We start from the raw sequence: 59,557 nt of genomic DNA, 5'->3' as shown, positions 1-59,557 counted from the left end.
ACCTAAATACAGAAATAACCTAAATACATAAATGTACATTAGCGGGACATCTGGAGGGTTTATGATCCTGCGGGAATCGAACCCGCGACTCTCACACACACAGACTCAGAAACACGTCATCTGTCCGTTAACCGTCGAGTCTGTTGAGCCGTTAACGGATGAAGACAAACAGAAGGTCCGTCACATGATCATAGTTTTATTATTTATTCAGGGAGGATTCCGTTGTTTATGTCTTAATATTCACTGTTATAGCTGTTTTCAGTACACATTTGCATATTTTTTTCCCCCTAAGATCTTTTATCAAATTTTGCCCAATATTTTCAGATTTTTCATATATTATTTTATGGGATATTTTAATTTTTTTTTTTTAATCTGATATTTTAAATTTTTTTCATATGTATATATTACTGATATAATACGTTTTTGATATTGTAATGAAAAATGAGATATTTTACTTTTTTTTTTTTCCAGATATTTTATTAACTTCTGTCCAACATTTTGGGCAGCAAAATATTTAAAAAAATACTATTTTTTTGGGATATTTCCTATTTTCCAATATTTTTGATATTGTAATGATATTGATCTTTTATCAAATTGTGTCAAATATTTACTTATATTTTTGGATATCTTACTGCTGGTTTTTCCAGATATTATTTTTGGGACTATTTTAATTCAGATATTTTACATTTTTTATATGTATACATTATTGATATAATACTTAAAAAATATTTTTTCATGTGTATAAATTGCTGATATGCTTTTCAGATTTTTTCCAATATTTTTTATTGTTGTAATAAGACATTTTTAGATGTTTTACTGTATTTTTCTCAGATCTTTGATAAAATTTTGTCCAATATTTACTAATAATTTTGGATATTTTACTGATGCTTTTTCAGATATTATTTTTTGGGATATTTTAATTTAACAAAATCAGATTTTTATATTTTTTCATATGTATATATTACTGATATAATACTTTTTTGATATTGTAATACATTTTTTTTTTTTTTTTTAGATATTTTGCATTCTTTTTTTCAGATATTTTATTAACTTCTGTCCAACATTTTTGGAAGTAAAATAGCTAAATATCTAAAAATAAATAAATAATAAAGTCCCCAAAATATTTATAAAATATAGAAAAAATATTTTTATTAATAATAATAATAATAATAATAATAATATTTATAAAATATAGATAAAATATAGAAAACTTGTGAAACACAAGAAGAAATATCAGAAAAATATAAGTTAAATATTTACAAATTGTGAAGACAATATTAAACAAATATAAGTAAAATAAAATTGTATTGTATTGTATTGAAATTATATCAATAAAAATAAATATCTTTATTAAAATAAATATCTGAAATATATTGATAAATTATCTGGGGGAAAAAAGGTAGAATATCCTTAAAATATTGATCAGATTAAAAATTTAGAAAGCACAAGAAATAATATAAAAATACCAGGAACTATTGGCAAAATACTGGACCAAAGTTAATGAAATATCTAAAGAAATGTCAGTTAAATATGTGAAAATTGTCATTATATTCTACAATAACAGATCAACATGAAGTGGATTGAGTGCAGTGGAAACACCAGAGCGCCCCCCGGTGGACAGAAGCTCAGCTGACAGTCACAACAACTAGTTTACATTTACATTCAGTCATTTAGTCTTTTAGTCTTTTATCCAAAGCGACTTACAGGAAGAAAAAAGCAAACAATCAAGGTATAGTGCAGTAAGAGCCATTAGTGCAGCAATAAGTGCTAGTTTAGCTTCTGATTTTAATCTAATTATAATATAAATACTCTTAATAACAGAGTTCACCTCCATAAAAATAGATTTATTTCAGTTTAAATTAAATATGAACCAGTCGAGGCTGGATAAAACACTGAGACTCAAACTGAACTTTATTATTTCAGATATAAACTGTGAGTTGTGTGTCAGACAGCTGTGACGGACAGGTGAGAGCCGCTTCATTACCTCTGAGTGATGTCATCGTCCAGATGTTTACTCATCAGATAAAAGCCTCGGCAGGTAAACATCTGCTGGACAGAACCAGGATGAGAGAGGAACCATCAGGAGGAAACAGAACCAGATGTTTCCACAGACGCCTGAATCCAGCTGAGACCTGAAACACTGAAGTCACAACTCCACCTCCAAATAAATCAGTTATTTTATTCACTCTACATTTAATTTCTGCACACTGACAGGAATCATATATCATATATTACAAATTATTATTATTTTGTTGGTTTCAAATGTGTCACAACTGGTTTAAAAAGACTGTAGTTTAACTGTTAAACTTCCTGCAAAACAAAAAGAAGATAAATAAATAATTTATTATATTATTTTATTTTAATAATTTCCCCCTGGGTTTTTTTTTTCATAACTGAAGGCACAAAAAAACGACAATTATGAGGCAAGAATTATTTTTTGGTGCCTAAAAGAAAACAGATTTCAGTCATTAAATATCTGCACAACAACCAATGTTTTATGCATTTTATTTTATTTTATTTTTTGTGGTTAAAATATCTGACCAATATTCCCAAAAATATTACAAACAATATCAGTAATACATCCCAAAATATTTGTTAAATATGTGACAAAAGTTCATAAAAAATCAAAGTAGTTAATAGAGTTAATAGTAGGAGTTAATAAAACATCAGCAATAACATAACTAATAAAGTTAATATTACTAATAAAACAGTTTTGTACCTCCTGATCCAGGCTGTGAGAAAAGCTAACATATACTTTTGTAATAAAAATATATTTAAAAAGGGCCTTTAGTGATTACTGTCATAAAAGTAGATATGCTCCCCCAACTGTTGAATTGTATTTTGTTCTATATACATATATATATATATGATGTTAATACCTGTAATATATACATACATACTCCAGTCATAAATCTCGTGATTTAATGCTTCTTCACTTCATCATAGCTTTAGGAGGAAAATAAAAGCTTTAAATTGTATTTTGTTCTATAACATCGAGTCATTTAAGGCATCTCTTTACTCATACTTGGGTATTTTAAACCCTGTGTTTAACCTCGCAGGTGAAACTCATTTGGCATTTTGTTAATTGATAAAAAATAAACTATTAACATTTCTTATTTTTGTAGTGGTCTAATCATATTTTCCATAACTGTATTTACTCATACTTGGGTATTTGTAACCCTGTGTTTGACCTCGCAGGTGTCTGTTACCTGAGAGTCCTGCGAGTCAAACTGAGGGCGGAGCTGCTCCAGGCTGCTGTGTGACGTCAGCGGTAGGTGGCTGTGAACTTCCTAGTTTTACTTTATAAACAAACGCGGCTAACGCGACGTGGATCTGCCGACCCGGTTCAACAAGTCCGCGTCTCCTGCCCCGAGTCCCCGCGGCTCTTCTCCGCTGTTAACATGACTTTCTCCGGACTCCTCTCGGCGGTTCTGGTCCCGGTCTGCTGGCTGCTGGTGTCGGCGGCGGAGGACCGGACCACCTCCACCTCCAGCCCCGGGAGCTCCGCGGCGCCCCGGCCCGCCGTGACGCACTCCGGCGGGGGGAACTCCACGCAGGGCGCCGGTCAGAGCTCCGGAGCGGGGAGGGGGATGTTCAACGGCCTCAACGTGGACTCGTCCATGATCCAGCGGGCCCTCTACGTCCTGATCGGCATCACCATGATCGGAGTCCTCTACTTCCTCATCCGAGCCGTGAGGTGAGTCAAACTCTCCAAACTCCATGAAGAAAAACAGAGAATCTGGAAAAAACTAAATAAATATAAAGGCGACATGTTAATAAAACACAATGTAGAAACTTCTTCATATATTCTCCTGCGATACAGCCTTTATTTTATTGTCTAAAATGTCTAATAATTAGTTAACGCCAAACTCCATTCATAAATTTAGCAATTTAACACTTTCTTTAGTTTCTAAAGAGGTAAATATGCTGAAAAATAAAAATTTTGCGCTTTTCTACAATTTTAGTAGCCACTCTTCAATTCGGCATATATCGCATACATCATACAGGACCAAAAACAAAACAAGAGTCAAACATGTGTAGTGAGTTACACCACTTCACACCAAACTGCATTCAGAAAACCAGCAAACCTGTTAAAAAAAAAAAACCTAAATATATAGGCGACATGTTAACAAAACACAATGTAGAAACTTCTTTACATATTCTCCTGCGATACAGCCTTTATTTTATTGTCTAAAATGTCTAATAATTAGTTAACGCCAAACTCCATTCATAAATTTAGCAATTTAATACTTTCTATGGTTTCTAAAGAGGTTCATATGCTGAAAAATATAATTTTTGCTCTTTTCTACAATTTTAGCAGCCACTCTTTAATTCGGCATATATTACATACATTTTATTGTCCAAAATGTTTAAGATTTAAGTTTTAAGTTTTGACAAGCGAAGGCTTAAATCTCTAAATTTATGAACGGAGTTTGGAGAGGCGTCACGTAAGAGAAGCATTAAACACACACATATATATAGGCAACATGTTACTAAAACACAATGTAGAAACTTCTATACATATTCTCCTGCGACACTGCCTTTATTTTATTGTTTAAAATGTCTAATAATTAGTTGACGCCAAACTCCATTCATAAATTTAGCAATTTAACACTCTCTTTAGTTTCTAAAGAGGTAATTATGCTGAAAAATAAAATTTTTGCGCTTTTCTACAATTTTGGCAGCCACTCTTTAATTCGGCATATATTACATACATCATAAAGGACCAACAACAAAACAGGAGTCAAAAATATGTAGTGAGTTACACAACTTCACACGAAACTGCTTTCAGTAAAGCAGCAAATCTGTAATAATAATAATAATAATAATAATAATAATAAAATAAGAAATATATATTGGCGACATGTTAACAAAACACAATGTAGAAACTTTTATACATATTCTCCTGTGATACTGCCTTTGTTTTACTGTCAAAAATGTTAAATGTTTAGTTAAAGCCAAACTCCATTCATAAATTTAGCAATTTAACACTTTCTTTAGTTTCTAAAGAGGTTAATATGCTGAACAATATAATTTATGCTCTTTTGTACAATTTTAGTAGCCACTCTTTAATTCGGCATATATTACATGCATCATAAAGGACCAACAACAAAACAAGACAGTCAAAAATATGTATTGAGTTACACAACTAGACACCAAACTGCATTCAGAAAAGCAGCGAATCTGTAAAAAACAAAACAAAAAAAATAACTAAATATGTAGGCGACATGTTAACAAAACACAATGTAGAAACTTCTGTACATATTCTCCTGCGATGCTGCCTTTGTTTTATTGTCTAAAATGTCTAATAATTAGTTAACGCCAAACTCCATTCATAAATTTAGCAATTTAAAACTTTCTATGGTTTCTAAAGAGGTTCATATGCTGAAAAATATAATTTTTTGCTCTTTTCTACAATTTTAGCAGCCACTCTTTAATTCGGCATATATTACATACATTTTATTGTCCAAAATGTTTAAGATTTAAGTTTTAAGTTTTGACAAGCGAAGGCTTAAATCTCTAAATTTATGAACGGAGTTTGGAGAGGCGTCACGTAAGAGAAGCATTAAACACACACATATATATATATATATATATATATATAGGCAACATGTTCATAAAACACAATGTAGAAACTTTTATACATATTTTTCTGTGATACTGCCTTTGTTTTATTGTCCAAAATGTATAATATTTAGTTAACGCCAAACTCCATTCATAAATTTAGCAATTTAACACTTTCTTTAGTTTCTAAAGAGGTTCATATGCTGAAAAATATAATTTTTGCTCTTTTCTACAATTTTGGCAGCCACTCTTTAATTCGGCATATATCTCATGCATCATAAAGGACCAACAATAAAACAAGAGTCAAAAATATGTAGTGATTTACACAACTTGACCAAACTGCATTCAGAAAAGCAGCGAATCTGTAAAAAACAAAACAAAAAAAAATAACTAAATATATAGGCGACATGTTCATAAAACACAATGTAGAAACTTCTTCATATATTCTCCTGCGATACTGCCTTTATTTTATTGTTTAAAATGTCTAATAATTAGTTAACGCCAAACTCCATTCATAAATTTAGCAATTTAAAACTTTCTATGGTTTCTAAAGAGGTGAATATGCTGAAAAATATAATTTTTGCTCTTTTCTACAATTTAGCAGCCACTCTTTAATTCGGCATATATTACATACATTTTATTGTCCAAAATGTTTAAGATTTAAGCTGAACAGTTAAAACACAACGGAGAAGTTTTGACAAGCGAAGGCTTAAATCTCTAAATTTATGAACGGAGTTTGGAGAGGCGTCACGTAAGAGAAGCATTAAACACACACATATATATATAGGCAACATGTTACTAAAACACAATGTAGAAACTTTTATACATATTTTTCTGTGATACAGCCTTTGTTTTATTGTCTAAAATGTATAATATTTAGTTAACGCCAAACTCCATCCATAAATTTAGCAATTTAATACTTTCTATGGTTTCTAAAGAGGTTAATATGCTGAAAAATATAATTTTTGCTCTTTTCTACAATTTTAGCAGCCACTCTTTAATTCGGCATTAATCACATACATCATAAAGGACCAACAACAAAACAGGAGTCAAAAATGTGTAGTGAGTTACACAACTAGACACCAAACTGCATTCAGAAAAGCAGCGAATCTGTAATAATAATAATAATAAAATAAGAAATATATATAGGCGACATGTTACTAAACAAAATGTAGAAACTTCTTTACATATTCTCCTGCGATACTGCCTTTGTTTTACTGTCAAAAATGTATAATATTTAGTTAACGCCAAACTCCATTGATAAATTTAGCAATTTAATACTTTCTATGGTTTCTAAAGAGGTGAATATGCTGAAAAATATAATTTTTGCTCTTTTCTACAATTTTAGCAGCCACTCTTTAATTCGGCATATATCTCATACATTTTATTGTCCAAAATGTTTAAGATTTAAGCTGAACAGTTAAAACACAACGGAGAAGTTTTGACAAGCGAAGGCTTAAATCTCTAAATTTATAAACAGAGTTTGGAGAGGCGTCACGTAAGAGAAGCATTAAACACACACACATATATATATATATATATATATATATACACATATACAGGCGACATGTTACTAAAACACAATGTAGAAACTTTTATTCATATTCTTCTACGATACTGCCTTTGTTTTATTGTCTAAAATGTCTAATAATTAGTTAACGCCAAACTCCATTCATAAATTTAGCAATTTAATACTTTCTATGGTTTCTAAAGAGGTAAATATGCTGAAAAATAAAAATTTTGCGCTTTTCTACAATTTTAGCAGCCACTCTTTAATTCGGCATATATCTCATGCATCATAAAGGACCAACAACAAAACAAGACAGTCAAAAATATGTAGTGAGTTACACAACTAGACACCAAACTGCATTCAGATAAGCAGCAAATCTGTAATAATACTACTAATAATAATAAAATAAAATATATATATATAGGTGATATGTTACTAAAACAAAATGTAGAAACTTCTTTACATATTCTTCTGTGATACTACCTTTGTTTTACTGTCAAAAATGTCTAATATTTAGTTAACGCCAAACTATATTTATAAAACTCGCAATTTAACACTTCCTTTAGTTTCTAAAGAGGTACATATGCTGAAAAATCTGATTTATGCTCTTTTGTACAATTTTAGTAGCCACTCTTCAATTCAGCATATATCACATACATCATAAAGGACCAACAACAATGTTTTGGAGTGTGTTACATCACTTCGCAACTCCATTCAGAAAACCAGCAAATCTGTAAAAAAAAACCCTATATATATAGGCGACATGTTAACAAAACAAAATGTAGAAACTTCTTTACATGTTCTTCTGTGATACTGCCTTTATTTTACTGTTTCAAAATGTTTAAGATTTAAGCTGAACTGTAGAAAATCACTCGCATCACATTTAAATCACAACACAGAAGTTTTGATAAGAGAAGGCTTAAATCTCTAAATTTATGAACGGAGTTTGGTGCAAAATTGCTAATAAGAGAAGTGAAGCGAGGAGTTTGGTGTAATGTTTGTGCTGATAGAGTACAAAATCAGAATGTATGATTATTATTAAGGTAATGTTAATGTAACGCCAAACTCCATTCATAAACCTCGCAATTTAACACTTCCTTTAGTTTCTAAAGAGGTTCATATGCTGAAAAATATAATTTATGCTCTTTTCTACAATTCTAGTAGCCACTCTTCAATCTGGCACATATCTCATCCATCATACAGGAAAACCTGCTAAATGTCACCAAAAACCCCCAAACATTTAGTTCCTCTTTAATGTTGTGTCGTAGTTAATGTTTCTTCTGCTTCTGAGCTGTACGAGAAGTTCACAGCAGGGAATCAATTAAAAATAAATATATATAGGGGACATAATTAACAAAACATTTAAAAAAGCGATACTGCCTTTAATTTACTGTCCAAAACGTCTCCTCCAGTTATATAAAATCACATTTTACAGATGATGTAAGAGTTTTGATGAGAGAAGAAGCTTTAAATCTGTAGATTTATCAATGGAGTCTGGTGTGGCGTCACATTTATTTGTGTGTAAAGTCTGTGCTCGGTTTGTTTCCTCCCTCCAATAAATCATTTGTTTAATGTTTCACAATGAGTCAATAAACGGTTGGCTGGTTGAAGCTGCTTCCGCTTCTGAGCTGCACTCAGTTACACAACTTCACACCAAACTACAGTTACTACAAGCAGGAAATAAGTAAAAATATTAATGTTTTGATGACATATTTACAAACCACAATGTAAAGACTTAAAAAAAGCCTGCAATACTGCCTATATTTTATTGTCCAAAATGTGAAATTTAACTATTTAAGGATAGGAAATGTTTTAGTTCAACATACAGTCATGGAAAAAATTATTATTACTTGTTTTCTCTAATTTCTTGTTCATTTTAATGTCTGGTACAACTAAAGGTTCATCTGTTTGAACAAATATAATAATAACAACAAAAATATCTCATAAGAGTTTAATTTAAGAGCTGATATCTAGACATTTAACATGGTTTTATTCATACTGATTTTGGTTATTAATTATCAAGAAAACCATGTTAAATGTCTAGATATCAGCCTGTATTTTATTGTCCAAAATGTGAAATTTAACTATTAAAGTATAAGAAACCTTTAAGTTCAGCATATATCTCATCTACCAAACAGAATTTATCTTAAATAAAATAAAGTTTAGTTTCTGCATTAAACTAAAATTAGTTGCAACTTATACATCGCTACACCAAATAACACTAATAAATCCATCAATTTAATATTTCCTCTGGCACCAGCGGAGACATATATACTATAAAATGTTATTGTCTTTCATTTAAGCACCCACGCATTTGGCATTTATCTCAAATTTATTGTGAATAGATGAGTCACTTACTCTAACCCTAATCTTATCGTCTGTCTAGTTTCTGAATAAATCTATCTCCTGCATGAGAACCAAACTCCGTCTTAAAGCTGAGATATTAAAGTTTTGTCAGCTCCGCGTGTTAATGTGAGTCATGTGTTCCTCTAAAGCTGCTCGTTTCACTCTTTAGTTCTGCAAACCCATTACACAGTTATAGCTGCATTAATCCAACCACACAAGTATTTTAATTATCAATAGCTTCATAACAGCTTTATGTGAACAGCAGCTACACCAGACTCCATCCAGAAACATCACAATGTAACACTTTGAGTCTAATCAGCAGCTTTATAAACTCTGTAAACTAAGATGAGTCATGATGGTTTCTGAAGCAGTCGGAGCTTCTCTTGAGTTCAGCATTCATCTGATCCAAAACAATTAATCATTTAATAATATGCCAGTAACAGACAGTGAGTGCTGGTTAATTCTTTTTTGGCATTAAAAATATAAATTTCTTGGCATTAAAAAAAATATATAAATTTCTTGGCATTAAAAATATATTTTTTTGGCATCAAAAATTATAAAGTTATTGGCATTAAAAAAATACATTTCTTTGCATTATATATATATATATATATATGTGTATATATATAAAATATTAAAAATACAAATGTCTTGGTAAAAAAAAGTGTATATATATATATATATATATATATATATATATATATATATATATATATATATATATATATATATATATATATATATATATATATATATACTTTTTGGCATTACAATTAAAAAAAACATTAAAAAATATAATTTTTTGACATTAAAAAATATTTTTTTTTGGCATGAAAATTAAAAAAAAAAAAAAAGAATGTGTATATATATATATACACACACATTTCTTTGCATTAAAAAATTTGGGGGCATTCATTTGTTTGGCATTAAAAAATTATAATTTTCTTGGCATTTGAAGAAAAAAGATTGGCATTAAAAAATATTATTTTTTGGCATTCAAAATATTATTTTTTTTGGCATTGGCATTTAAAATCTATATATTTTTTGGCATTAAGAAATATATTTTTTGGACATTAAATAATATAAATTTCTTGGCATTAAAAAATATAAAAATATTTCTTGGCATTAAAAAAATATATTTTTTTGGCATCAAAAATTATAAATTTATTGGCATTAAAAATATACATTTCTTTGCATTAAAATTTTTTTACCAAGACATTTGTATTTTTTATGCCTATATATATATATATATATATATATATATATATATATAGGCTATAAAAATACAAATGTCTTGGTAAAAAATGAATGCCAAAAAATTATATTTTTTAATGCCAATCTTTTTTCTTTTAATGCCAAGAAAATTATAATGTTTTAATGCCAAACAAATGAATGCCCCCAATTTTTTTAATGCAAAGAAATGTGTGTGTGTATATATATATATATATATATATATATATATATATATATATATATATATATATATATATATATATATATATATATATATATATATATATATATATATATTCTTTTTTTTTTTTAATTTTCATGCCAAAAAAAATTATTTTTCAATGTCAAAAAATTATTTTTTTTAATGTTTTTTTTTTTATTTTAATGCCAAAAAGTATATATATATATATTTTATAAAAACTTGTAAAAAATTGTAAAAATATAAAAAAATATGTAAAAAAAAATGTTTTATAAAATATATCTATATACTTTTTGGCATTAAAATAAAAAAACTGCCATTAAAAGATGTAGTCACTAAGACAGTGAGGGTGTTTGTGCTCCTCCAGGCTGAAGAGACCGAGTCACAAGAAGAAATACGGTCTGCTGTCCAACTACGACGACCAGGTGGAGATGATGGAGGCGGGGGACAGCGACGAGGACGACACGCTGTATGAAGCCCGCAGCCTCCGCAGGTCAGAGTCAACACCACAACAACAACAACAACAACAACACAGAACAGAACACAGCATGTTTAAACCCTCCATCACTGGAGAAATGTGAACATGCAGACATTAAACACACATTATTATTATTATTATTATTATTATTATTATTATTATTATGATTATGGGTGTTTGGAAGAAACCTGCCAACTCGAGCATCTATAACATTATCGATCAATTAATCGATTAATCGCTACATTTTATACATACGTATGTACAGTCATGGAAAAAACTTATTAGACCATCATTGTTTTCTTCAAATTCTTGTTCATTTTAATGCCTGAAGGTACATTTATTTGGACAAATATGATGATGACAACAAAAATAGCTGATAAGAGTTTAATTTAAGAGCTGATATCTAGACATTTAACATGGTTTTATTGATCATAACCAAAATTATTATATGTATTTTTTGGTAATTTTACGTCTTTTTTTGGTCCATTTGCATCTTTTTTTGTCACTTTGTTTATGTTTTGGTCATTTTATGTCTTTTTTGGTCATTTTGTGTCTTTTTTGGGTAATTTTATCCGTGGTTTTCTTGATCATGATGTTGGTTATTATCAATAAAACCATGTTAAATGTCTAGATATCAGCTCTTAAATTAAACTCTTATCAGCTATTTTTGTTCTTGTCATTATATTTGTTCAAACAAATGTACCTTTAGTTGTACCAGGTATTAAAATGAACAAGAAACTGAAGAAAACAAGGGTTGTCTAATCATTTTTCCCACGACTGTATATATTTTATATTTAATTCAGTTAGCAGTTGTGTACTCGAGGTGCGAGGAAAACTTATTTCAGCTTAATTGCAGGTTTGCTATCTTTTTTGTTAGAGATTTGCCTCGCCGTTTTCAGAAAAAGTTGCCAAAAACCTGCGATATATTTCAATCTGTACAGATTTAAGATAATAAAATATTAAAATAAATGTTTAAAATAAATTTAAAATAAAGACATGGAGATTAATGCTTGCCGAGTAATGAAAATATGAGTAAATACAATTATAATAGATAATATATATATTAATGCATGTATAAAATAATTAGAATTAAATAAATATTTAATATAAACAATAAAATATAAGTAAAAAAACAGATAAAAACTAATAAATAAAAGTATAAACCATAAAATTGTGATTAAAAAATAATAAGATGCTAATAATAAGACACATTAAAGCCAGATTAAAAATATTCTAGATTAAAAGTATCAGTATTAGTTCTCCTCAGATCCTCCAACAGGCTGCTCTGATGAACTTTAACATAGAAAAACTATTAAAAGTTTAAATGAGTCACCAGACTTTATTGGATCAAATGATCAAAATTATGATTGCTTGCAGTTTTTACAACATTTTTTTCTCGCAGCATTTCAGAGTTTATAATGTTTGTGTGGTTCAGGAGAATAAAAGCCTGAGATCATAACAAGGCTGTTTTTCAAAATAAAAGCCCCACAAAGTTTACAGGTTACAGGTTGTTTTTGGCATTAAACTTTTTTTTTTAAATATAATTTCTTGAACATTAAAAAATATATTTCTTGGCATTAAAAGTATGTATAATTAAATTTTTGCCATTACATTTTTTTTGGCAATAAAAAGTATTTTTTGACAGAAAAAAAAATGTTTTGGCATTAAAAAAAAATGTTTTTTGGGAATTAAAAAATGTTTTTTTTGGCATTAAAAATGTTTTTTTTTTGGCATTAAAAATGTTTCTTTTGGCATTAAAAATGTTTTTTTTGGCATTAAAAATGTTTTTTCGGCGTGGTATAGATTCCTGCTGTGTAATTATTGTGGAAAAACTGTCAAAAAGTTGCTGACTTAAAAACATAAATGAAACATCTTTGGACGTTTAATAATTCACAAAATGAAAACACTGTTTACATAAATGCATCAATACAAATAATTAATAATATATTTAGAATATTTAAAAACAATCTGCATTACTTTTCATACTTTAAGTAAATATTTATAATTACTTTTATTTTAGTACCTTTTTAATGCAGTACTTTTACTGCAGTGGAGTCATTTCTTGGTGTAATATTAATACTTCATCTGATTACTGTGTGACAAAGAGATCAAAGGTCATAAAACATGAACTCTGACTTGTTGTTTTATTGATCCTGTGATTGATCTGATTGTGTTTATCTGTCCAGATGAGTCGGGATCAGACGAGTCGTCGGGTCGTCGCCAGGCGGATCAGACGAGTCGAGTGTCTGCTGACGGATGATTATTGATTATTGATTATTGATCAGAGAGAGGAGGGACTGATGGCTGCAGGACCAAACGCTGATAAAGATGCCAAAGCTGCTCAGAGCCGAGCAGGATGATAATCATTATTTTTTTAAGGTGTTGGAAGAAGAAAAACAACGACGATGTGACGCTTCTTGTTATGATAATCTCCCTTTGTTTATTATTATTATTATTATTATTATTATTTCAGAGAGTCTTTTCTAAGGTTTTGTCTGTTTTCATGCGGAGCTCTTTCTGCTCCGACTCTGTGCTTAAACTACTGCAGACTGACTCCAGACCAGCTGGTAAACAACAACAACAACAACAACAACAACAACAACAACAACCAGCCTGTTATTAAAGGATCAGAACGTCTGTTTCATAATGACTCGGCAGTTTCACCTGAAGAAACAACCACACACTCTGAGTCTGACACAAAGTACACACACACACACACATACACACACACACACACACACACACACACACACACACACACACACACACACACACACACACACACACACACAGTAGCTCAGCTGGTTCACTGCAAACATCCTGGACACAGCAGGTTGTGTGTGTCTTTTGTGTGTCTTTTGTTTGTGTGTGTGTGTGTGTGTGTGTGTGTGTGTGTGTGTGTGTGTGTGTGTGTGTGTGTGTGTGTGTGTGTGTGTGTGTGTGTGTGTGTGTGTGTGTGTGTGTGTGTGTGTGTGTGTGTGTGTGTGTGTGTGTGTGTGTGTGTGTGTTACTGTGTGTGTATGTGTGTGTTACTGTGTGTGTGTGTGTGTCAGTAGCAACAAGTGCCTAAAGTTTTCATCAACTGACGCTGAAGGTGATCAGAGTTTGAACCATTGAAACGTATATTTTCTTTAAAAAAATCACCAAAAATACAACAATTATCACAGAAAGAAACTGTAAAAACAGCCATTATCTTAGATATTTGAACTTTCCGACGGTCCTTGAACAGATCGGTTACTAAAGATTGTTATAAAAAAGTGACCAAAACTTGTGTTAAATGTTGATATTTGTGTCAGAATCTCCATTTGTCATTTAAAATAAAGCGTTTGCACTAAACAGATCTACAAATATTCACTGAGAATCTGTTTACACAGAGCAGAGAGGAGAGGACAGGAGAGGCTGGAAACATGACAATACTTAATTATGTACAATATGTGGAGAAAACTGTGTTTTTTACAACATTCTTGACACTTATGGACACTTGGAAAAGTGTTTATATATAAATTCCATTTTATTCCAATTTAAAAAAAATTATTTACCAGAGAAATTCAACTTTTTTTTCTGGTTTCTGTCATTCTAACTGTTATTCTGCACAAAGACGTGTTTGAGTTGTTCCCACTTCTAGTCATGATTGTGCTGATTCACAGAGCTGCAGGACTTATAGATTTATAGAGATTTTATATATTAAACTTAAATTAAAATACAAGGACACAGAGAGGAGAATAAGGCTTATTTATGTGTTAAAACGGCAGAGGTTTGGGGGTTTTTTTAACAGCAGAATGATTAAAAAAACAAATGAAGGGCAGTGGCGTTGAAAAAAAAGCCACCTTTATTTTGAAGTTGAGAACAGGAAGTCCCTTTAGACTCTTATTTTCTTAATCAATCGTGTTGATAATAAAGAAGTTGAGGCAGCAATCAGTTTTAAACAAAGCCTATGAAATCTTTCTCCCTGTTACAGTTTGAAACCAAAACTTTAACATTTTTTCTAACTTCACTGCCTCATTAATGCAGAATAAATAAATAAATAATAAATAAATCAGTTTTTTAATGAACTCTATAACTGTCTGACAGCAGGAACATTAATCAGAGAAACTGGACAGAAGGAAGATTAAGACTTAAAGATTTAATAACTTCAGTGAAAGTGTTTCATGTAAACAAACCAGCGTCACTCAGATCAACAGTTTTATTTTGTGTCCGACTCAAAGTGTTTGAAATTATTCCAGTAAAAAAGGTGGAAATAAGCTGAAAGTTTCTTGTGTTTTCAGTCAGTGACATTTTAATTTCTGGGGTAATTAATTTCATTATAACTTCAGACAAAAAGAGTGATTTATAGGAAAAATCGGTTCAATTTAAAGCCAAATAAATGTTCATTCCAAATGTATTTATAATTTGAAACTTTATTTTCACGTGTTGTTGTATTCTTGGCTTGTAAAAAAAACAACTTGTTTATCTTTTCATCGACTAAAAGTCTCTCAGGTTACATTCTCATATAATTTGAATTATTTCAGTAAGAAATATAAATTGCAATTAGCCTCATGAGAAAAAGAGTAAAAAGCTTCATGTTTCAACATCTTTGAGGTTTTTCAGCGGTTTAAAATGAAGAATGAAGTTTTTATTTCTCTGCTTCGGTTTCACTTTCTGAACATTTTACAGTTTTTCAGCTCGTGTTTAAAAAAACCCAAAAACAATAAATTGTGTAAAAAAAAAAAAAGACTCCATGTCTCTCTGTTGATGTTGCAGAATGTTTTATTATAATCAGGTTAGATCACAAATGAGGTAATTTTTAGTTGCAACATACTGAGTCTGCATGTTTGTGTGTTCATAGAAAAAAGAAAAAGGAGACCAGATTTCTTAACCATCAGGGCTGTTTAATTTTATGCACACTTGTACTGCTAAGTGCATGAAATGCACTCTTTAAAAGCAAGCTTTAAAAAAAATACAATACATTATATTCTTTCATTGTACTGATTTTTTTTAACCTACATCTGAAATATTTTATCCCTTTAAATGCCATGTTTTTGTCATAATACCTCTGTTTTTAGATGAAAAAAAAACAGAAAATATGAATTATTTTCAATATACTACATGTAAAGTAAAAATGCATTGCATTCTTATTTTTAGTGCAGTGTCAAATACTCACTTATACGGCTTAGCACATAAATAGTGCTCCTAAAAAGCAAGCTATAAAAAAAATACACATTATATTCTACTTTCATTGTACTGATTTTTCCTCTATATCTGACCTTATTATTGGTATCAAACACTAATTTATTTTTCAATATTTTAACCCTTTTTATGCCAGGTTTTTTTGTCATGATGACACCATTTTTATAGACCTGCTGCAGTCACAGCTGTGTTAATAACTTGTGATGTGATTCAAGATGATCCGTGGTTTTATTTATTTGCAGCAGTTCATGCTTGTGTGTATAATCATGTTTTCTCTCTTTATGCTGAATATGGTCAAAATGACACAATCTGGTGGAAAGTAGTAAAAATGATCAATTCCAAGGCCAAAGCCCAGATTGACACCCAGATTTAATAAAATGCCTGTTTTATGCTTTAACTTAAGTGAGATCAAATGTTGCATTTTGATGTGTTTCAATGTCTCAACCTGAAGACTAACTATTGTCTGTACTCAGTGTATTTTAACCTTCCTACAGGAGCTGAGCTGGAAATAAGAGTAGGGATGACGATATGATAAAAAAAACAATCGATCGAAAAATCCAATCAAAGGTTAAAACCACCGATCTGATCACATTATACGTACATGTGCTTTACAAGCGTTTGTTATGGTGTGATATACATTTTGAGTTTGTTTAGCCTGTTAAATAGGCTCAATTTTTATTTGAATTTTATTTTATACAATATATGCAACAATACAGCCATTTAAAATGGATAGTATCAATAAATAATTGAGTGAACTTTCAACATGAAGCTCTTGACTGCCCTCTAGAGGCCATGTTGGCATATTGTTTTCCACAGAGCCACTGCTGCTATGAAGGAATATTAAAGTTACTGCTATGCAATAAATAAAGGTCAATCTAGGTAATCTAGTATTATCTAGTAAATAAATGATTACAAGGTTAAAATAAATAAAAGACTATAGGCCTGTGCATGAGTGGATGAATTGATGGGGGGAAAGATTAGTAAATATAAATATCAATATCGTCCCACGTGATCGATCTGTTCTGATCGGTGAGGCTTCAGGTGATCGGTATCGGTCCCAAAAAACCTGATCGGACCATCTCTAAACAAGAGCAGATAAAAATACACAATCCTACCATAATCCATACCAAATGCATGAACACAGCCAAAACTATTAACACATGAAGAATGAAAAGCACGTAAAATGTGCCCAACCTGCCCTGAGGGTTAAATCCAACCCTGCTCTGTTACTGACCTCAGTCAAGTGGTTTTGTTGCCTCAGAGATTTATTTTGAAAATCCGCAATGCATACAACGACAGAAACTGACCGTCTGCTACACCTCCAAACTTTCATATTTTAAAAGCTGCAGGATGTTTGTTTTAACTGAGAGACAGATAAAAAAAGAAACAAAGAGCAGTGGAGTTTTGGAAAAGCCACCTTTATTTTGAAGTAGAGAGCAACAGGAAGTCCCTAGAGACACTGGAGGACGTTGAAGTTGCAGACGGTTCCTCCGGGACAACCGCACAGCTTCCCGATCCTCGAACCTTTACGCACCGCACACTGCTCGCCTGCATCACACTGACACACAGAATAAAACATGTTGAATCTTTATATTTATAATATTAAAGTGTGAGACAGTGAGGTGAGAAGTTCTTACAGCAGGAACCCAGCCGAGCTTCTTCTCCGACGACGGGAGCTGTTTGTTCTTTAACTTCTCCAGAACTTCCTGCAGAGCTTCGATCTGAAACACGTAGACAGAAGGAGGCAATATAACAAATACATAAATTAATTACTCAAATAAATAAACTGAAATTCACCAAATATATTATAAACAAATGTAGGCATTAAATAATTACTGTGATATGAATTGAAATGTTTATTTGCTTACTTATTTACCTTTGTATAATTTTTTTATTTACATTTTTTAATTGGTGTATTTATGTATTATTTATAATTTTCATTTATTTCTATATCTTTTTTTCCCCAATCTTATTTTTTTTATGTATTTTTCTTTATACTTCTGTAGTTATATAAATATATATTTTTTATTTATTTTATTTAAGTAGATGCAAAATTAAATAAAAAAAATATGGAAATTTGTTTTTTTTTTAATTAAAAATAAATAAATTAATACATACCTAAAAATAAGAAAATTTAAAATATATTTTTTTAAAAAGGTAATTAAGGCTTTTCATGTATAAAAAAGCAAAACATAATATAAATCTATGTCACATTAAATACACACAATTTTTTATTGTTGTTTCATTTAATGACATATTGAGTCATTTATTTTTTCTCATAATTTTGTCAGCTCCTGTCACTTATAGACAGCTGCTGTGTGTGTGTGTGTGTGTGTGTGTGTGTGTGTGTGTGTGTGTGTGTGTGGACTCACCAGCTCCTCCTCTGCGTGTTCTCCTGCTGATCTCTCCTCCATCAGCTCCTCGCTGCTCCCTGAAACAACCAGCAGCCAGAAGGAGGCGCTGAGGAGCAGCAGCCTGGTGCTGACCATGGTGCTGATGGACTCGGACCGGACCGGGGCTCTGGGGGGCTCTGGGGGACTCTGAGGGACACGGGACGCCTCAGACGGTCCTCTGGGTTCTGAGGAGTCCGTCTCCGTCCGTGAAGCTTTTAAACGCGAGCGTCTCCGACGTCACAGAGACAATATTGACCTGCTGGTAATGAGACGAGCAGCAGCCTCGGCGCCGAGGTCAGAGGTCAGCAGAAGCTACGCCACGCAGACAGGAAGTGACGGCAGAACCAGACCCGGTTCTGTCCATTTATGGAGCAGCAGGGGAGAACAGCCTCCTCACAGGATCTCATCTCATCTAACGGTGGCCAGATTTACTACCTCACTAGCCCGCAGGCTGATTCTGTTGAACTGGAAACAGGTAATCCCAGCGTCTGATACAATGTGGAGGAGGATGTTTTACATCACTTTGCTTCAGAAAAGATCAGATTTACCCCAAAGTTATTATAGTTAACGAAAACTAACGAAATAACCAAAACTAGAATTGAAAAAAACGTTTTTGTTAACTGAAATAAAAATAAAAACAAGAGTTTTTATAAAAACGATAACTAACTGAAACTGTATTGTGTGGTTACAAATCTAACTAAAACTAACTAAAATTATAGTGAAAATGTCCTTAGTTTTCGTCTTTGTCAACTTTTTTCATACGTAAACCTTTTTGGTTGATATGAAATCTATTTCATCTTTCTGGTTTTATGATTAATAAACTTATTGGGGCTGAGATGGATCAGACAAAGGAAATAAAGGAAATATTTATTGTGACCTTATTGAATCTGGGCCCAACAAATACCCCATTACAAAACAACTACAACTAATAAAAACTGAACTAAAACTAAGCATTTTCCAAAAACTAAAAACCAATTAAAACTAGCAAACACACTCTATACACTAACTAAAACTAACTGAATTTGAAAACAAAAAAATCACAACGAAATTAAAACTAAAACTAATAAAAATCCAAAACTATTAAAACCTTGATTTACTCTTCGAGGCTCAGAAGAGAGTTTCCACAAAACTTGTTGATCCTTTATAGAGTTAGTGGCTGGTTAGTCTTCACTCCTCTGCTCTTTTTTCTTTTCTTTTCTTTTCTTTTCTTTCCCTATTTCTTTTTCACCAGGTAAACTGTACGGCCTTATATATCTGTACAAATGACTGAATGACTGACAGTAACTGAAAGATGTTTTGGTAACACAGTGGTAACTTACTATTTTTCATTTTATTTTATAATTTTATTTTTTATTTTTGGTGTATTCCTTGTCAGCGTGCTGTGCTATTTGTTTATTTTTCCCCCTTTCCTGTGGTTTGTCATGTGAGTGCTTTATGTGGGGAAAAAATAAATAAATAAATAAAATAAATGAATAAAAATTAAAAAATGAATTAAAAAGGAAGTGACGGCAGGAGCTGCGGAGTCCCTCAGAACCAGCGGCACCGTATCCTACTGTTGTTTCATTTTCACATTTTAAAATTTTGTATGCATCTTTTAATGCAAAAAAAATGCAAAGGGAAAATAAAATAAATTCATTAAAAAATAAATACAATTTTAATTTGATGATATAATAAATATCTAATTAGGAAACTAAATGAGGGAATTCATACAAAGGCAAAAAAAAAAAATAAAGAAGCAATTTAAGTCACATTTTGTAATGAATGAATGCCTGTATTTTTTAAATATATCTTTAGGTGCAGTAAATGGCATATTAATGTATTTTACCTGTATTTTATCGCTTTATGTTGACTGTGGACGTTTTATTATTAATAATAATACTACATTGCATTTATATAGCGCTTTTTCTAAACATTCAAAGACACTTAAGTTTTAGATCAGTTAACCATTTTCAGTCACATTTACTTGAGTCTGTTTTTATCGGAGCTGAGTTTTTGGGGTACTGTCCCTTTAAGGCCTCAGACAGACAGGAAGTGGCGTGACGTTCAGGGTCTCCGAGTGTCACCGTTTACGTCAAAGCACATAAGAATCTCTAATATCTTCCTCACAGTTTGACTTCTGGTCACATTTATTAAACATCCAGCTGTTTGACACATCGAGTCTTCTTTTAAATATTGATTGAAGTTTAGAGACGAGGACAGAAAGAGGAAGATGCAGTTTATCCACCTTCGTTTTTAATCACAAGATACTTTTTTTCTCTCCAATTATCTTCATTTCATTCTAACAGTTTTTATAATTCACCAACAGAAACATCCAAACACACAAACGTCTCGTTAACTCTGAACACAAACTACTTCTGCAGCGGCAGCATCAAAACATCAAACTAAGAACAAATAAAAGGATCTTAAAAATGGACAAAATAAATAAAAAGTGCTCTTTGAATGAAAACAAAGTGGATCTTTCTCCCGGCGGTCCCAAAACTCTCTGCAGCTCTGAAGCAGAAAGAAATTATTATAAATATAAAAGCTGAGGGAGGATTCTTATCTTTGACTGATAAACAGGAACATGAATGAACACAGAAGGAGTTGAAACGTGTTTTAAAGTTTCCTTTTGAGTCACTAAAGTGTTAAATGAGAGAAGAAGACACATTATTATAGTTAACAGAGTCTGATCGTCTAAAAATATAAAAAATATAAACATTAAACTGATGCTGCAGGATTCAGTCTGTCTCAGAAACACTGGCTCCTACATTTCCCATAATGCCCCTCTGCAGTGTTTAACATCGGAGCATCTCTGATAAACAGATGTGTCTTTCTTTGTAGTTTGTTTTCTCTCCACCTCGAACATAATATTTGTACAGTAGGCCTGTCACAATAATGCATTTTTTAGGACGATATATTTTCCCAGAAACTATCACGATAAATTATAGTATCGTTGTATCAATGTTCTTTTAGTTTTATAACAATATTAGAGCAGAATAAGTTCATCCTTTTCCACAGCAATTAATTTTTAAATCTTGAGAATATTAAACATTGGAATTGAAATGTGGAAAATAAAACATCAATAAATAAACTACAACCAAAACAAATAAAACAGACTTTCAGGCTGTTAACAAAACATTGCACTGAGATAATCACTATGTATTACATTATTTTGTTATTAAAATAACATAAGTAGCTGGAATGGCTGCTTGGGAAATATTGGAAATATTCATACTGCCTGTCATAATGCAGCTTTAATTTAAACACAACACAAAAAAAACACAAAAATTCAATATATTAAGTCCAGAAAAAAAACTATCGTGTCCATTTTTATATTTTGAATGACAAGTCGATATAGTAATTATCGTGACAGGCCTATACAGGAGGCTAAAAACCTGGTTCAAAGTTGAATAAAGCTCCAAGTTTGTACCTCTGTGTGTGTGTGTGTGTGTGTGTGTGTGTGTGTGTGTGTGTGTGTGTGTGTGTGTGTGTGTTCAGGTCTTACCTCAGTCTTTGGAGTGTGACTTGAAGCCCTGCTGAGCCTGAAACACCAACACATGAATCAGTTTAGAGTCAGACGGAGGTCAGGTGACAGGACGAGCTGAGAGAATACTGCAGGTCTACCATTATTATATGATCTATATAATGTTATATACTTATTATAACTCAACTTGAATTATTGACATAAATAAACTTTTCTATCATATTGATATTTATTGAGAGGCACCTGTATTAGACTTCACAGATTTTAAATCGTAGAAATTAGAAAATCAATACGTGGCTGTTTGATATTGGAATCTGATAATATTTTTAATCTTTTCTGAGCGAGAGTTTTGCTCAAAAAGAATTAAAAGGCCTCTCCCGCCACAGGAAGGTTTAGTTTAAGTGATTGAAGCAAATAAAAGACAGAGCTGTTCATTCAAGTTTTTACTGTGAATATCTGGGATTGTTTTTCACATTAAAACTATATATTTTTGTTTAGCCTGGCATTGATTCCTGCTGTACAATTATTGAGGAAAAACTGTCGTTTATTTAGCAAAGAACTGCGAAAAATGACATCTTGCTCTGCTGTATTTTTATTTTTTATTTCAGCACAAATTAAATATCTTTTTACTGTTAATTTGACAAAATAAGACATGCAAACATGCATGAAACACAACAGCGAGGCCAAACAAATTTTATTCTTATTTTTTATTTTATTCTCTGTTTACTTATTATTTACTTTGATCAATGTTTTTTTTCTGGTTTGTTACTTCCGTTTTAATGACATGTATTGACCGAAATAAACGGATACGAAACGAAAAACAAATTTTATTGTGGTCATACGATAAGTCCAGATTGTTATTCTGCTGACAGGCCCAATGATGAGAACAGGAACCAGAATTAGATATAAAACCAAGAAGCGCTGACAGAATCTAACGGTTCAACATGAAGATAGACGACATCTCACTGGGGATTCACACCAGACACGTTACAGCAGCAGCACGTCAGCTTAGCGAGCCGGTCGTATACACGCAAGATAACGAGATCACGCGATAATCCTGACCATACAGGAGACCGCAAGATCCCGTGATAAACTCTAAACTCTATTTATACAGTCTATGGATAAACTGTGTGTATAAAGTAAACAACAACAACAACAACAACCAACTTACTTTGCTTCTCTGAGGTGAAAGATATGTTGATCTGACCATCTATCCTTATAAAAACAATATCATATGTCATAAATGATTGTATGATGTTCCACTTCAACAATCAGTCTCTTGTCGTCCGTGTCTCTGATCCTCTGAGACCCTTTGATTGATTGATTGATTGATTGATTGATTGATTGATTGATTGATTGATTGATTGCTGATCTGGTGCCCCGGTCATAACATAATGTTGAAGTGAAGTAGTTTTAGGCTGCATGAACTGCGTATTGTGTTTTATTTTGAAAGGGGCGGAAGTGTTTTACGCTGATTCTGAGTCAGACTTCCTGTCTGGTGCGATCTGCTCTGTTGAGATTCACGCGATTTGGCAGCGTCTCGCGGAGAAATAGAAGTCCTACCTAATGCTCGCGGAGAGACGCTGACGCGACGCTGCAGTAACGTTACGCAGCGCGCCTGGTGGAAATGCTCTCATTGATTAGAGTGTTACCTATTTGCAACGTCATACGCGACGCTGACGTTACGCTGCAGTAACGCGCCCGGGGAAATCAGGCTTCAGAGTCTGAAACACTGCAGAAAGTCACCAACATGTTAAAAAGAGCCGTATTGTGGATATAAAAGCGTCTCCTGGAGGAGACTGACCATGTAGCTGCCGGTGTGGAAGCCACACATGTACCAGAGCATCAACATGCTGGAGGAGGGGTCGACGCCCGCCGCGCCGCCAAACGACCACAGAGGAGGAGGAGGAGGAGGGACGAGGGACACGGGCTCCTGGGGAGGAGACACACTGGTAAACTACACAAACAGCAGATAAATAAATAAATAAATAAAGTTAGAGTGGGTGAGTTTTACCCCTGAGCCCGACTGAGGAGGAGGAGGGAACGGGGGGAAGAAAGAGAAGCTGTGATTGGTCGGTTTCTCTGCTTCGTCTCTCTGCTGGTTTCCTCTTTTCTTCTCTTCAGATTCTTTCTCCACTTTACTCTGAGGACTGGCCTTCTCCCTCAGCTACACACACACACAGAGACACACACACACACACACACACACACACACACAGAGACAGAGACACACACACATACACACACAGACACAGACACAGAGACACACACACACGCACACGCACACACACACACAGACACACACACACAGATACACACACACACACACACACACACACAGACAGAGACACAGACAGACAGACAGACAGACAGACACACACACACACACACAGAGATACACACACACACAGATACACACACACACACACACACACAGACAGAGACACAGACAGACAGACAGACAGACAGACAGACACACACACACACACACCAACAAATATTCGATTACAGCTGCAACAACATCAGATTTTCATCTCCAACAGAATTTTACAAATATAATTAAAATATTAATATCACGATATCCACTGAACATTCAGTCAGATTCAGGAACCGAGAACTCAAAGTTCATTAACAAACTTTTACAGCTTTCAACTGAAACTTCTCGTCAGATAAATACAACACTGACTGTTGGCCAGCAGGAGGCGCCATTCACTCACCCAGGAGAAGTTCTGCTCTTCATCTCTCCTCGCTGACCTCCTCTCTCCTCCTCCTCCTCCTCTCTCTCCTCCTCCTCTCTCTCCTCCTCCTCCTCCTCTCTCTCCTCCTCCTCCTCCTCTCTCCCCCTGGTTCTCCTCTCTCCTCCTCCTCTTCCAGTCCAGGTTGCCGCTGGTTACGCTGCTCTTCCAGTTACTGCCCTGCAGGTCAATAAAACAACTCAGAGTTTAAATAGTTTTTGTATCAAATCGTACAAATAAAAAGTTAAATCTAAACTGATTTAGAGAAGAATCCAACACGATGCTGAACCTGAACAGATAAATGTAAGTAAGTAAATTGTATTTATAAAGTGCTTTTCACAGGAAAAGAAAACCACAAAGTGCTTTACAAGGGTATAAACAACATACAGGCAAACACAGAAAAACACAATAGATCAAGAAAACATAGTTAAGACCTGGACGTCTAGTTGACCAGGTACGTATAGTCACTAAACGCCTGTCTAAACAGAAATGTCTTAATCTGACATTTAAAAGAATTAGAAGAGAAAAAAAGTGAATTAGAGTAATCGATACGGGACGAGATGAAGGCATGTAGAAGCATCTCAAGTTCAGTATTTGAAATTACTGTTTTCAGTTTGCTGATATTTGCTGTGATATTTCACTCAGAGGGTCCAGGACCAGGTCCAGGTCCAGGTCCAGGTCTTACCTTGGCTGTGGGGACTCTGCTGGGTCCGTGCAGCTCGTCGGGGTTCAGCAGGCTGTTGACGTCCGTCTCCTCCTCGTTGTCGTAGTTGTCGAAGCGAACGCAGCATCGCTGACCTTTGACCCAGAGAAGGACAGCCGGATAAACCAGACCGTCCTCCGAGTACACGGCCCGGCATCGAGAACCAGGTCTCCAGTCCTGACAGACGGCAGCAGGACACTAAATACTAAATTATCTCACTGACACTGACACAATTTGAAACATTTGTCCTGTTAAACATTTAACTAATTACCTGATAAAGTTTCTATGAATTTTTTAAGTATTTATTGACAAATACAGACCCTCCAAAAGTTATAAATTCATTGGTTATTTTTTTAAAAGTTAAAAAAAGTTACTACATATATTAATTATTAATTGTATTTATAATTGATTTAATTAAAGGACACTTTGTGAATTGAATAATACATTTTAATATATTTAAGACTTTTCCCCTCCGGAGCTCTCAGCTGGTCTTCTTCACCAAATGGACCTTTACTAACTAAAATCATGTGACACGAGTACAGAACTTTAGTGACATGATGACATATACTTTACAGGACTTCTGTCCTGTTTAAGAGTTTTTTATGAAAGCTATACATTAACTTTAAGGTCGTTAATTTTTAAAATAATTTAATATAAATTCAGGTGTGTCCTTGTTGCCGTGTGCTGGTTTTTACCTGAGAGGAGTTTTGTTTCTGTGTTGGTGAAGAGACGTCTGGACTCCTCAGAGAGCTCAGATCTACGTCCTCCTGGTTCCCGTAGCCGTGGAAACGAACTCTACAACGATCTCCGTCCACAGCAACAACCGTCGCCGCATACACACAACCGTCCTCCGACCACACGGCACGACACGCTGAACCCACAGCCCACTGACAGACAGACAGACAGACAGAGAGACAGACAGTTCACTGCACAACATGTCCTGTACTGCTAAAATAATTAGTCACATTCTCTACATTTTATGATATCTATATTATTTTTGGTGTTTTTTCTTGTTTTATTCGAGTATCAAGACAATACTGGAATTCAACTATTAATACACAACTATTTTGTTGATACCATGAACATTTTTCTACAAACCCATCCTGAATTTATTAAAAAAAGTCAAATAAAAATAAATGTCATTGTTAGCAAGAGGACTAACTAATTTATTTCCATCCTCTATTAATTTGCTCATTATTTTCTCTGTAATTCATTAAATGGTTTAGTCAGAGAGTACAGTGTTAAATCTCTGTCCCAGTGTCTCAGTCTAAGGTGACATCTTTTAATTTGTTTCTTGAAATGTCTTGTTTCGTCCAAATCACAAAGATATTCACTTTATTAAGATATAAAACAGAGACAAGGAGGAAATCTCCAGATTTGGGGAAAAGTGCATGAAAAATTACATCAACAATGAATGGATTACTTTTCCATTGACTTATTGATAATGTGACAAATCTTTGCAGCTCTAGTTAGTGTATTTGTCCAGTTTTTAATCTGAATCCTGGTTCTATAAAGCCACTGTGTTCCGTCTGTGACGTTGTTACCTTTGTCTCTGTGTTGGAGGATTCAGCTGCAGGTGGAGGAACTGTCTCTTCATCTGGCTCTTTGTCTTTCTGTCCGTCCTGCTGTTTGTCCTTCTGCCCGTCTTCCTGCTCCTTTTTCTCTCTGCGGTCAGAATCCTCCGAGGCTTCCACATCCTGCACACAATCACAAGAATCACACAAATATCACAATATTCTGTTTGTAGTTTGGTGCAAGTACAAGACCCACCAGACTTAGAACCGTTAACGCATGGGTCTGAAACTCACGGCCCTCGTGATGATATTTTGTGGCCCCCACCTTGATTTGAAAGTTTAATGTGAGTTTTATATGAATGGCACTTTACTGTGTTGTGTGTGGAAGGTCCCTTTAATTACTTTTTTTGTAATTTTGTGTCTTTTTTTAAATCATTTTGTGTCTTTTTTGGTAATTCTTTGTCTTTTTTTGGTAATCGTTTCTTTTTTGAGTAATTTAGCTTTTTTCTTTCATTTTGTGTCTTTTTAAAATAATTTTGTGTTTTTATTAAAGTAATTTAGTGTTTTTTCAGTCATTTTGATACTGCCTCCAGGTAATTTGAGTTTGAGACCCCTGCATTAACGTGTCCAGCTTTAGTCATTTTATCAGTCTTCTACCAGAACACAGTGCAGCTGTCAGCACACAAACACATTTTTCTATAAATACAGACTGTAATGGGAAGTAATGGTCGTTCATTTTCTGCACGATGAATTTACCAGCATTAAAAACTGACTTAATCAGACTCTCATGTTGGTGATTATAAATTTGTATCCACATTTTAAATTGACAAAACTTTGAAAGGAATTCAGTGGACAATTGTAAATGCACTTCTTTTAACTCTGAGAAAGTTAAAAGTAAATTGTAAACAGACTTAAGTGAATTCATTCATTTTTAACTATTTTTTATTGTATTTATATTTAGTAATTTTATATTCATTCAATGGGGATTTTTAAAAACAAGTATTGACAGTTTTATTTTTCAGTTCAGTGGAGTCTTACTATGTTAAAACTGGACATTTTTAATTGTATACATAAATGGCATATTAAATTATGAATAGTCATTTATTTATTTATTTTTGGCAGTTCCTGTCTATAAAGTGGACTATTTTCTTGTCATGTAAAACGCTGAAAAATGAATAAAACGACAGAAAATTGTCAACAAACAGCTACAATTTAAACAAAATTATACAATATGAAAATTTTCCAATATGAAAATGATCCAATATGAAACTGAAGCGAACCTGTGAAATGTCCAAAGTGTTTTGAAACGCTTCACTGAGGGAGTTCCGGTCTGTCTGCTCCTGTGTGGCCGCACAGCTGGACTCCTCCTGCGGACACAAACATCCAGTTAGCGCCGTTAGCTTCAGCTAGCACACATGCTAACTACCGTTAGCCCCTCGTTAGTTAGCAGGTTAGCACACATGCTAACTACCGTTAGCCGCTCGTTAGTTAGCGGGTTAGCACACCTGCTATATAGCAGGTTAGCACACCTGCTAACCACCATTAGCCGCTCGTTAGTTAGCAGGTTAGCAAGTTAGTTAGTAGTTTAATTTCCGTTACTGGTCACCGAGAATTAATAATAAAAGAATAAAAACCGTTACCAGCTCCGGTGGTCCGCTGACAGCAGTGTTTTCTACCACTTCAGTCATGGCTGCCGTCACTTTAATCAGCAGACATTTCAGGTAAAAGTGAAGATTTTAACCGCGACAAAGAAAACACCTGAGTCAAGTTCCCCGGATGTTAGGAGACCGCTTCCGGTCACACCGTTCAAAATAAAGGTTCCCCGAGAATGCATAAGATAATTTATTTTTATATGCTTTTATTTGAGAAATCTTTAAATCACAAATGTAACACTTTAAAAACAAAACTTTTTTTTCCTGAATTTTGTATGACGAAGAGATATTTATACTCAGAGTTTTATGAAACACACTGACATTTTTTCAATATAATAAATAACATGCAGGGATTTAAAAAAACAACAACATTTATTTATCTTATTACTACTAATATTAATTTTCTTAATCAGTTTTCATCTTTAAAATTCAGTTTTCATGTACCTAAAAGTTTGTGCATGGTGCAAATAAATAAATGAATGGTACAAGAAATATAGAATATGCTATTAAATTCCTAAAATAATATCAAAAATAGATACATTAATTAAATGACAAAGTGACAGAAATATATGTTTCTGGTTAAATGTGCTCCTTTTAATTTACCTTTCTCAAAATTCTCCTTTTAAATTATTTACCTTTTTAATTTGCCCTTCATTTATTTGTTTATTTTATAATAATTTATGAATTCATGCATTTTAAATGTTCAACAAAAACACTTGAAATGCATATGCAATTCATGCAAAACCTTAAAAATAAATCTAAAAATTAAAAACTAATTATGACAGTACATACATAGAAGAACTGATACAAGAGTAAAGAAGACGCAAATAAAAAACAAAACTACCAGTTCATATCACAAATCATGAATTAATTTATGCCCACCTGTATTGTGTTATATTCATTTTAGTGCATTAACTGGCATATAAAGTTATTCATTATTAATAATTCACTAAATGTGTGTGTGTGTGTGTGTGTGTGTGTGTGTGTGTGTGTGTGTGTGTGTGTGTGTGTGTGTGTGTGTGTGTGTGTGTGTGTGTGGACTGTTAATGAGGAGAAAAGACGACGTGTGTATTCTGACCAACAGCTCAACAGGCTGCAGACTCAGAGGAGGAATCAGAGATTTAAAGACGTGTTGGGTGGAAATGAAGCTGCAGGAACAACAGCAGACACACACACACACACACACACACACACACACACACACACACTTCTCACACTTGCGCTCTCTAACACCAGAGGTGTGTATTGTATAATTAAAGGTTCAATTAGTCTGTTTGTGGATTCTGGAATTCACTAAAGTTTCTTTGTGAGATGAAGAAGTTTTAGTTTAAAGTGATTTACATTAAACCCTTTAGAACACATTACATTTTCAATAAATTTTAATGAATTTAACTTTTTAAAAAACGTTCACCTCTTTTCTTAAAACAGGCTGTGAGTTTTTGCTTTAAAAGCCTCTTAAACTTTAATCAAATGACTTAAAAGAACTCTTGATTGATGATTTGTTGCCTTAAATTAATTTACAGCATTAAACTTTTTTAAAGTGACATGTTAGTCTCAAAGTTAGTCTCATAAACTTCAATGTTCTTATTTTTTCTTAAAAACACCTTGGATTTCATTTGATACTTAATTTTAAAAAGACTTTTGAACTTTATTACTTGAAGCCACTTAAACTTTCATTTAACAAATTTGCAGCTGCTTAAACTTTAATCACATTCCGTAAAAATAATAAACAAACAAACTAAATTTTTACGCCATAAATGTACCAAAAATACTATTAAGAATACATGTAGATAACAATGAATTAATTACCCGCCATAAATTAATATTTCTGTTTTAACTTGCTGCTTTTTTATTTGTTTTTAAATTAAAGATGAATTTATTATTTATTTAATTTATTTACTTTCTTATTTTTTAAATCTCTATTTAAAAAATATAATTTTTAGATTTTTGTTCATTTATTTTTGCAGTTTTCATATTTTCATTATTTAATTAATTTGAAATGTATTTTTTGTATTCATTTGTTTATTGTCTTTTTTAACATATATAATAATATTATTATTATTACATAATATTATTATTTTGGTAGCAGCCTCCCTCCATACATCTTAATTTAACAAAAAAGAAAAAAATGGACCTGTAAGTTTTCTCTCAATGTTTTTTTCTAAAGCTTAAAATACTTTTTCATACCTGAAACATCCTGTAAACTCTCATTTCCTTCATAAAAATCCCTTAAACTTATATTTGATACCTTTAAATGTTCTTTAACTTTAATTCTAGACAATAAAAGTCATTTATAATCAAATTGTATGTTTATAAAGTTACTACAATCTAAATTAAATAATTCTAAACTTCCTTAAACTTTACTTTTACATCTTTAAATGTTTCAAACGTGAGAGATTTGGATTTTATTTAAATTCCTAAATAAAACATGTACTTATTTTATACAAGTTTTTTTCCCCAATCATTTAAAAGCTTTTATTTAGCAGTTTTTGCCCCCTAATTGATTTAAATGTAAAGTTTCTATCAGGTGATTTTTCTTTTTACTTTGCCTTGTTAACAATAATTAATAAATCATTGATGATGATCAGGTGACACTTTATTGTCAGGAGTTTCACATTAAAAGCTCAGAGTCAGGTATCGATCAGGATCATTGATTGATTCATCATGTGATCATGTGATCAGGTTATTTCACCTCTTCACACTTTTCATTAATGAACGCTGTGATTGGCTGCTAACGAGCCTCATCAGTCTGCAGATTGAGCCTGATTAATTACTGATACCTCATCAATAATCAGTCACTGCAAAAAAAAACTAAATGTTTGAGGGATTTATTCTGGATTCTTGGAGTCATTAAAGGATCTTTTTAAGGGTCAATTATGTGCTTTTAATGTGAAAAGACTCTGTGTGTGAGTTACTTTTAATTAAATTAATCAAAAGTATAAATGAAGAAATTTCTCAACATTAAAGCCACACATCAAAGTAATTAATTAATACTTGATTTAACACTTAAAAAGTCTCTTTAATGTGAAGTTTAAAGCTTTAAAAAACAGTTATCTTTAATTGAATCCATTGAAAAATGAATTTATACATTTGAAACACTTTAAACTTTGATTTTAAATCTTTTAAAGCATAACATGAAGCATTAAAGTGTTTAAAACTTTACTTGTTTATCTTAGAAACCACAGAGGTTGTACGCTGCCAAACTCAACAAGAAATAAACAAATAAATTGATTAATTGTACAAATATATATATATATATATATATATATATATATATATAAATGGTATGTGCTCATTTATTGATTAGAATTGAGTTTCACACCTGAAAATATTTTCAAAGTGAAGAGAAAAATTTAAACTATTAAACTGAAAAATCAGAAGTAGTTATGCAGGTTGTGGCCAGCAGGAGGCAGCAGAGGACAGGAGGAGAAACAGACCTGCACACATTCACATCAACTTCAAAAATACATGGAGAAAAATCAGAACAATTAATGAAAAATAAAATGTATAAATACATGTATAAATCATTAAAAATAAGAAAATAATAGTACTTTGTTTTGTTGTTTAATGTTTGCATAGTGTGAAAATGGTTCATAAATAAAAATAGGTTTTAAAAAAGGAAACTAATAAAAGGGAAAATGAAAGAGGAAAGACAATTAATAGAGGAATTAAAACAATGGGAAATTAAATAAAAGAAAGCTAATTCAAACAAATATATTATATGATTTTTTGCATTAAATGTTATTACATTTAATTTCTACTTATATGTCAAGTTTGTTTACTTATTTATTTATAATTATTTTGGTTTGCTTCCATTCACAAACTTAAACTTTATTTATTATAATGAAATGCTTTTTCCTTAAGAGCCCCCTAAACTTGTTAAAAAAAAATAAAAAATCCTGATTTTTATTCATCCTGAATTTCACTTAAGCTCTTATAGATTTAGTATAATTTGATTATGAAATCAATAACAGGTGAACTACTCATTAATCTACTAATAATGAACAGCATTTCATTAATAAGCCTTTAATTTTTAAGTGAGCTGTAAGAAAATGAAGACCTAAAACTTTGAGAGTGTGCAGAGATAATACAACTGTGATTTATGCATTTTTAACTTGTTTTTAAGCCAAATTTATTACATTTTAATGTCAATAAACACAAAGTGAAGAGTGAAAAGCTGCAGGTTTGTTTCAGGCTGATCTTTGTTTTACTATCTGGACACCTCAGAGTCCATTAAAGTGACCCAGAATCCTCTGAACCTGCTGCAGGAGCTCAGAGACGCTTTAATAAGCAATGAAACTGTCTGTAAAACCTGCAGAACTCCTTCATGTCTCACTGAAAACCCCCTTAAAGGACTGAAACCTTCCCTCAGACCCCCCTGGGCCCCCCAGCCCCCTCAGGGGCTCCCCCCTCTGCAGCATGAGGTGCCCCAGTTCGGGGAACCGGTTTCACTGCAGAGTCCTGGCGTGTTCCAACATGTCCTGCAGGTTTCACTGCTGCAGTGGCACCGCGGGGCCGCTGGGGGCGCCACAGACCAGCTGGAGGTCTGCACACAGTCCTGCAGGAGGAGGAGGAGGAGGAGGAGGGGGGGGGGGGGCATGAAACATGTATGTGGAACAATCTGCGTGCATTTATTCTAATAAAACACGTTGCATTCTGAAATATAAAGTGTTTTATTATGTTTTAGATATTTATATCTGTAACCAGTCTAAGTGCTGGTCCCGGTCCTGTGACCCGGGCTATTTTTAGCCCGGATGGACGCCTCCAGAAGCAGCAGGCTGCAGAGCTGAGGCTGAGCAGCAGCTGAGAGAAAACCGAACCAAAGAGTCATCTGAATATCTCGTGCTTGTTCTACTTTTCCATCTTTGTATTTTTAAATTTATTGCACAACCTGCAGACTCGTGCTCCACACGGGGGGGGGGGGGGGGGGGGGGTCACCTGCTCCAGCTTCCCTAATGTGCTTCTGCAGAACCACTAAGTTGTAAAAAATGATTAATCATGATGATGGGGATTATTTTATCATTGTTTTATGGGTGGGGTGGACACAGAGTCCGGCGGAGAGTCCCCTCTGTGGTGGTTTCAGGTGAGTCCCGGTGCAGCGGGACCAGATCCCGGGAACTGGAGGAGGGAGGTGGATCTGGAAATTCCTCGACACTGAGAGAGAAACAACTCCCAGTAAACAAACTGAGAGGAGCAGGGAGGAGGAGGAGGAGGAGGAGAGAGCGGGGGATTCTCCGAAACCACCCACGTGGGATCACCGGCGTCTGCAGCGCTCTCAGCCAATGGGCGCAGAGTCCGGGGGATCTATTGACAGAAGCGGACCAATCCGGCGCGGCGCCGCCGGGCGGGGCCCCGCCCCCCGCAGCCAGCGAGTATAAGAGCTGCGGGTCTGCGTACCGAGAGGCAGAGAGCTCCAGACTCACGGACTTTACTTGTTCTTCTACTCGTTCTTCTCGCGGACTCTGAGCGGATCTTTGCACCGAGCTGGATTACCTTTTACTGGGACTTTATCACTCCGGGACTCTAACGGGACCAACAGCCTCACAGCCGCGCTGTGGATATTTAATGATTAACCTGGATTTTGTGGATTATTTTACTGACTTCAACATGACTCTGGAGGAAGTCATCGGGTCCAACAGCACCGAGAAAAAGTAAGTTTGCGTAATTACGCACCGGCACATGGTTTACCAGCCTCGTGTTCTCTGTCATATCAGAGTTTATCATCAGTGTGTGTGTGCAGTGTGTCGTGTTTCTAACCGCCTGTGTGTCCCTGCAGGATGGAGACGGTGAGTCAGGCTCTGGAGGAGCTGCTGGTCGCGGCGCAGCGGCAGGACTGCCTCACGGTGGGAGTCTACGAGTCCGCCAAGCTCATGAATGTGTAAGTTTGATCCTCCACAGTAGAAAACAAGCAGCTTTAAGATTCTTTATCACTGTAATAATGATATAAAACGTGATGATTAACCCGGTATCTTCTCTTCCTGGTCCTGCAGAGACCCGGACAGCGTGGTCTTGTGCGTCCTCGCCACTGATGAGGAGGATGAAGACGACATCGCGCTGCAGATCCACTTCACGCTGCTGCAGGCTTTCTGCTGCGACAACGACATCAACATCCTGCGCGTGTCCGGCATGCGGCGTCTCGCTCAGCTGCTGGAGGAGGACACCGAGGACAGCAACGGGAACGAGCCCCGAGACCTGCACTGCATCCTGGTCACTGTAAGTCCAGCTCCCTCTGAACCGCTGCACATTAAAGATGAATAATCATAATAAATGATGAATGGAGTGTGTTGTTACCGGAGTCTGACCCTGTTCCTCCCGCTGTTCTCCTGCAGAACCCCCCTGTGCAGCCGCTGCAGAACCCGGCCCTGCAGAACATCAGCAGCTTCTGCGAGGAGAGCCGCTGCACGAACCAGTGGGTCCCCTGTCTGCAGCTGCAGGACCGCTGAGCCGAACCGGAACCATCCGAACCGAACCAGACCGCTGCGGAGCGGTGAGAGCGAGTGCAAACAGCCGCGCTTCTGTTGAAGACGAGAACCGGCGTTTGAGTGAACCGGACCGGAACCGGGACCGAACCGAACCGGATCGTGGGGGGCTTTCCTGCTGCCTGATTGATTTGGCAGGGGGCGCGTGAGAAGCCGGTACCGGACGGGTTGAGAGGGCCGGACCGGCCCGTGCAGGTGGACTCCGGTCCTGGATCTGCAGAGAAAGGGGGACAGGATGTTTTATTGACGGCCACATCACGTGGCTGACGGGACTGAGGAGCTCGTGGACTTTACCTGAGCTGCACGAGCTGCAGGTGTGCTGCTCACCTGCACGCTCAAACACACACGAACTGAACTGTGACCTTAAGGGGGACATGTGACGTCACGTTTTATTGTATTGTCATGTGACGCAACGGAGTTACACACTGAACAGCTGATTATTTAAATGGACAGAGTCTAATATATGTTGATTATTTAACGTGACCAATAAATTATTGAAGGATAAATTATTGATTTCTGTGGTTCATCCAGTGTATGTATGTGTGTGTGTGTGTGTGTGTGTACCTGTGCTTTTTACAGAGTGGGGACCTCACTTCACTTGTTCTTTAAAGGTTATAATCAGGTTTCAGGGGAGAAAGCAGAGAATGCATTATATCCTCACGACAATAGCAGTATGAGGGTGTGTGTGTGTGTGTGTGTTTGTGAGTCATCCTCACAGTGATGACTCCAGTTGAGTCACAATATTTCATAAGAAATTAGATAGAAACAGTTAATAACTGCAGGAGTGTTCAACTAAACGATGTCTGAAATGATGTGGGCACGTCTCCACTGGACACTTTAAACTCCTCAGGCCTTAAAAAATCTGTTAGATGTAATAAATGGGACGTGTTAAACACCATAAAGAATAAAAAACACTGGTTTATTGCAGCATTAAGGTTTCACTGGATCTAATGGATTTAGACCAAATCACAGAACAAGGTGTCCACATAGTTTCTTACACCTAAACTTTAAAAAACAACTTCTAAGTTCAGCCTCATGTCTTAAAATATAAAATACGTTATCATGCACTTTTTATGTGTGCAAAAAGGCAGAAATTTGTCTCTGGCAGACATGTTTGGCTGGAGTACCACAGGGACCCGTGCTCGGCCCGTCCCTGTTTTATATCTACATGCTGCATTAAGTCAAATATTTAAAGTATTTTCATCTTAATCAACATTTCCATGCAGATATTTCTCACATCGAGTCGACTGAAAGAGCTTTTTTGTGGGATCGAGGTGAATAACGAGACGTGCAGAAACATTCAGACATAAAACAACAGACCGGTTTCTCTTGTGAAACTTCCACCGGTGAAACTGAAGATAAATCAGAGCCAAATTCCACAACTCTCCAAAATGATTTCCTGCACTTATGTAACAATTAAATTGCAAAACATGATGATTATGAAAGCACAAGACGCTTTTATAACATCCTGGTCAGATTACAGTAACTCCTGTCTGAGTCGATGCAACATCCTGGTTTTAACTTCTGCAGAAAGACAAAGAAGAAAAACTGCATATTTAAACACCTCTAGATCAGTCAGAGTGAGTGTATCGCTGCAGGAGGAGTGTGCTGCTGGCGGAGATCTTCACACCGACGCGTTTCCATGGTGCTGCCTGCAGTGTGTGTGTGTGTGTGTGTGTGTCAGAGCGCTGTTGGGGGAGTTGAGGCTGCAGCAGCGTTTCTGTTGGTGTTTGAACAGTTTCCCTTTACTTCCACTCTTTCTCCCAACACAGAAGCTTTCTAAAACATCACAGTTCCTTCAGTTTATCCATCTTATTCTTAGCCCTACATTAGACTTTGCACAAATTATGCAAAATATCATGAATTATAATTATTCCGGCTGCACCACAACATGCATATTCTATATCTGGGATGGGCAACTTAAATGCTGCAGGGGGTCACAGTTTTTCATGTTCACTACCACAGGGCCACATATAGGAGCATGCACTTAAACAGATATGATGAAACTGCAAATAAACATTCATTGCGCTCTTTTGCTCTAAACAAAAGAGCGCAATGAATGTTTATTTGCCATGTAATGTTTCTATGTCATGTGTTGTGTGATGTTGAGCGTCTGTGTTATCTGTTGATGTGAAAATGAATTTCCCCTTGGGGACAATAAATCTAATCGAATCTAATTTTAATAAATATGTTAACAGTGCAGTAACTTAACATATGTCATGCTCAAATGCATGTTTAACAGGAATGAAAAGGTTTGAAGCAAATGAAAAATAACCACTTACTGCGATTTTTTTTTATTTTCAGTGCAAGAACTGCAGACCCATTAACTTTACATTAATAGCAAGAGGTAATTTTGTGCATTTTTTTACACTGCATTTTTAAGATTTCATGCTCAAATGCCTGTAGTTGTACTGAAGGCCACTTCAAGTGAGGGTGCGGGCCGTATGTGGCCCCCGGGCCTCCAGTTGCCCATCCCTGCTCTAGAAACTCCCGTGTTCTGCAGGGATGAATTACTGTTTCTGTCGTAGGTTTCGGGGAACTCACAGAAAAGAGTTCTTAAAGCAGACAGTAGTAAACGTGTGAGGACTCAACGTGTTAGTGGTGAGAAGCTGAAATCAGGTGTGTGTGTGTGTGTGTGTGTGTGTGTGTGTGTGGTTAACACGAGCTGCAGAGATGTTCACGTTTTTTTTCGGACTCACAGGTTCAGTTTCTGTTTTCCGCTGACTAGAACCAGAAACATTTACAGAAAACAGCTCAGAGAACGTCTCTGTGCTGGTTGGACACCAATCCACCATGTTTATATGGAGAGAAGTGATCCAGAGTTGGAAGCGGGGCTCTGTTCATTCCTATGAAAGTTGCTCAGCAAAAGTTCTTCCTCTGTGTATAAATTTCCCTGGATGGATCTCCTGCAGCTCTCCTGTGGAGCAGCGAACTAAAGAGTTCCACGATTTAATCTTGTGGCTCTCCTAGACTTTCCAAAAGTTATCCTAATCTTCATTCCACAGTTTCACAGATATGAAGATTATCCTGCTGAACAAAACGAGTCAGCATTGGAAAAGTTTATTTTCTGCAATGATGCAAAAAATCCCATAGCAGAAGTACTGTTCTTTAGTACAATTTAAGGTACTTTTGCTATATTTCTTACTTTTTGCTCCACTACATTTAGTTACTGCTAAAGTCGAGATTTAACATAAAAAACATGATAATAATAATAATAACAATAATAATACATTTTATTTATGGGCGCATAATAACACATAAGTATAAATAGATACACTAGCAATACACTATACACCAATAAAAACATACAGGAACCAAAAATTGTGCAAGTGGGCAAATTCAGACTGATAAATGAACCCATTAATTTAAGTGTTGAGCACTCAACTTTAAGTTATGAACTTAAAATAGTGAGTTAGTCCAAAAGTGCATGAACTGAGTAATATCGCCACAATGTGAGAAAATAATTGTTCAGGATTGTGCATTGTGATAGCTGAAATTATAACATTTTGTTGGTGAAACTAGGCTGTTTTATGTTTTATGAGCTTTTATTTCTCTCTAAAATCATATATTTTGGATTTTAGATTACTTTATTCACCCCCAAATGGACATGAGGTTGTCATAGCAATCCAGTATTTGAATAGAATAAAATAAGATACAATGGAGTAAAAATGTCATGGATGGTTAGGGTTAGAGAATCGGCCAGGAGGAGCAGTGAGGAGCAGTGAGGAGCAGTGAGGAGCATGGAGGAGGAGGATCGGAGGGTCATGGAGGGTGTGGAGCGTGATCAATTTAAAATTATTACACATTCTTATGAATTAAACCGTATAACAGTTTATCAAATAGTTTCAGGATCTCTAGCAGCCACCAGATGGTCCCTGACTAATAAGACCAGTGAGACTTGAAGACTCGAGTCTTGACTTGACTTCTTTTCTCTCAGTGAGTGAAACTGACAGAGAAACAAACTAAAGTCAGGTCAGAAGTGTTGAAATCAAGAGACAGAAACAGGAAGTCCTCACAGCCGCAGATGTCGTTCTCCCCTGAAACTCTTCCAGAGAAAAACCTCTCAGTGTCATTTTAATGACCTGCAGAGACCCGAAAGACCTGCTGCTGCATTTACATTTCTGCTTAACATGGAGATTTGACACTTGATTTGCCCCCAGGAGACACAATAGTTTAAATGATTTATTAATCCTTAGAAGTCTAAGCATTCCCATTATTTTTTTTTAATTTTGACTTACTGGATCAACATTTTGAACACAAAAAACACCAAATAATTACAAAAAAAATAACAAAAAACACACATAAAACACATAAAAAATTAAAAACAAACCAAAAACACACACAAAATTACAAAAAACACATACAAACACACTCAAAACACACCAAAAACATAATAAAAATACAAAAAAACACACAAAAATTACAAAATACACACATAAAAACACAATGAAATAAAACACATAAAAAATGAAAAACAAACCAAAAACACACACAACATTTAAAAACCCCCACATACAAACAAACTTAAAACACACCAAAAACATAATCAAAAAACACAAAAATGACAAAAAAAACACATGAAAAACACAAAGAAATTACAAAAAACAACAAAAAACAAACAAACAGTAAACACAAAAGATTGCATTACAAATGCTAAATGCACAAAGCTAAATTAGAAAAACCTCTGCAAAAAAAGTAAAATCATGTTAATACACTTCAAGGTGTTTTTTTTTAACCTTTGCTGAAAAAGGGTTGATGCATTAAATTGGACATGAAAACTTGTGTAAAAGCCAAAACTTTAGAGTTGAGCTGCCAGCAGGAAACATGAGGGTTAATCTATAGTGTGAGTGAAGCTGCAGCAGGTGAGTCTCTGTGAGCTGTAACACCTGATGTGACCTGCAGAGCCTCAAACAGTCACATGCAGAATCCTCATCCATGCATTCACCTGGAAGACTTCCTGTCAACATGAATGTGAGAACAGGAGAGCGCGAGGCGTTCGCTGTCCGGAGGAACAGAGACGTGTCTGGAGCTGCTGTTCTCTCTTGTTCTGTCTCTGAACAATCAGCTTGTTTTGGTCAAACATCGACTGATGAAGCTGCAGAAACTAAATGTTTTATCTGCTGCTTCTCTGTTTGTTTTAGAGCTCAGTGTGCAGAGAAAAGGACACAGAATGAAACCCAGCAGTGACTCAGTCTGTTAGTGTGTTATCTGCTGGTGTGAAGGTCACTCACACACACACACACACACACACACACACACACACATTGGAATAGTGGATTTTTCATCAGTTTTAGTTTTAATTTTGTTGTGAATTTTTGTTTTCAAATTCAGTTAGTTTTTAGAGTGAGTTTGCTAGTTTTAGTTTAGTTTTTATTAATTGTAGTTTTTTGTAATGGGGTATTTGTTGGGTGGGAGATTAAAAGAGTAAATTTTGCCTTTATTTCCTTTGTCTCATCCATCTTCATTATGTATGAAAAAAGTTGACAAAGACGAAAAACGAAGGACATTTTCACTATAATTTTAGTTAGTTTGAGTTCGTTTTGTAACCACAAAATACAGTTTCAGTTAGTTATCGTTTTAAAAAAACTCTAATTTTATTTCAGTTAACAAAAAGGTTTTTTCAATTCTAGTTTTCGTTATTTTGTTTCGTTTTCATTAACTGTAATAACCTTGATCCCGAGCCCTTTAACCTAACATGAACCTGATTTGAACCTTTAACTCTTAAAACAAAGTCTGAAATCTAAAAAAAAAAAAACAGCAAAGTGAGGACCGGACGAAATGTCCTCAATTTGCAAAAATGTCCTCAGTCTGTTGGTTAAAAACGTGTTCCGGTCCTCACTATGTAGGATGTACAAGAACACACACACACACACACACACACACACACCTGGGGGTCTTTTCAGATTTACTCAAGTTCAGTTTCTGTTTCAGCTGACTGGAACCAGAAACACTTACAGAAAACACCTCAGTTCAGTGAAAGTCTCTGTTCATTCCTATGAAAGCTGCTCAGTAAAAGCTCTTCTTCCGTGTGTAGAATTCCCCGAAATGATCTTCTGCAGCTTTTCTGTGGAGCAGCACACAAAAGACTTCTACTTCCTGTAAACGTGAATAAAAGGATTTAATCGGACGGCTCTTACAAATGTTGTCGTAATCTTTGATTTCACAGTTTCGCCGCTACGTCAAATTAGCATCAAAGCGCGTCTCTCTCCCCGGGGGGCTCGGTCTGATCCAGACTCACTACTAGAAACATGTCTTACATCTTTCAGTGAACCTCAGGCTGCAAGATTCAGCTCAACGGCAAAGAAAAGTTTTAGATTTACAAAGAAAAAGTTTGATTTTGCAACGAAAAGCTTTAAATTTTCACAAAAAACTTTTGGATTTGGAAAGAAATGTTTGACATTAGCAATGATAAGTTTGGAACTTTCAAAGAAAAGTTTTGAATTTACAAAGAAAAGTTTTGAAGTTTTGAATGTGCAAAGAAAAGTTTTGAAGAAAACTTGAATTTTTGAACAAAAGTTTTAAATTTGCAAAGAGAAGTTTTGAAGTTTAGAAGAAAAGTTCAGATTTTTTGAAGAAAACTCTCAAATTTGCATTCATGCACTTCTGATCAAAGTTTATTTTCCTTGATGAAACAGTTTTTATTGTGTGTAAAGTTTGTTTTTGGCTCCATAATAAAGAGAATCATGCAGCCTGCAGCTTATTAAACTTTCTGTCCCTCAGAGAGAATAAAGAGCAGCGACTCTGCAGCTTTAATGTTTCTGAACTCGGAGTTCTTCCAGCTGTGTGTTTGTGTGAAACCTGTCGGGCCGTAAACTGAAGCTCTGCCCGTGATGTCACATCCTGATGTCACATCCTGTTGTAACGGGGCTCCGCCGCTCTGCTGACGCCACGGGCTGTTTGTTCTGGCAGGAGGCCGACCTGCAGAAACACACAGAACACAGACACAGAGACACAGACACGCTGAACCTAAACTCTAAGTTATGTCTGTTTTCTGAAGCTTTATTGTGAATCTACACGGCGGCTTTAACTGGAAAATAAAGGAATAAATGTTGCAAAGACAACTTTCTGCTTAACAACATTCTTATATATTTATTTTGATTGTAATAAGTTTATTTTCTTATATCAAAGTTGACTAGTCGACCCAATCAAACACTTTGAATGACAGTTTAGTGCAAAAGGAATATATAAAGAAAATAATACAAGAATAAATAAATATGGGAAAATAAACAGGAGGATCAATGCATGAAGGGAAAATAATAGAAAAATAAATAAATAAATAAAGAGATAGAAGAAAACACAGAAAATAAATGTAAAAATAAACAAAATTATGAAATTAATAAACAAAAATTTTAAATAATAAATTAGTTAATAAATGGATAAATAGATAGAAAAAACATTTAAAAAAACACAGAAAATTAATGTAAAAATAAAAAAACATGAAATTAATACAACTAATTAAAAATAATGAATATAATAATAAATAGATTAAACCATTTAAAAACACAGAAAATAAATATATAAATAAATAAAAGTATTTAGAAATGAATGAAAGGTAAATAAATAAATAAAAAAAATATTTCTCAGGATATTATTTTATTTTAATGCATTTAATGGCATATTTATTGATTCATCAAGTCTTTTGATTTATTGATTTTTAAAATGTATTAAACTGCAGACACTGAATGTCATTTATTATTTTCTGAAAAACATGAACTGCTCTGAAAAGGTAAAGATTTGCAGTTTTACATGTCAACACTTTAAAATATTACAAGGTAATCTATGTAATAAAGTGGAGCTGCAGGTTATTTACAGTTTAAGCTTTTTAAACACTGTAAACATGCAGAACAAACACATGCAGCGTTAATGCACGGATCAATATTTATATAAAAACCACAATAAAAAGTGAGACGTCGCTCGCTGTTTGCACTGGAGCCGTTAAAAGGTGGTCGTCATGGCGACGCAAACATCAACACGTTGGGGCCGACAGCCAATAAACTGATCCGACATCAGTGATGCAGCAGAGAGACGTCAGCCAGGTCACATGACCTCAGACGCTCGGATTTGGTGAAGGAATGTACCAACACACACCTCTAACCATTGAGTGTGTGTGTGAGAGGAACAGGGAGTGTGAAGACCTGAAACAGGCCACACCTGCAGCAGGTAGAGGCTGGAAATAGAATCAGCTTACCAGGTTAAAAGAGGTTATTTACAGGATATCAGGAGGTTAAAATATATTCAACTTTGATTTAATCCTCACGTTTAACCCACAGTAGAAAAGTTGTCCAGTCTTGTTTTTCCAGAAACAGCTCTGATCCTGTTTGTTTTCCCAACAGACCAGAGAGCCACGTCATTACGTCACAGCACATATCTGCATACGTCTGCATACGTCTCTGCTTCCATTCAACAAACTTCAAAATCAGCAGGTTCAGTAGACCTTTGCAGCAGTGTACCGTCTGTTATGACTCCTATGAAAGGCTCCCAGAGCCAGGAGAGGTGCAAATCAATGATTTATTACAATAAATTCACTATATTGCTGGAAAAATCTGTGCTATTATTATTATAACTAAAGTGATATTCTGCCCTTTCATAGTGCAGTACGGATCCACGGAACGAGGTGGAGGATAGTGGGGGGAGACGATAGTGAAGTGCAACAGAGCAGCAGCAGTGCTGCACAGTAGCACAGTGCTAGCAGGCTAACAGTTAGCGCTGCAGCAGTAAAGTGTGTATGTGCTAACAGGCTAACAGTTAGCTCTGTAGCGGTACAGTGTGTATGTGCTAACAGGCTAACATTAGCTCTGTAACAGTACAGTGTGTATGTGCTAGCAGGCTAACAGTTAGCTCTGTAACAGTACAGTGTGTATGTGCTAACAGCCTAACAGCTAGCTCTGTAGCAGTACAGTGTGTATGTGCTAGCAGGCTAACAGTTAGCTCTGTAGCAGTACAGTGTGTATGTGCTAGCAGGCTAACAGTTAGCTCTGTAGCAGTACAGTGTGTATGTGCTAGCAGGCTAACAGTTAGCTCTGTAGCAGTACAGTGTGTATGTGCTAACAGGCTAACAGTTAGCTCTGTAGCAGTACAGTGTGTATGTGCTAACAGTTAGCTCTGTAGCAATACAGTGTGTATGTGCTGCAGCAGCATGTGTTCAGTTATTGACCTCCGTTTGTTTACAACAAGCACCGGACACTCTGTGCACAATTAGCATGCCGGTTTGTTTACAATAAGCGGCAGACTCTGTGTACAGTGATTAGATGACTGTCGGACCCAGTGGGAGGCGTGTGTTAGTTGAACGTGCAACGTCAAATATCCCGATTCGTCCTTATTTCCCGTTCATAGTGGTCCCGCTTCCAACAGCCCACCAATGTTCCTCCTCTGTGACTCTGGAGGAACATTGGTGGATCATCTGATCTTCTGGTGCGTTCACAGTGGAAACGAGACGTTACATGAAATGGCATTATGGAAGGGGCTTTAAATTTTATAAGGCTGCCATCTCCAGTCTGCAATCTTGATGAAGTGGCTCCCATCAAAATTTGTGACAGAGAGCATGTGGAAAAAATGTGGTGCTTTTGTCCTTGTGTCCCCTTTATTTAGCTAAGCTGTCTAACTATTAGTTGTAGAAGCTCCCTCTAGTTTTTCTAGAGTTTCAGCTGAGATCCAGACTGCAAGGAGACAGTTTGTCTCCTCCACGGTTCACTGCTTAGATCTAGCATCCATACTGAAGCTCTGTGTCCTGGTTCAAAACCAGCAGGGAGTCGTGTTGCTCTGGAACCAGTTTTCCTGCAGAGACTTGATTCTTTGGCTGTCGAAAAGCAAAGAACTGGTTCCAGATTAGGCTCCAACTCTGGAACTGCCCCGGTGGAAATGAAGTATTCCTGAATTGGAAGTGCGTCTCTCCACAACAAAGAAGTAAAGGGAGTACTCTGATGTTACCAACAACACTGGTGGTCATGATGTTCTTATTTCAGGAGCCTGGAAACTTGTCTCCAGAACTGCAGGTTCTCCAGGATGTGAAGTCTCTGAGAGTTTCTGTAAATGGAACAACCTCAGAATATCACAACGTACCCACAGATAAAATAAGATAAACGTGTGAATCATGATGGTGAGAGCTCGCCTCAGTGATGCTGGTGGCCCTCTGTGTGTGTGTGTGTGTGTGTGTGTGTGTGTGTGTGTGTGTCTCAGGAATAGCAGCAGTATTTCTGGAGGCCTCAGAAGCGGCTCAGTGTGTCACAGCTCTGGTTTATTTCTGCTCTCAGCGAGGAGGCTCCCCGCTCGCATCCCTGCGTCACGCCGCACATCACGTCGCCGTGGCAACAGATGGAGCGATCCGATTGGACCGTCTCCGGGGCTCCGAAGCTCCGGAGCAGGTGGGAGAAAGAGAGCCGGCAGCTCGTTGTATCATTTCATAACAAGCTCAATGAGACGAACGGAGCGACACGTCGACGCGCCACGTAGGGAGATCCTGCCGCCGCGTCACTGACCATGTACGGTCCGTTCAGGAGCCGCCACGAGGAGGAGGAGGAGGTGAGTCACAGAGCAGCAGCAGGAGGAGGAGGAGGAGGAGAGAGATGAAGGATGGAGATGTGAGAGGTAGAGATCGCTGCAGCATCACAAACCACAGAAAATCAGAGATCTGACGATCAGATAATTTGTTTTTATCTCCTCTCAGATCACAGAAAAACATTTTTAGTTCTGATTCTGGTTCAGAAACACCGAGCTGAACACAAACCAGGAAATACACTTCAAATACAGAAATATAACACATGTCCTAATATAAACTCTACAGATATGTAACGGACAGAACACTTATATCCAGAGCAGCTAGAAACAGCAGCACATGTTTAAGGTTAGGAAGAAAGAAAAGGGTTTGTAGTTTTGGTCTGTTTTGTCTGTTTATGACTCCTTCTCATTCTGACTGTATACACCAATTAAAACCAATGGTTAAAACATGTTTACCATGGTATCGTTTCTTTCAGCACAACCTCACCTATATGACCTGATAACTACTTTTTCACTTTGACTTACTGGATCAACACAAAAACATGAAACATTCTGGTTCCAAATCTAACATCCAAGAGGTAAACTGAGGAGAACATCTAGTTCTAAATGTTTATACTAAATATATTTGACCTAATCTCTGGTTTCTACGGTGGCCCTGAGAGCTCACAGCACTACAACTTAAGAAAACACATGCAAAGACACAAAACACAAGCAAACTGAGAAAACATCTTCATCAATTTGACAACACAAGAGCAGCATTTAGATAACGCTGCAAAGACCACAACACAACAGAAGTGTTTCCAGAGGACACTTAAAAGTGATGCACACGTCTGGACACGCTTGTGATATTATCACGTTATTTCAAGATAATTATAATTTCACGTTATAACATTATAATTATCCCGTTATTTCATGATAATGATATTTTCATGTTATAACGTGATATATAGCGTTAGCCCGCTAGCCCGTATCAATCACATTGCAGTTAAACAAATCAAATAAATGAATAGTACACGTTTTAGTTGGACTCTCTCAACAGCACCCAGTTGGTTTTGGTCTTGCTAGCTCGCTATGATTGGCCGCTAACGTTAGCATGCTATGATCGGCCGCTAAAGTTAGCATGCTATCGATCGTTATAACCTTGAAATTATCATTATCTTGAAATAACGTAATAATATCAAGCTTGTCCAGATATGTGCATCACTTTTAAGTGTCCTCTGGAAACACTTCTGTTGTGTTGTGGTCTTTGCAGCGTTTTCTAAATGCTGCTCTTGTGTTGTCAGATTGATGAAGATGATTTCATGTGTTTTCTTAAGTTGCAGTGCTGTGAGCTCATGGAGTCATGGAGTCTGAAGGCAGAACTTTATTCAATTCAATTCAATTCCACTTTATTTATAGAGCGCATTTCATGCTAGAGGGAAGCTGACGGCAGAAACACGCTGCTGAAGGTTTTACAGCTGGACGTCATGAAGAGGTCATGCAACGACGATTTTGCGGACTTGCGGATTTTGATAACTTTCCAGGTGCAGAACTCCTGGACGCAGAGAGTTTCTAACTCTTTGTGTCGAGTTTGATTGTGACACTGAAAAGCACTCAAACAATAAAGTTTCTTCAGCCTCCAGAAACTGAAGCTGCTTGTTTTTCCATGTTGAGTTGTTGATCTGATCTGAGGTCAGATGTAAACGTGGCTCCTGTTCCACCTCCACCCTCCCACTCTTCTCTCCTCCAGTTTTTCCAGACCAAAATAAAAACAGAAAACCAACAACCACGACCTGGAGGCTTTGTTTGCAATGCATTCTGGTCCTCAGACGTCCAGGAGTAATCTCTCAAACATTCAGAGGAAAATCTGCACACTTTAGATTAAATATGTCTGTATTTTAAACACTTAACAATCCCACTAAACGCTGTTGTTTGCATTTTACTGCAACACCTTTTAGCCTTATGCGTCATAAAAACAGCAGTAATAAGCAGACCTCAGTGTTTATTAATGCATTAATTAGTAACTGTAACTCCTGCATGTGCACAGAAGCTTTTAGTCTGCCGTTTGAGTAGATGATGAATAATATAAAACAGCTGCAATCATACAAAATACATTTCACAGCATCACAGTGTGTAATAATCAGTTTATTAGCTCTGAGAGCCGGTTGATCTGAGCTGTGAGTCAGAGAACAGGGAGCTTTTTCTTCCTCAAACTGTCTGAACTATAAATAACTTCTCTGGACGCCGGCGGTTATTTTTATCCCAGCTGAGGCTAAATTTACGCGCCGGGCGTCTCCTCCAGCGTCCCGCCGCAGAGTCGAGGGAAAAAAAGCCACTTTCTCCTCTTTTCTCCTCGTCTGACTTTTCTTTCTTCCAGCCAGAGATGATCATCTAACCGCCATCACAGAGCCTCCTTTCTCTGGGCGCACGAGCCCACAATTACAGAGCATGTGCTGAGGTAACCCCCCCCCCGCCCACCGGCCTCACCCCACCCACCCAAACCACACTTTGATGTGAAACCAAACGTCCCCTCCCTCCCTGCTGCTGCTGCTGGAAAACCCTCCTGCTTCTGTTTGTCCTCCAGACCACAAACCAGAGGCCTGAGAGGACTCTGCAGCCTGGAAAGACCTGGAGCAGGCTGAAAAACAAAAGAGGTTTCCAGCTCCACGAACGTCACACAGAGAGTTTGAAAAGGTCTTTAGAAATATGAAGACAGATTCTTTAAACCACGATGAAAATGTAACTTATGGGGTTATGTGTTCTCTACTTATAAAACTACAAACAAGAAAGATTTTTCAAGTTGGAGATAAAACAATTTGTGCATCGAGTGGAAACACTGAAATATGAAAAAAACGACACAAGAAACCAAAGAGTTTGAAAACGTCTTCAAAGATGTTTTTTTTTTTTTTACTAAAGTAAAATTCTTTACATATAAAACTGCAAATATGAAAGAATTTTCATGTTTGAACCAAACGACCCCGATGCCTAGAACACGACTCAGAGGAGTGTTTTTCAAAAACCATTAGTTGCAGAAGATCTAAATGTCCTAAATGAAGGTTTGCAAAACACAACTCCAGGACATATGTAATATAGGTCTGGTTATTTTTAGACAATTTAATGCATAAATGCAAAAACCTTTTAGTGTTCACATAGTTTTGTGCTAACCACTAGACCACCGTGTAGCCAGATAATAAATATGATTCTAAAATTCTAGTCTGTATTTTTAAAAAAAAAAGACAAAATCTGAATACTTCAACATGTTTTTAATGCTCTGTCAGTTATGCAAAATTTTGATGCAGCAGATTGTCTCATTCTGTCTTGTTTCAAAATGCAGATTTGAGACATAATGTGCAACATCATCAACATATTGATGAACGTAAAGTTCAGATTTACATGCATCCAAACAAAACCTGTAGTTAATGATCCACATCCCTGATGTATGTTTTGACCTTATTGTTGTTTTAAAGCAAAGATAAAGAAAGTAAAAGAAATTCCACTTTCAATGTGTTATATTTGAATAATTATAAGAAGGCAGATAGCCAATGTGTTTTTTTTACATTGTAGCTTTTCGTCTTTCTCTCACAGACAAACCTGAGACAGTTCAGTTTGGTTTGTCTTCCCTCAGAAGGTTTCATTGTTTAGGCTTTGTAGCTCATAGATACGTACCTGGAAGAACAACACACACACACACACACACACACACACACACACACACACCTTTGAATGAGACTTGCTGTTGGCCTCTCCACCTCATTGGTAGCTGGCCAATGGAACTTCGTTGCAAGTTTTCTTGTACAGGGCCGGCCCAGCCCAGGAAGAATTAAATGTGAATTATTACAGAGATCAGGGCTCATTCTGACTGGGATCCTGCCAGATCTGAGTCAGTCTGAGTTCAGCTGCAGAACTTTACCTGTGACCTAAATAAAGTCCTGCATTGAGACCAATTCTTTTTCTCCAGTTTGTGTTTACTCTTGGGCTTCCAACCTACGAACCTGAACCTTGACAAAGGTTTAAACCTCCTGTTGTTGCCTATTAAAGACACACATGCAGCTTTATTTCTCTGCTGTGATCATCAGAGCAGCAGCCCTGCAGCCTCGTGCTGAATGTGAACCTGCAGGGACTCGTAACTCCTCCGTCAGAGAGGACCGGACTGAAACAGCAGAGCTGTCAGAGAGTTGGAGGAAGTTTCAGAGTCATTATGCAAATCCGAGCTGTCGGGTCTTTCCCACAGCGCTGCAGAGACCAAACAGTGAAACCAGGAGCCCCGGACCGGCCGGGGCCGCCCCCCCTCCCCCTCCACCCCCTCCACCTCCACCTGAAGCCTCCAGCTGTTTTTGGGCCGAACATGCAAAAGAGATGCAGATTTCAGCCACGAGGAAGTGAGAGAACCTGCAGCAGGATAAAGAGTCTCTGAGCTGATGAATGATGCATCTGTGATCATAAAACTATATTAAACAATATCACACACCTTTATATCTGATGTACATCGAGTACTTTTACACTTAAATGCTGAAGTTATATATATATATATATATATATATATATATATGTATATATGAAGAAGTTATATATAAGGAAATGCTTAGTGAATATTAAGTTAACTGGTTCTTATTTCTATGTTATTACTTAAACGGGGCAGATGCATGTATATGTATAGGGCTTTATATACTGTATGTGTGTAAATGTTTATATGTTTATGTACATCTGTTTAATGGTGTCTATGTGAGTATGTGTATGAATATGTATATGCATCTAGCCTACGCTGTTGTAGTCTATGTTGTTTATTTTTTTTCGGTTCGAAAAGAAGAATTAATAATAATATATAAAAAAAGTGTAAATGTTAATTACAGCAATAATTTCTTGTGTGTGAGAGCTTTAATCTTTAATTTAAACTCTTCAGGTTGATGTAGGTTTAAGGAATTTTCAAGATGCATTTGATACGGATTTTTTTTATTTTTTTATTTTTTTATTTTTTTTATTTATTCATACATTTATTTGTGTGTTAATGTATTTAATTATATTGACAGAATTATATATTTTAACTTAAATGTATTTATACATTTATTGCCTTATTTTATTCGTTTGGGGATTTGTTTTATAGACATTTGCATTTGTGCATTTATTTATTTGCTTCATTTATGTATTTTGAGATTTATTTAATAGGGATTCATATCTATTTATGGATTTATATGAATGTTTGTATCATTTATTTAATTTCATTGACAGACATTGATATTTCATTATTTATTTCATTTAAGTAATAATTATTAATATGTTGTTTTTTTCAATTATTTGTTTAATGTTGATTTAATTGTATAGAATAGTTCCCCTCTTGTTTCTGTGAATAAAGACGTTGCTGGTCTCCTGCTGCTGCAGCATGACTGAATCAAAGAGTCCTGCTGTGTGTGTGAGTGTGTGTGTGTGTGTGTGTGTGTGTGTTCAGGTGATCCTCAGGTGAGGTCATTAACCCGTCTCCTCTCTGTCCATCATGACGTCCATGACGACGTCATTAAGCTCGTTCTGTCTCAAAGAAACAGCAGGAAGCGTCACGTGAGCATCACGCTGCATCATGGGAGCTCAGACAGTTTATACATGCAGATTTACTTATCTCTTTATATATATATACACATTTAAAATTAAATATATAATTCTGTCAATCTAATTTAATTTAATAATTTAAAAAAATCATTTTAAATGCAATTTTTAAATTAGAAATCCCTGAAATACATCTCAAAATACATAAATGTAAATATAAATATATAGGTAAATAAACAAATACACAGAGGCAAATGTCTATGAAATAAATCCCCCAAATAAATTCATATATATACTGTATATTCAACCTTATTATCAGTGTTATGGGAAATTTAAATGCACAGAAAAATTCACACTATTAATCAGCTGTAAAAAAAATGCTGAAAAGATTTTGCTCCTGTTAGGCTCTATAAGCTGCTCTCTGGTCGGTCCTTAGGCCAAACAGCTGATCACAGTAAATCAATCATTATTGATCAATGAGCATGTGAATGCTAATGCTAATGCTAGCTGAGACTCCTGCAGTGAGACTAATGTGTTTACGGCCTCCACCAATCAGAGAGTCTCTGTGTGTTTACACAAACACGTCATTGTCATGGTTACGACTCAGAGAGGAGAAGTCTCAGTGTAACGATTGATTCAGTACAATGAGTCTGAAAGTTTCTGTTTTCCTGCACAAACTGAGCAGCTCGATCATGTTAAACACAGATATATTGTGCATATGTTTTTTTTTGTAAATTTTTCAGTTTTTCTGTTCGTCTTTCTGTTTGTCGTCTGCACCAAAATAAAATAAATGCATGAAAACCTTCTCGATAATAAACCCCAGTCTGATTGTAAAGTTTTATTTTTTTTAACAGTTACAAAACATGTTTTTAATGTCGTGTTTTTCAAGTATTTTCTAAAATCTTATTTTTCATGATTTAATGTGATTTTATGTGATTTTTACTGACTCATTCTGTCTCATTTCAAGATGCAGATTTGAGACATAATGTGCAACATCATCGACATAATGATGAAAAGCTCAAATTCATGTGCATCCAAATAAAAACTTTGCATTCTGGAATTGTATATATATTGTTTATATTTTGATCTAATTGTTATTTTATATTTTTATTTTTTGAAGCTGCTACACAAGAAAATACCTGGATAAAGAAAATGTTTTCTTAAAAAAATTATCTATAAGTTTTGCAGGACTGTTAAAAAAAAAGATTTTAAAGAAAATAAGAATTTTTTTTGCATAAAGACTAAAAAAATACTTTCACTGTCTCATTCTGTCTCGTTTCAAGATGCAGATTTGAGACATAATGTGCAACATCATCGACATAATGATGAAAAGCTCAAATTCATGTGCATTCAAATAAAACTTTGCATTCTGGCATTGTTTTTATATTGTTTATATTTTTGATCTAATTGTTATTATTATTATTGCTATGTTGTTTTATACTTTTTGAAGCTGCTACACAAGAAAATACCTGGATAAAGAAAATGTTTTCTTAAAAAAAGTATCTATAAGTTTTGCAGGACTGTAAAAAATAAGATTTTTTTTTTGCATAAAGACTAAAAATACTTTTATTTCAGTGGTTCAGGTGATCTGTCTGTCTCTCAGGTGAGTCTCTCTCTTTGTGCAGGTTGAATGGAGGCGGGCCGCTGACTGACACTGAACACCACAGAAGAAGAAGCAGCAGCTGGAGAGGACGGACGTGAACCGTCTCCGTCCTGCTGTCTGTCTCTGAGACACAAAGACTGACAGCTCGTCCTGCCGTCTGATTGGCTGCGGCGGTTACTGCTCGTTAAGTGGGCGGGGCCAGAAGTCAAACTGATCTCTGGTTTAACTGTCAGTCAACAGCTGCAGGAACGACTTTATGATCTACAGCAGAGGAAGAAAATAAAATACTCCGCTACAAGTTAAAGTCAAGCTTTGTTCTTTCTAGTAAAGCTTTTCTGGATTAATATTCCTGCTGCTTTACTGTGTATGTTGCATTTTCTATCTGCTGTCCTGTGAGAACCAAGTAAAGTTTAAAGCCCTAAAACCCTTTTACCATTTTTTTTAAATATACATATAAAAACATAAATATATATATATATATATATATATATATAAATAAATCAAATTTAAGAACCTAAGGATCTTAAAAAAATAATGTAATTAATGAAAGATCTATAAATAAATAAATAAATAAATGAAAATCAAGAATGTAGTACTTTTAAAAAGTATGAATAAATTCCCTGTTCTATGAGAACCTCGTATCAGCTTTGACTGTTTTCATCTTTGCGACAAGGATTTTTCCAGCTGATCCAAAATATTTTCAGTTTAATGAGCTGAAGAAGAAGAGAATTTTCTCAATACATAAAGGACTTTCTGCAACATTCAAATCAACACATCTATAGATTCATGGCTCACAGCGTCTTCTAAAGTTCCTAAAAGCTGTGAGTCAGTTGTAGTCATATATACTGTATAAAATAGTCGTAGTGCAGATAAACTTTCTTATATAACAGATTCACTGTGAGAGGTAATGAGGCAGCAGTAAGTAAAGACCCTCAGATGTTGCTTCATCTTCTCTTCTCTCTGTTGGTTTGACTTCAGGAGGTTAAAGAGACTAAAAATAGACTCAAACAGACCCCAGACCACCACAGGACCCCCCCCCCCCCCCCCTCCCTGCAGACCCTCCTCACACCAGAAACCACCAAACCAGCAGCGCAGCCTCGCCCTGCAGAGGAGGGGCCCACCGCAGCAAACGCAGCAGACCCCCAACCCCCAAAACCCCCAGAACCCCCAACTACACCCCTCCTCAGTGATCTGTGCATCACAATCATTTGTCCAGTAAACGCTCCAAAAATATACAGCAATCAATCTCATTTTGTTTAAGTGCTTTTTTACATTTTATTTCAAGTGTACCAAGTTTTGCCGATTAATTCTATTTCTGCAAAACGACGTCCGGCAGCTCCACATTTCTCTCTGCTTTCAGTCTCTAGTCTGCAGTCAGCAGAGGTGGAAGAAGTATTCAGATTGTTTACTGCAGTGAAAGTACTAATACCACCCTGTGAAATTACTCCACTATAAGTAAAAGTCCTGCATTCATACTGAAGTAAAAGTACAAAAGTATCAGCATCAAATTGTACTTAAAGTATCAAAAGTAAAAGTACTCGTTATGCAGAATGGACCCACTCAGATTGTTTTATATATTCCAATTATATTATTACATTATTTGTATTGATCACCGTTTTAATTTTGTCAAGGTAGATCTAATTTATCTACTTAATTTACTGTTATGAGGTTTAATTTTTTTAAAATAAAATAATGTTCAATCAACTTAATTGTATCACAATTTTCATATTAAATCTCGACCTGAAAAGTAACTAAAGCTCTCAGCTAAATGTTGAGGAGTAAAAAGAATAAAGTTACATAAAAAGTACCTCAAACTTGTACTTAAGTAAATGAATTAGTGACATTGACCACTGCGACCCGTCGAGGCGACAGTAGCAAATGTTTTCAGACCCGTTTACTTCTCCCGCCTGCACACAGCAAAGGAGAAGGAGAGACTCTGAGCAACAACATGATAAAGATCCACAGCTGTTCACCAAACATTCAGGGCCGAGTTAAAGCGGTCGTGTTAAATGAAGATAAGAAGCTCCTGAGTAGAACTAAAAAGAAATCAGATCGTGACAGAAACGCTGCACACTGAGAGCTGTGACAAGCTGCTGATCACCGGAAGTCGACTAAAAAGTAGGAAAAAAAGGTGTTGCACAGTTCGGCTCCGTGTGCATTTTAATTCAAATTCAAATTCAAAATGACTTTATTTATCCCCCAGGGTAAGGTCAGTGAGTGTGTTATCTCTGTCAGAATGAGACAGCCTGATGGCTGTAGGAGACAAGGATCTTTTCAATCTCTGAGCTTCCTTAAGGAAAAGAGGCGGCTCTGCCCCTTTTTGTAGAGAGCGTCTGTGTTTAGGGACCAGTCCAACTTATTATCCAGGTATACACCTAGATACTGAGAGCAACACCTCCATGTCCTCCCTACAGGTATTCACTGGCTGAAGGGGGGCTTGAACCTGCATAAATCTCTGATCATTTCCTTAGTCTTTGAGGTGTTCAGTAGGAGATAGTTCTTGTGACTCCAGTCACTGAAGGCTTTTATCAGATCTCTATATTCAGATTTCTGTCCATTCCTGATACACGCCACGATAGCAGTGTCGTCCCTGGATATAGGACGGATAAAGTTTTGCTTCTTCAAGATCAACAAAAGATTCAACTCCAGATTGTGTGATACCAACAATTATCATATCGTTGCCCAAAGAATTTACACGCCGAATAATAACATGGTGTTCATTTAAATGGATAAATAAATACAATATAAAGCATCTGTCTGTTCTAAAAGTGCACATCTCTGTAGGATAATGATTTATTATGTAATATTAAGCCTCTCTGCTGCAGCTCCTTCACCACAGACCAACATTTGTTCTCTTTGACTGGATGAAAACATTTTATACTGATTGAATAGAATGCAGCGTACAGACAGTGTGTCTCATCTTTTCCATGTTATGGTATAAATAAAGCGACCCCGGGGCGAGCTGAGCGTCACAGAGTGATGAAACAAACAGAATCACATCGTCTGCAAAGAGTTTCTGTTTTTACAGTCGAATCGATCCGACCTGAAACTGAGAGAAGAAAGGAGAAAGGTCAGAGGTCAGGACTCCACCGTCACATGGGATAAAATACAAAGCAGCTGAATCACATCTCTGATCTCAGAGCTGCAGGCTGCACACACACACACACACACACACACACACACACACAGAGCAGACTGTTGTGAAACACATGACGAGGCGTGTCTCTGCAGTGGGAAGAAGAAAATGTGCAGATAGCGTGCAGCAGAAAAACAGCTCATCCCAAAATATGTCCCAGAACAAACAAGAGCTGCTGCAGGAATCTGATCCCACACCTTACAACACACACACATACATACACACACACACAGAAACACACACCCAGCCTCAGTGTGACTCACGCTGGTTTCATCAGTCACTCCGGAGTGTAAAAGTCAGAAAACACCCACAGCAGACTGCAGCTTCGCCCTGCAGCCGACAGACGCAAACACAACGCCACACCGACCCACACACACATGCACACGCACGCACACACACACACACACACACACACACACACACACACAGACGTCTCTGAGTCCTGACTCAGACCAGAGCCGGCCCGCTTTAAATAGCCCGGGCCCAAATGTCAGAGCGGTCTGACGCCAGACGGAGAGCAGAGAGAGCGCCAGCGTCACCGAGCGGAGCGGAGAACGTCTCAACGTCTCAACGTCTGCAGGCGTTTCTACATGATGACGGATCATCTGACGTCATCGTCAGAAACACAGAAACATGACAGCTTCAGCAGCAGAAAGGAGTGCATTTAGAACAACAATAACACAATAACAATAATAACATTTTTAACAATAGAGTATATGTTTTAGTTGTATAATCAGTGAAAACTGGTGTGATTTGAGGTGCCAGAGTCAGACGTTCAGTTAGTTTCTCTTCAATATTCCCTGTTTCTTTGTTTGGAATTAAAAATGTATAAAAAATAATGAAGTCTTATTTGCTGACTCCTGATGTGAAATGTGATTTCAGATTTAAATGTGATTTGATGCTCTCTGAGTCTGGGTTTGATCCCAGGTCTCTGTGAACACACTCACGTAAAATACATTCAACTGATTTTTTTCCCCTGATTTCTGTCATTCTAACTGCGTTTTTTGCACAAAGACATGTTTGAGTTGTTCTGATTGTGCTGATTCCACAGAGCTGCAGGACTTATAGATTATAGAGATTTTATAAGTTGCAGTGAAACACAAGGACACAGAGAGGAAAATGTTACAGGAGCAAAAACAACAACACTCGGAGGGTTACAAGTTTCCCTCTGGATGAACAAATGTCCACCTGTATGCAGACGATGCTGCTGTTTACTGCACTGAAGTCTATATATATATATATATATTGTGAAGACAAAGTGAGTAAAATGTTTTGTGTTTTGTTGAAGATGAAAGCTTTTCTTTGCAGACCTTTAGATAAATGTTTTATAGGAGCTGAACTGTAAACTTTGATGTAAAGAATAAAACTTTATTTGTGTTTTAATGTTTAAAAGTGTTTGTGAGAGTTTCAGCTCCTGCAGCAGAGAGCAGATCTCTGCAGGATCTGTGGTGGTCCTGCAGGTCAGAGAGCAGCAGGAGGGCTGTGTGTGTGTGTGTGTGTGTGTGTGAGGGGGCAGCAGCTGCTGAAGCGTCTGTAAACCTCCTCAGCAGGTTTGATTCTCTGTTTGTGTTCAGTCTGCAGAAACAGAAACCTTCAGAGTTTCGTCTGATTCTTCACAGAGAGTTTTCCCGTGAACACCTGACGTCTGAGCAGTTTAACCTCTGAGGTTTCATCTCTTTACTCTGCTGCTCTTACTGTTCCTTTTCTACCTGATGTCTTTATACATGATTTTATGCACGATTTCCTTAACCTTCCTATTGTGTTAGAGTTGGCATCGACCCGTTTTTAAGTTTTAAATGCATAAAAGAACCACACAACTGTCATGAGACAACAAGTCCTCCAAACCCAACGACCTCATGTGTTGTTTGTTCAAACCCTCAGATAAAGTTTACTCAAACAGCGCCCCTAGTGGCTGCAGGAGCTCAACACGTCCTCAAACATTAACCTCCACATATATAATAAAGGCCCGGTTGTTTTAACATCATTTTAATGCAGAAATGTTACATATTTTACCTTTAAAGCAAAAATAATTCCTTCATTTTCAAGGTTTAAACCTCATGTTGTAACTCGTTTAAGGGATAGTTCAGGATTTTGGACATTAAGTTCTGTTCGTGGGTTAGATCTTTTGGTGTTCAGGTAGTTTTGTGTTTCTTTTAAAGGCCGAAGTTTAGAGCTAAAGAACTTCCTGGTTAGACGTTAAAAAAAGAGAGATTAAAAAGTAAAATAAATGCATGTAAAAGCTGGAAATGGGGCGTTTTGTGCACTTATCAGATGTTTGTTATAAGCTGCAGACATGACGCACATCAGCAGTTATTACAATCAGACTGATAAATTAACCCATTAATTTGTTAGTAGAGTGTCAAACACTCAACTTTAAGTTATGCACTTAAAATAGTGAGTTTGTCCAAAAGTGCATGAACTAAGCAGTTGTTAATGTTGTAAATTTTTAAAAAAGACGTAATATCGCCACGATGAAAGGACATGAAGAAATAAAAAAAATGCATTGTGATAGCTGAAACTATGATACTTTTGGTGAAACCAGGCCAGTGTTTGAGCTTTTATTTCTCTCTAAAGTCATGTATTTTGGTGCTTGTTCCCCCTGTGACCCCTGACCCCTGACCCCAGCAGGTCAGCAGCTGGGCAGATTCACACCTCGAGGCTTCGAGAACCTGCAGACACGGAGGTGTCGAATGAGAAACTCACTTCAGCCTCAAAACACACAACTGCAACGATTTCTACTGAAACAACTCAAACAGCTGACACACACACACACACACACAGACACACACAGACTGAAATATGTAATTTTAAAATTAATCTGATTTCAGTCATTTTAATCCGTCACAATACTGACTGTAAAAAAAGATAAAATCAAACATATTTCATCCTTTTTTGAATTTTTGTTACTCTTTTAGTTCCCTTTTTAACTCTTACTCTGTTTTTAAATTGAGTTTTTTATTATTACTTTTTTGTTATCATTGTTTTTTTTAAAATGTATTACTATATTTGTGTATGATTTTATTGAATTTTAATAACTACAGCACTTTTAAATGTGCTCTATAAATAAACTCTTCCTGGATCAAATGATTTATCGTCTTTATTTGATACATTTCACTGATTTGTCAGTTTTTCTACTTTTTAAAGTAAAACACTGAAACACATTTTGAGTCTGCAGTTCTACAGTCTTTGGCTTTAAATTAAATCAGGAAACTGTTTGTTCAGAGACTTTTTTTCTTCAGAAGAGATCAGATGAAGCACAATTCTTAATAATTTGTCTGTTTTTAATAATTGTCGAAATTCAAATTAAAAAAACCTTCAAATGAGGAAACACGTGGCTTAAAAATTACATTAATGAAATAAAACAGCAAACTGAA

The 59,557-nt window shown here is 35.7% G+C and overlaps 4 protein-coding genes across 5 annotated transcripts; 2 read left to right on the top strand and 2 right to left on the bottom strand.

Annotated features, from left to right (window-relative positions):
- The first annotated feature begins 2,865 nt into the window (after nucleotides 1–2,865).
- Nucleotides 2,866–14,174, top strand: fam174c (family with sequence similarity 174 member C). Its single transcript, XM_059341822.1, has 3 exons — nucleotides 2,866–3,697; nucleotides 11,221–11,346; nucleotides 13,518–14,174. The coding sequence occupies exons 1-3, from the start codon at nucleotides 3,402–3,404 to the stop codon at nucleotides 13,519–13,521; spliced, it is 426 nt and encodes a 141-aa protein (XP_059197805.1). The 5' UTR covers nucleotides 2,866–3,401; the 3' UTR covers nucleotides 13,522–14,174.
- Nucleotides 14,175–17,909: 3,735 nt separating this feature from the next.
- cart1 (cocaine- and amphetamine-regulated transcript 1) lies at nucleotides 17,910–19,200 on the bottom strand. Its single transcript, XM_059341823.1, has 3 exons — nucleotides 18,870–19,200; nucleotides 18,135–18,218; nucleotides 17,910–18,055 (listed from the first exon to the last, which is right to left on the bottom strand). The coding sequence occupies exons 1-3, from the start codon at nucleotides 18,984–18,986 to the stop codon at nucleotides 17,948–17,950; spliced, it is 309 nt and encodes a 102-aa protein (XP_059197806.1). The 5' UTR covers nucleotides 18,987–19,200; the 3' UTR covers nucleotides 17,910–17,947.
- A 1,900-nt stretch (nucleotides 19,201–21,100) lies between these two features.
- On the bottom strand, nucleotides 21,101–29,109 carry LOC131978002 (survival of motor neuron protein-like). 2 transcript variants are annotated; one of them, XM_059341491.1, is made up of 10 exons: nucleotides 28,946–29,109; nucleotides 28,586–28,672; nucleotides 27,336–27,488; nucleotides 26,487–26,678; nucleotides 25,774–25,989; nucleotides 25,071–25,268; nucleotides 24,368–24,520; nucleotides 24,158–24,286; nucleotides 22,375–22,411; nucleotides 21,101–21,380 (listed from the first exon to the last, which is right to left on the bottom strand). In XM_059341491.1, exons 1-9 carry the CDS (start codon nucleotides 28,991–28,993, stop codon nucleotides 22,376–22,378), a joined length of 1,212 nt encoding a protein of 403 aa, XP_059197474.1. In that variant the 5' UTR covers nucleotides 28,994–29,109; the 3' UTR covers nucleotides 21,101–21,380; nucleotide 22,375. The 2 variants fall into 2 exon arrangements, with proteins under 2 accessions (XP_059197474.1, XP_059197475.1); XM_059341492.1 differs by having other exon boundaries at nucleotides 25,774–25,968; nucleotides 28,946–29,101.
- Nucleotides 29,110–34,348: 5,239 nt separating this feature from the next.
- On the top strand, nucleotides 34,349–35,942 carry LOC131977798 (growth arrest and DNA damage-inducible protein GADD45 beta-like). Its single transcript, XM_059341240.1, has 4 exons — nucleotides 34,349–34,608; nucleotides 34,734–34,835; nucleotides 34,948–35,170; nucleotides 35,287–35,942. Exons 1-4 carry the CDS (start codon nucleotides 34,523–34,525, stop codon nucleotides 35,398–35,400), a joined length of 525 nt encoding a protein of 174 aa, XP_059197223.1. The 5' UTR covers nucleotides 34,349–34,522; the 3' UTR covers nucleotides 35,401–35,942.
- The last annotated feature ends 23,615 nt before the right edge of the window (nucleotides 35,943–59,557 follow it).

This window comes from Centropristis striata, chromosome 9 (genome assembly GCF_030273125.1).
Source record: "Centropristis striata isolate RG_2023a ecotype Rhode Island chromosome 9, C.striata_1.0, whole genome shotgun sequence".
NCBI lineage: Eukaryota > Metazoa > Chordata > Actinopteri > Perciformes > Serranidae > Centropristis > Centropristis striata.
This window is presented reverse-complemented; position numbering and strand designations above follow the sequence as displayed.

Coding starts and splice junctions, on each gene's coding strand:
- LOC131977798 (XM_059341240.1), top strand. CDS start 34,523: ATGATTAACCTGGATTTTGTGGATTATTTTACTGACTTCAACATGACT. Junction 34,609..34,733: donor TCCAACAGCACCGAGAAAAA/GTAAGTTTGCGT, acceptor GTGTCCCTGCAG/GATGGAGACGGTGAGTCAGG. Junction 35,171..35,286: donor TGCACTGCATCCTGGTCACT/GTAAGTCCAGCT, acceptor GTTCTCCTGCAG/AACCCCCCTGTGCAGCCGCT.
- cart1 (XM_059341823.1), bottom strand. CDS start 18,986: ATGGTCAGCACCAGGCTGCTGCTCCTCAGCGCCTCCTTCTGGCTGCTG. Junction 18,219..18,869: donor AACACGCAGAGGAGGAGCTG/GTGAGTCCACAC, acceptor TACGTGTTTCAG/ATCGAAGCTCTGCAGGAAGT. Junction 18,056..18,134: donor AGCTCGGCTGGGTTCCTGCT/GTAAGAACTTCT, acceptor TCTGTGTGTCAG/TGTGATGCAGGCGAGCAGTG.
- fam174c (XM_059341822.1), top strand. CDS start 3,402: ATGACTTTCTCCGGACTCCTCTCGGCGGTTCTGGTCCCGGTCTGCTGG. Junction 3,698..11,220: donor TTCCTCATCCGAGCCGTGAG/GTGAGTCAAACT, acceptor GTGCTCCTCCAG/GCTGAAGAGACCGAGTCACA.
- LOC131978002 (XM_059341491.1), bottom strand. CDS start 28,993: ATGACTGAAGTGGTAGAAAACACTGCTGTCAGCGGACCACCGGAGCTG. Junction 24,521..25,070: donor AAGAGCAGAACTTCTCCTGG/GTGAGTGAATGG, acceptor GTGTGTGTGTAG/CTGAGGGAGAAGGCCAGTCC. Junction 22,412..24,157: donor TCCACACCGGCAGCTACATG/GTCAGTCTCCTC, acceptor TTGGTGTTTCAG/GCTCAGCAGGGCTTCAAGTC.